At 39.1% G+C, this 72,089-nt stretch overlaps 2 protein-coding genes across 3 annotated transcripts; one reads left to right on the plus strand and one right to left on the minus strand.

Annotated features, from left to right (window-relative positions):
* The first annotated feature begins 19,711 nt into the window (after positions 1–19,711).
* TSPAN13 (tetraspanin 13) lies at positions 19,712–50,746 on the plus strand. Its single transcript, XM_050785386.1, has 6 exons — positions 19,712–20,222; positions 42,767–42,934; positions 43,601–43,681; positions 44,354–44,467; positions 45,582–45,695; positions 49,674–50,746. Exons 1-6 carry the CDS (start codon positions 20,160–20,162, stop codon positions 49,746–49,748), a joined length of 615 nt encoding a protein of 204 aa, XP_050641343.1. The 5' UTR covers positions 19,712–20,159; the 3' UTR covers positions 49,749–50,746.
* Positions 50,747–56,847: 6,101 nt separating this feature from the next.
* On the minus strand, positions 56,848–69,304 carry AGR2 (anterior gradient 2, protein disulphide isomerase family member). Of its 2 annotated transcripts, none has more exons than XM_050785390.1 (8): positions 69,130–69,304; positions 65,852–65,997; positions 65,514–65,577; positions 65,337–65,389; positions 63,931–64,004; positions 61,840–61,903; positions 59,139–59,222; positions 56,848–57,164 (listed from the first exon to the last, which is right to left on the minus strand). In XM_050785390.1, exons 2-8 carry the CDS (start codon positions 65,988–65,990, stop codon positions 57,115–57,117), a joined length of 528 nt encoding a protein of 175 aa, XP_050641347.1. In that variant the 5' UTR covers positions 65,991–65,997; positions 69,130–69,304; the 3' UTR covers positions 56,848–57,114. The 2 variants fall into 2 exon arrangements, with proteins under 2 accessions (XP_050641347.1, XP_050641348.1); XM_050785391.1 differs by having other exon boundaries at positions 69,148–69,292.
* Positions 69,305–72,089: the final 2,785 nt, after the last annotated feature.

The following is a 72,089-nucleotide window of genomic DNA, read 5'->3' on the forward strand; positions in this document are numbered from 1 at the left end:
CTGAAAGCTCTTCAGCAAGATTGTATCATACGTTTTGTGCTAAGAGAATAAGAGGGGAAGAAGAGAAGCTGGTCAGAGGCCATGCCAGGAACCCAGGTACAATATGAAGGGTGATTGGGCACCGTGAAGGCAGTGGAGATTTTGTGATACGTTTCTAGAAAGTAAAGCAACAGGACTTGATGACTAAATGTGAGCATGGAGTTAGGTACAGGGACACTCAGGAGGCTTCAGTGAGCTGAGATCGTGCCACTGCACTCTAGCCTGGGCAACAGAGCAAGACTCCGTCTCCGAAGAGAAAAAAAGCTAGAATTCTCCTACATGTGGCTAAGATATAGATCAAAAGGCTTATTCACTATAACAAAATCACTAACCAATTAATCTTAAGATAGACAATTTAGAGGACAATTCAAGGAAACACCAATACCTAAGCTCAATTAGTGACTCTTATCAGGAAATTTTAACTGCTTATTTCTGCTAAATCTAATTTGGGTTTCCTGTAAATTTGAGTAGAATTAACTTACCCTGAACCTTTATTATTTGAGATAAGTTGCAGTGAGCCAAGTTTGTGCCATTGCACTCCAGCCTGGGTGACAGTGCAAGACAAGACTATCTCAAAACAAAACAAAACAAAACAAAACAAAGAACAGCAGTACCCATTCCCTACTAGCTCCTTGTTCTCCAAATTATTCATAAAAACTCTGAACTCTAAACCTTTGGGCAGATTGATTTGAGTGATGACTCCAATTCTTCTGCATTGGCCGGCCTTGTGTCTAGTAAACTCTTTCTCTGCTGAAATGCCCCATTCTCAGTGAACTGATTTTGTCTGTGCAGTGAGCAGGAAGAACTCACCATGCAAATACAACCCCATCATATCATCTTTCCGTGTCAGTTCAACCAAAAGAATAATTTCGCTTTTGGTGAACTGCTGCAGCCAGGCCTTTCAGAAGCCACCTCTAAAAATTTAAGTATACATAATTTGAGGAAAGTCTGTAATCAGTGAGTTAGAATTTCAAGGATCAAAGATAATAGGTCTCTTGAAGTCCCTCTCATCTCTATAGAGCTGTCACCAGGCTAATAGCTCAGACACTCTTAGTCTCTCTCTTTCCTGTCTTTTTCATTCTCTCTGTTCGTAGCTTTGTGTTCTGTCTCTCTTTCTCTCTTTTCCCCCATCTCCAGTTTTAGGAATATGATATTTGTTTCTTTTCCTTTGGTGATTATCCTGTGATTGTCTGTTTCTATTTTCTGTGCCCATCCTGCTGTACTTCCTCCTGTCCCTCCCATTAAACAAATAAACAAATATTTATTGAGCTTCTACTTTGTATTAGGCTCTGTGCTAAATTCTGGATATTTAACTAAAAATAGATAAGAATTTTGCCCTCATTTGTAAACATGGTGCTTGCATTTCCCCTTTCCTTCAGTCTGTCTGCTTTCTCTTTCTCTTTTTCTTTTTACTCTTCCAACTTCATTAACTGGGTATAATGTGAAATTAAATTTTTGTATTTTATTTTATTTTATTATATTCTATTTTTGAGACAGAGTCTCACTCTGTCACCCAGTCTGGAGTACTGTGGCATGATCTCGGCTCACTGCAGACTCCACCTCCCAGGTTCAAGCAATTCTCCTGCCTCAGCCTCTGAGTAGCTGGGATTACAGGTGCCTGCCACCACACCCAGCTACTTTTTATATTTTTAATAGAGATGGGGTTTCATCATGTTTGCCAGGCTGGTCTCAAACTCCTGACCTCAGGTGTTCACCCTCCTTGGCCTCCCAAAGTGTTGGGATTACAGGCATAAGCCACTGTGCCTGGCCCCAAATTAAATTTTTTGAAATACCACTTATCTATATTGAATCTAATATTCTACCTCCCACTCCATGTTTTAATGCATTTTTCCTTCAAAAATCAAAGTAAAATGATAAATAAAGCTAATTAAGCAGGATTTGGGGTCTTGCCCAGGATTCAAGAACATTGATAATTCTTAGCAAAATGTATTAAGATTATTTACATCTGGCTGGGCACGGTGGCTCACACCTGTAATCCCGGCACTTTGGGAGGCCAAGGCGGGCGGATCACAAGATCAGGAGATTGAGACCATCCTGGCTAACATGGTGAAACTCCATCTCTACTAAAGATGGAAAAATTGGCTGGTGCCTGTAGTCCCAGCTACTTGGTCGGCTGAGGCAGGAGAATGGCGTGAACCCGGGAGGTGGAGCTTGCAGTGAGCCAAGATCATGCCACTGCACTCCAGCCTGGGCGACAGAGCCAGACTCTGTCTCAAAAAAAAAAAAAAAAAGATTATTTACATCAAGTGAACTAAATAAAGATTATACTTAATTTCATGTCATTTTAGGTCAAATTTTGCTACCAAAACAATCTCAACACTAGATATAAAAATTTGTATAATTTTCAGAGCTTTTTAGTTTAGAATAAGCATAAAGGATTTTTCATTTGCCAAGTGCATGGCTGGTACATAACATAAACTAAAAATAAAATTCTAAGGCTCCCAACTGTCTGAACAGACCATTTATTGGCCAAAAGGACCCAGAACTACCTTGAAAACTTGAGTTCTTGGCGATGATGGGACAGGGGTAAGACGTACATCTTATACCCCTTCCCTTGCAACCTATGATTAGATTTTCTTCCATAAGGGCTAAATAGAAACCACCCCTTTCAAAAGATTCCACCACAGATACCAACCAATCACCTGATACTGTCACTCATGTTTTGCCTGATAAGAGAGCACGAACAATCAAGTTGCTTTGGCCAGTCTATACAGAATACACAATAAGGATTTTCAGGTCCTCTGCTTTATCTTTTGATACTCGGATCATGCTAATGCCACCATTTTTTGTACATTGACCCAAGAAGGGGCATGAAGCTCAATTGCACAGGTTCATGTTTCTCCTTTCATAACTATTCATGATGCCTCTTATGGCTTATTGAATATGTATATCTGGGCAGCCTGCTCAACATAAATTCCTGTTCCCCTTGCCCCTCCCTCGAAATATCTGTTTTTGATTTCTGGTTGGAGGTTATGCTTCCCAGCTTGTCAGAATGGCCAACCTGCAGGCTGCAGCCCTTTATGAAAAATAAAGCTCTCCTTTCCAAATTTGTGTATGAACCTCATCATTCTTCAGTTGACAATAGTAAGGAATCTTAGAAATATATGTTCGATGAAATTTCACCTATTTAATTGTCTTGTATACCTAGAGTCAAAATATGTGCATAATGAAAGGACAAATACAAATGAAAAATAAGAGGCTTATTTCTCCCTATTGAAAAGGGAAGCATTTTTTTCTCTCCTCTTATTTTGAGCATTTGCTTTTAAAAAACTTGTAATTGTAGATATTCTCTTCTTCTTTTTAAATGTATATAAATCCTTTTGAAGACTAGATTGAGGTTTCCAGCTTTATGACCTAGGAATGCCTTTTTCAAGGAACTGGGGGCCATTACTTTGAAATGTAAACATCGAGGGAGATAGCACCCTACATACTGGTTTCAGTGGAGATTATTTAGGTGGGCACCTTGCTTCAAGTTGCACAACTGCCTCTTGTCATAAAGATAGGAGAAGTTTGTTTTTCCTCTGTGATTTTTTTTTTTTTTTTTTTTTTTTTTTTTTTTTTTGAGATAGAATCTCACTCTGATGCCCAGGCTGTGATCTAGGCTCAACGCAACCCCCACATCCCGGGTTCAAGTGATTCTTTTGCCTCAGTCTCTTGAGTAGGTGGGATTACAGGTATGTGCCACCACACCCAGCTAATTTTTGTACTTTTAGGAGAGGCAGGGTTTCACCATGTTGGCCAAGCTGGTCTCAAACTCCTGACCTCAAGTCATCTGCCTGCCTTGGCCTCCCAGGGCACTGGGATTACAGGCATGAGCCACCATGCTTGGCCTGCCCCTCTGTGATTTTTTTTTTTTTTTAAAGAGGGATTCAAACATCTTGCGATCTGAGACACCAAAACAGATTCCCCTTTATCAACTAAGAGGAACTCCACAGTTGAGGAAACAAAATCACCTTTAGGAGTTGAGGGTTCAGGGCTTAGCTGGCAAGGCAGATTTCTAAATCTTTATGGCTCTAAACTTCCTAACAATAGGAGCTACTGGACCTCTCATAACTGTGATTTATAAACCAAACCACTACATTCTGACTGGACAAAGGATAGACATCTTTTCTGATGAGCTATTGCAGACTTTAAGCCATTTTAGCCAGTTTATGGAGCCTGCACACACACAAACTATCTCTGTGTTCATCTTTTGAGATAAAGAGCCGAATTTCACTTCATTTTAATGGTAAAACTTCACCACAAGGTGAACATGGAATGTATATGACATATGTATTTACTCACTGTGCATGCACTCAGCTCCTCCCCTAAATGTGTGTGCTTTCTCCCCCAACCTGTTGAATATGTATGACTCTATTGTGTGATACAGGCCCTGTGAGGCATAAAATCCAACCTGTCCTTATCCTTTTCCAAGAGAGAACACCTTTGGCACATGCCAGAGAATGTCTCTTCCGAGTTTGCAAACCAATATTGCTCAAAAAGCTCTCCTTTCTGCCATTTAACCATCCTGGTAGTCTTTTGGATGACATTCTGGATAAAGTCAATTAACTAATATAGATAGTGTGATATGGTAAAATATATATTTGGTTTTCTTCCTTGTTTCCTGGCATACAACTCTTAAAATTCTTAGATACTCCGAAGTGATGTCTTTTTGTGTGCTAGTGAGTTGACTGATGGCCCCTAGGTAGCTTCAGGATGGGGGATGGTCACTGGAAATATTAAGGCAGAACTAGAGAACTGGGACTTCCAGCAACACCCCCGGCCTAAACTCTGGGGAGGAGAGAGGGGCTGAAGATTAAGTTGATCACCAATGGCCAATGGTTTAATCAATCATACCTATGTCATGAAGCTTCCACGAACACCCAAAAGGACAGGTTTTGGAAAGCTTCCTGCAGCTGAACAAGTGGAGGCTTACAAGAGGGTGAACAAGAACTCAAGCATGTGCAGGAAGATGCGGCACCCCAAGTCCACGCAGACAGAAGCTCCTGCACTCAGGACACTTCCAGACTTCACCCCATATGTCTCTTCATCTGGCTCTTCACTTATATCCTTTAAAATATCTTTTGTAATAAACTGGTAAATGCAAGTAAGTTTCCCTGAGTTCTGTGAGCCACTCTAGCAAATTAATTGAACCCAAAGAGGGGGTCATAAGAACCCCAACTTGAAGCTGGTCAATCAGAAGTTCTGGAAGCCTGGACTTGCAACTAGTGGGAAGGAGGGGATAATCTTGGGGACTGAGCCCTCAACCTATGGGATCTGAGGCTATCTCCAGGTAGATAGCATCAGAATTGAATTAGAGGACATAGGGGACACCCTGCTGGTGTCTGCTGCTTGGTGTAGTGGGGAATATTCTGCCCCATTTTTTCACAGATGTATTTTGTGTTGATTGTTGTATGAGACGGAGAAAAAACACAGATGGTCACCCCAATTGCTAGGTAAAGTAGGATAAACTATGGTGTGACAAATGGTGTTGGCAGTCCTCTTATTTGAAAACTACTTGGCCAGGCATGGTGGCTCATCACCATAATCCCAGCACTTTGGGAGGCCAAGGCTGGAGGGTCGCTTGACTGCAGGAGTTCGAGACCAGCCTGGGCAACATAGCGAGACCTCATCTCTACAAAAGCTAAACAAAATTAGCTGGACATAGTGGCACAGACCTATAGTCCCATATACTCTGGAGGCTGAGGTGGGAGGCTCTCTTGAGCCCTGGAGGTTGAGGTTGCTGTGAGCTGAGATCACGCCATGGCACTCAAGTCTGGATGACAGAGTGAGACCCTGTCTCAAAACAAAAGTAGTTATTGCTTATCTTGAAAGCATGTATGTAGTGGATGATATCTGGTTGACGATATAAGAGGGTGAGATTACTTTTTGTTTTTGCAATCTCTTAGAAGATTGCCTATGATGTACATCACATTCTGGTTTAATGTTTATTCAGTAATAAAAGTGTTTGCTTTCTTTCTTTATTATCATTGTGATTATTTCTGGTTTGGGAGAACATTTTTTTACTAAGTTGATTTTTCCCAGTAATTTACACCATGATATAGTAGCCATAGTTTAAAGATAATGTTCAGCTAATTTTAATTCCTTCCTAGTATAATTAGTGGTGCTCACCAATTATTCCATCCGTTTGATTCATTCTGGCCAAAGGACTGTGAGCCAAGTTGCATGAATCACTTTTGAGTGGAGGTTTTGACGAGCATGTGTGTGTGTTCTCCAGGCTCTCTCCCTCTGGTGTGATAAGACAGAAGCTGCTCAGATTGCTGGGTCACTGTACGAAGGAACGCTGCTCTGACTCAATTTTGCACGTGGGAGGAATAAACTTTCTATTACAGCGTAGTCTACTGTATCTGACTAATACAGAGCCTAACCCAGACCTAGGAGTTATAAAGGCCAAGAGTAAAAAGAATATCAGAGAATTAAAAATAGTTTAATGTGACTGGATCAAAGAGTGCTTGAAGGTCAGTAAGAAGAATTAGGTTGAAATATAGATAAGGTCCAGGTTTTGAAAAACTTTTTAAACTGTTAAGGAATCTTTAAAATGGCAAAGAGCCGTTGAGGATTTTAAGCTAGAGTGACAATCAGGTCAAATTTATTTTTTAGAATGATTTCTTTTGTTGAAGGGTAGAGAATAGATGGAAGCAACTAAAGTCTGAGATAAGAAGACGACTTATAGATGCTATAGTAGCATGTCAGAAGAAAGTGATCCTGAAATAGGCAGAAACTGAGGGTGTAGAACAGGAAGGAATTAAAAGATTATAAATAGGTCTCTTCCAAGGCCTTGGGAGGGATTCTGGGAACGTGTTCACACAGTCCTATGCTTTTGTAAAATTTGCAAACTTAAGATACTTAAATTTCAAACCGTTAAGGCTGTTGACTCTACTACAACTTCACCTCTGCCAGGTGGCTTTATAGAGGCCATCAACATATTGGGATTTAGTTAGGGGTAAGTTGAGTTAGGGATATATTTAGTTTGGACTTAGTACAATGTAGTTATACAGCCTGCAGTCACTTCCATATATAGTTAATTTGTTGTTGGTCCCAGGTATGAAGGTGCTTCCACTGTGTCAGTTCATGTGGTGAAACACAATGGTGCCATGCCAGAGATCATAAAGAAATTTGTTAGGGTGTAGTAACTAGTCTCAAAGATGGCCCCCAATGTTTCCTGGTATTCATGTTGTTGTGTAGTCTTCTGCTCTTGAATCTTGGCTGGCATATTACTTTATTTTGACCCAAAAACTGTGGTAGAAGGATTGAGTGACTTCTGAGACTAAATCCTAAAAAAAGTCTTGGAGCTTCTGCCTGGATCTCTTGAAACATGTAGGGGAAGCAAGACATCGTATAAGAAGTTCAACTACCCTGAGATTGTCACGCGATGAGGAAGGTTAAGCCAATTATGTAGAGAAGGCCAGTATACCCCAGCTATTTCAGCCATCCCAGCTGAGGCTCCAGAGAAGTGGTAAGAAGGCCATCTTCTATGTCCAGCCCATTAGAGCCTTCAGAGGACTCTAACCCCTGCTTCCAACTAACTGGAGCAGAATGAGGAACCTCAAGTGAGAAACACTGAACTGAGTCCAGGCAATCCACAAAATTGTGAAAGATGATAATAAATTGTAGTTTTAAGATCCTGTGTTTTGAGAGTAGTTTGCTAGGTAGCAGTAGATAACTACAACTGAATCACTGGCCACAAAATCTTTGCTACAACTCCTACCAAGAGGTTGAGTCTATTTCCTCTCTCCTTGGACCTGTGCTGGCCTGTGACTGCTTCGCCCAAAAGAGTACAGCAGAAGTGACCCAATGCCAGTGCTGAGGCCTGTCTTTAAGAGTACTGGCAGCTTCTACTTTGTCTCAGCACAGTGAGCCACTGTGTAAGAAGTCCAACAACCTTGCTGGAGAAACCACATGGAGAGGTCCTGAGGCTGTATGGAGAGGGAGAACATCCCAGCTGAACCCCAGCATGTGAGGCTGGACCCTCCAGACCAGCCTGAGTGTCACCTGAACACCACAGAGTGACCCTGTTGACACCATAGGGGCAGAATTGGCCCTCCAAGCCCTGCTCAAATTCCTTACCTACAAAATCCAGAGGTATAATAATATGGTTAGCATTTTAAGCTGCTAAATTTGGGGGTAATGTATTATATAGTTATAAATAATTGAGACAAAGAATTTCCGCAAAGTTATATAGTATGACTAATAATGAATTGTGACTATAAGTTGTAAAGAAGAAAACAGTTAACGTAAATTATTGATAATAAATAGCTTTAATTAACCATGCTAGAGGAAAGACTTAATTATTTTTCTATTCTCTCTGGAAAATATTACAAAACTATTGTCATACGAAGAAGATATGAAAAAGTAAGCAGCCAAAAAGGTATTAAATGCTGGGCGTGGTGGCTCATGCCTGTAATCCCAGCACTTTGGGAAGCTGAGGAAGGTGGATCGCTTAAGCCCAGGAGTTCGAGACCAACCTGGGCAATGTGGTGAGCAGCCTGGGCAAAATTTCTGAAAAAACATCAAAAAATTACCTGGCATCGTGGAACGTCCCTGTAGTTCCACTACTCAAGAGGCTGAGCTAGAAGGGTCACTTGAGTCCAGAAGGTTGAGGTTGCAGTGAGCCGTGACCATGATCTTGTCACGGCAGCCTGGGAGACAGAGTGAGACCCTGTCTTAGAAAGAAAAAAAAGAAAAAAAAAAGGTAGGAAAAAATGTATTATAGAGCGATTTGCATATTACAAGGCAGTTAATTAGTACAAACTATATAATATTTTTCAGGATTTTGTGAAGGAGGCTTGTGGTATATATAATTATATCATTTGTTTGGAATATTTATAATTTGCTGTTTTTAAATGTAAATATTCACATTTGTACCAAATTTTGTACTTTGTACTTTGTATTCTTTTTCTGAAAGAGCTTCAGCAAATTTTCAGAACACTGCAATCGAAGTCAAGATTCTACAAACTTCCAAAGGGAAGGAAAAAAATAATAATAATAAAACCAAACCCAAATCACCGCATACAAAGAATGGCGTTGGACCTTTCTACACCACTGGAAGATAAAATTTAACAGCCAAAAGCCCTCAAACTTCTAGCAGGAAATAATTTCCAACAGTGTAGAATTTAATACACTGTGAAACCCTTGATCAAAAGAGAGAGAATAAAAATATTTTCTGACTGGTGTATACGGCTTTAAACATTTCAACCATTCACCTTATTTCAGGAAAGTACTAAACAATGTGTTCCAGTGTAGTTGCACTTGTGTAAACAGGATATGACTTAACTCTGACACACTTTTATTTCCAAAACCTCTGTGTCTTTGCCATAGGTTGTATCTAGTAGACTTTGTCAGAAATATCATGAACACACAACTGGTACATTTTGACAGTAACAGCCAATATGCAAAGTCCTTTGAAGTGAAATGAGAAACGTCACCTCACCATCTGCATTCTTTAATAAACAGCTACTGTTCTAAAGAAAAATGTGTGTAAGAAATTAAGTTTGAAAAAGTACACAGATGGTTTTACTAATTTTTTCTATGATAACATTATATAATCTAAAACTCAGATTACTGGTACATTAGGCTATAAGTATTTATCTTACATTCTCTGCTCTCTTTTATAGCTTAATCATAAAGTAATCATCTGGGTACATTATCAACATGCAGGGATTCAGACCCTGTGGTCCTTTCCAATTACTATTTTCCCACCCCTGGACCCCTGAAATGCGTGACTCCCCTGACTTTTATGATTATCTGGCCCTCACTTTTATTTATAATGTCACTCTTTAACATTCATCCCTAAACACTGTAAGTTTATATGTTTTTGTTCTGTAAAGAGAATCATACAATATATATTTTTGTACTTCTGGTGTCTTTTACTCAACTCTGTCTTTGTAAGGCACATTCATATTGTTGCTGTAGCTGTATTTTGTTTGTTTGTTTGTTTGTTTCTAGTATTGGATAGGTTTCTGTTATGTGAATGTACCGTGATTTAGTTATCCATTTCTAGTATTAATGAAGATTTGAGTTGTTTCCATTTTGGAGGATTGCCAGTACACCAGGAGCTGCATTAGACTGATCAATCTCCCTTTTAGGGCTCAGAAATTCTTCATAGATAAGAGACAGAAAGATGTTTTTATAACATTTAAGAACATGTAATCACTCTTATAAACGCCAAGGTTACTTCCATTTTCTTAAACACAATGACAGCTTATTTAAATAAACTCAGCTGGCCACTTGAATTGCACTTTCCCCTGTTCGTTCTTACCTATTACTCTCTGATTTATGTGTATTAATTGAGGCAGTATTGATGCAGGATTTTTCTTGGCCACTTTGTCAACCAGGGACCTCCACAACTTTTGATGGCCCTCTCCCCTTTTTTTTTTTTTTTTTTTTTTGTGACAGAGACTTGCTCTGTCTCCCAGGCTGGAGTACAGTGGCGCTTTCTCGGCTCACTGCAACCTCCGCCTCTTGGGTTCACGCCGTTCTCCTGTCTCAGCCTCACGAGTAGCTGGGACTACAGGCACCTGCCACCACGCCTAGCTAATTTTTTGTATTTTTAGTAGGGACAGGGTTTCACCGTGTTAGCCAGGCTAGTCTCAATCTCCTGACCTTGTGATCCACCAACCTTGGCCTTCCAAAGTGCTGGGATTACAGGCATGAGCCACCGGGCCCAGCCCCGCCCCTCTCCCCTCACCTGGGCCTTGTTCAGGCCCAGGCCTGCCACTGGAGGCACCCCACCCACTTGGCCCACCTGTGCTATAGCTTGTACCCATGTTTGGTGGCTCCTGAGCATTTGTCACACGTCCAAGAAGAATGAGGATACACTGACAATTGAAGGGTGAAGATGGGCAGAAAATAATTTTATTGAGCAATGAAACAGCTCCCAGTGGAGAGGGGAAGTGAGGTGGTCCCACCCCCACAGTCGGGTGATTTCTCTCCCAATGTGGCTGAGGCCAGGACTTCTATGGCCTCAGAATAGGGGAGTGTGTACTGATTGGTTTGTGAGTATGTAGAGCAAGCCTAAAGCAAAGGCACTACTCAAAGGTGGGCACAGCAGGGGAGAAAACAAATTCAGAAAGGGTAGGCATATGTAAAATAGGTGAAGGGTGGAGATCAATCAGAGGAAAGCACGCCAAATAGGAAGACAGGTTCTCAATCTGGTCTGTGGATTTACTCCGGACTTTTAACTAGGCTTAAACTGTCTTTGGCTTGAAGGTTGGGTTTCACCGGGGACCCTCCCATATCTTCTTAGGCATTTGCCTGCCTCCTGTCACCATCAGCATTATTAGCTCTCAGAGACAAACAACGTGCATCTATTGAAGTGGCCCTTGGACACAACACATTGGCCCACAATATTCAAAATGGAAACAGATTCAAGCCTCAGAATCCAAAAGTGAGTAAAAGACCAGTGGAAAGGGAGGATGCAGAGAATAAAGAGGCAAAGAGTAGATGGATTATTCAGTCATTAAAGCTGATTGTCCCCCTCACTGAAGGCAGGTTGTCAGTGGCCAGGCTGGATTTGTCTGGTTTTCGAGCTGGATTTGCTCTTTAGGCTCTGGAATTATATGTAATACTGTAGTAGCTAAATATACCACTAAAAATACTCACTTCTAGAAATTTAGAATTGAGATGTTAGTGCTAATATAATCTAACCAGATGGTCAAATAGATATGTATGTTTTACTCTTGATCATATGAAGGAGAAAGAAAAAAAGAATTTACATTCAACATCTGGCTGGTAAAAGCCAGAAAAAACTTCACATTTAATTTGTGGTTGGAAGAAAAACATTTTCTGAAATTGAATTCTGGTTTGAAGTCCTCTGGTATGAACAGGGATACATCCTGCACAGCAAAAGGGAGACTTAATATTATTGTAGGAGCAATGAATGTGTTGCATTTAATTGCTAATGTTTGGCAATACATTAAAAAGAGTAGGATAACACAGAGAAAATATAGCAAGGGATAGACTTAGAAGGAGAGAGACTTCTGTTGTTGATCAGCTTCTTTGTCTCATTGTCAGCCAAGAAGCTCCCTGCCCATGCTTCGTTCAATCCGAAAGATTGCAAATCATTACAAGGGAACGTTTTCAGTTCTTTTCTTTGTTTGCTTAGGAAGCAGAAGAATCAGAGGAAAAATGGAAAAAAAAATGTAATAAAAAATCTATTTGTCATTAGAAATAAGTTAACTGAATCAATCCACTTAAAACCATTGACTGATGTTTTTTAAATTGTCACAATTTATTTAATAATAATATTTTATTGGCTAAGGAAATATTACACTGAAGTTTAGCAATAGCAATGTGGACTACAATTGAAGCAATTTAAATTAACTATACCACTGATATTTTATGTGACTATAACTTATCTATGATAAACAATTAGATAAGCAATTATAAATTTATCTAATTCATGTTTATATTTCAGAGAAGTCAGGAAAGTATTTTGGTAGGCTAGGTAACAGTGCTGTATAACAGTTTAGGAGTAATTTTGCTTAGGATTTATTGGGGACAATCAGATCCTAGTGTTCAATTATTATTATTATTTTTTCCTCCTATGGTCTTGTCTGAAAAGGATTGAATAATATTTGGGATTTTTTTTTGTTTGTGTTTGTTTTTTAGAGAAAGGGTCTCACTATGTTGCCCAGGCTGGGTTCAAACTTCTGGGCTCAAGTGATCCTCCCACCTCAGCCCTCTGATTAATCAGGACTACAGGCATGTGGCACTGCACCTGACTGTCATGTTGAATTCTTTAAAAATAAATGTTGACCTTATGTTCGAATAATAAGAATTTCACAAATTCGAGTTAATGTCAAGCTAAACCTTAACTGTGAAAAGAGTTTTACAATAAGAATTGTTAAAATCTGGCCAGGTGTGGTGGCTCATGCCTATAATCCCAGCACTTTGGGAGGCGGAGATGGGCCGATCAACTGAGATCAGGAGTTTGAGACCAGCCTGGCCAAAGTGGTGATACCTGTCTCTACTAAAAATACAAAAATTAGCTGGGCGTGGTGGCGTGTGCCTATAATCCCAACTAGGCAGGAGGATCGCTTAAACCTGGGAGGCAGAAGTTGCAGTGAGCCGAGATCACACCACTGCACTCCAGCCTGGGGGACAAGGCAAGACCCTGTTTCAAAAAAAAAAAGGAAGAATTGTTAAAATCTGAAATTGATTACCCAGTGAAGTGAGAGAATTTTCTTCCCCGATAAAATGATGAAGACTTCAAAACTGAAAGATGGCTTGAAATGTGACTAGAGAAATCTTTGTAGAATACAGGGAAAAAATGTAATCAGAATTATTTTTCAAGAAAATGTACTTCTAAGATCTATTATGAGGAGCATAAATGAAGCCAGTCCCATGTTATGCTCTGAAATCCATCACAGCATTTGTGCTGATATTTCCAGCCTGTGACAGTGTGGCAGGGACACTAAGACAGGGTCATTCCAGGAGAGCATGTGGGATTTCTCTGACATCTGGCTTGGACTCCCAGTTGGCCTTGCCAAATCTCCTTAAAACTGCACTGCAGTCATAGACCCTTTCTTCCTTCCTCTCTCTCCCCTTCCTTTCTTCTCTTCTCTTCTTCTCTCTCTCCTTCATAGAAGTCAAACCTGCATTGTGGTCTTTTAGCTCTCCCAGCCTCCAAGAGCTCCCTTCCTATTTCTCCTCATGGACATTTCTCCTAATTAATTGCTTGCACATCTAACCCAGTTTTGGCACCTACTTCTCAGAAGATCTGGACCAATGCACAAGAATTCTCTCATTGCCCTGACTCAAAAACCTGTATATATATGTATATATATTTTTAAAAATGTATATATATATGTATTTTATTATTTTTATATTATTTGTTACTTTTTTTTTTTGGAGAAGAGTTTTGCTCTTGTTACCCAGGCTGGAGCACAATGGCACTACCTTGGCTCACTGCAACCTCCACCTCCTGGGTTCAAGCGATTCTCCTGCCTCAGCCTCCTGAGTAGCTGGGATTACAGGTGCCCACCACCACACCCTGCTAATTTTTTGTATTCTTAGTAGAGACGGGTTTTCAGCATGTTGGCCAGGCTGGTCTGGAACTCCTGACCTCAGGCGATCCACCCACCTTGGATCCCTCCCAAAGCACTGGGATTAAAGGTGTGAATTACCATGCCCAACCTCAAAAACATATTAAATGAGCAGGAAGAAGAAGAAGGAAGAGGAAGAGAAGGAGGAGGGGAGGAAGGGGAGAAGAAGGAGGAAAGGAGGAAGAGGGGGAAAAGAGGAGGAAGAGGAGGAGGAAGGAGTGTACCGATCTCCTAAATTGTTAGAAGGTCATCTCATATTAAAGATTTATTCAGAGACTAAGAAAGTATATGTAAAATGGATGTTTGTCTTTGTTATTCCTAGTTGAAAATTGTTAAAAATAGTTTGCTTATGTAGTATACGTTAAAATTTTATGCTGCCACGGCCTGTATTTTGAAGTTGGACTCATATCAGAAGCAGAGCTCAGTTTCCAGTTCTACACATTCCCAGTTTCTCAATGTGGCCAATCCAGACATCTGCCTTATACAACTTCTTCCTGGTGACCACCTCCCAGTGGGACTGCTATTAATAGATGCAGCCTGCCTGACTGGCCCGCTGAGCCTCACACCCTGCATGGACTGTGCAGACATGCCACAGTGACCGCCTGTCAGTCACTGTGTGACCTCCTGGAAGTCGTGCCTGCTTGTTATGAACTCACTAATTAAAACTCCTCAAGGGAAACCGCCGGAACCAATAAGGGCATTTGCCCACAGGCCTCCATCTCTCTCCCTGCTCAGACTCCCGGATATCTGTGTGTGTGGCCTCCAGGCATGTCAGGTACCCAGTAAGTAATAAAATCTTTATTTCCATCTTGTATCTCTTCTAATCATTGCAGGGGTACTCTGCATCTTAAAGGTCTTAAATTAAAACAGTTTAGAAGACCCAGTTTTTAAGAAATAAATTTCAATTATCCATTCTATTGATTTTGTGGATAAAGACAACTTTATTGTATAAAAATAAAACCTTGGCCAGGCCCAGCATCTCACGCCTGTAATCCCAGCACTTTGGTAGGCCAAGGTGGGTGGATCATCTGGGGTCAGGAGTTCCAGACCAGCCTGGCCAACATGGTGAAACCGCATCTCTACTAAAAATACAAAAAATTAGCAGGGCTTGGTGGCACGCATCTGTACTCTCAGCTACTTGGGAGGCTGAGGCAGGAGAATTGCTTGAACCCGGGAGGTGGAGGTTGCAGCGAGCCAAGATAATGCCATTGCAATCCAACCTGGGCAACATGAGTGAAACTCCATCTCAAAATAAAATAAAATAAAAGCTCTCCTTCCACTCAGAAATATACATAATCTCATAGCTTAGTCTCCAGTATAACTCTAATATAACTGTAGTCCAGTGTCCCATTCTTTTTTTTCACTTAAAAAAAGCAGTTTTTCATCAAAGGAGCAACATGGAGGCATAATATGAAATAAGGACATTGCCTATGGCAGATTTTATTTTCTAAAGACACCACAGTATGTCTCATCACATACGCTCTTCCAAAATGTGGCCTTTTACCCTTGAAGGAAAATAGAGCCTGAAGTAAATAATATTTACCCCCAGAAGAAAATGGCACATCCCTTATTCTGTCAGGCTGCTGGTGTGGGTGCCTAAGTCCTTCTAAACTATAGTTAAGCTGGATTAGGGTTTGCTATAGGTTTAATAGATTCAGTTCATTATTGGCTTCAAATATTCTTGAAGGTGTGATCAAGACTTTCCTTTTACAGAAAGGAAGTCGGTATAGAGATTTCTTTGTGCTTTGCAGCCTAGCCACCAGCAATCTGAGCCTTGGGACATCTCTGTGTTTTACAACCTGTTACTTTTTTGTTTGCTGGGGAATAGTCTTTGCTCTCCACTCACATCCTTGGCTTTCTGTATCTTGTGAGATCTCTTGCTGTTCTGCGGTTCTGTTCCAGTCGTTGGAGGGCTCTTTCAGTGTATCATAGAGAGAATTTTCTTTTCTGCTGCTATGTTAGCCGTGGAGTTAAAGAACCAGATTGCTTTATTGGAATTTTTCTCATTTTTCCTCACTTAACCCCAGCTTTTAGCCACTATCTTGCGTTTGGGGAAGGCCTATGCACGTTGAAATAGCTGGAGATGAAGAATATCTATTAGCACTTGACATGGTTTGGCTATGTCCTCACCCAAATCTCAGCTTGAATTCTATCTTCCAGAATTGCCAGATGTTGTGGGAGGGACCCAGCGGAGGTAACTGAATCATGGGGGCTGGCCTTTCCCATGCTATTCTCGTGATAGTGAATAAGTCTCATGAGATCTGATGAGTTTATCAGGGATTTCTGCTTTTACTTCTTTCTCATTTTTCTCTTGCCACCACTATGTAAGAAGTGCCTTTCGCCTCCCGCCGTGATTCTGAGGCCTCCCCTGCCACATGGAACTATAAGTCCAATTGAACCTCTTTTTCTTCCCAGTTTCGGGTACATCTTTCTCAGCAGCATGAAAATGAACTAATGCAGCACTCTTGCCTGACCACAGCCTTTGTAGCTTATATTTCCGGTTTTAAAAGAAGGCCCATGGGTTACAGCTGGCAAGTAGTTGCAGAGTCATTCTGTAGCTGGGGCTCTGGATTATAAACTGTCACATAGTCCAGGCAGGGGCATTAGAAGATGGTTAAATAGTCATTTAGTTTCTCCTTATCCCCCTCAAAGGTAGTGTCTCCCTTCCATAGCCAGTCTATAAGAGATGAAAGTGACTATGGGTGTTTTTTCCTCCTCTAATAAAGTCTCATCACTTCTTGGATTTTAGTTCCTTTAGATGCCATTAGCCCCTCAGCTCTTTGATAGTTTTTTGTTGTAAGTATGATTTGGTAGCTTATCTAGCTCGTTCTTACTTACCTTGAGACGGGGTCTTGGTCTGCACCCCGGCTGGAGTACTGCGGCACCATCACAGCTCACTGCAGCCTTGATCTCCTGGGTTCAAGCAATCCTTCCCCCTCAGGCTCCTGAGTAGCTGGGATAGCTGGGACTACAGGTCTGCACTACCACACCCAGCTAATTTTTTCAATTTTTAGTAGAGATGGGGTCTCACTATATTGTCCAGGCTGCTTGTTCTTATTAGGGTGGGAGCAAATGGTCTTTTGAAAATTTCTATATCCAATCACGAGAAATCACAACATATCCATTTGTTTTCTTTTCCTACTTTCAGTAGTTGTTTTGTTTCCTCTATCAAAAGCCGTATCTCCTATCAGACAACTCTCCTACAATTATAGCTCTTGCCTGGCTTCTGTAACTGTTCCCTTAAATCACTTCCTTAGTCTTAGGGGTAATTGGAACTTCCTGCTCTTACTCTTACCATCTCTGAGCTGCCTCATCATCCTTTGTTGGTTTCCTTTTTTTTTTTTTTTTTTTTTTGAGACAGAATTCCACCCTGCTACCCAGGCTGGAGAGCAGTGGCACGATTTTGGCTCACTGCAACCTCCACCTCCTGGGTTCAAGTGATTCTCCTGCCTCAGCCTTCCAAGTAGCTGGGATTACAGGCACCCGCTACCATGCCCAGCTAATTTTTGTATTTTTAGTAGAGACGGGGTTTCACCATGTTGGTCCGTCTGGTCTCAAACTCCTGACCTCACGTGATTCACTACCCTCGGCCTCCCAAAGTGCTGGGATTACAGGTGTGAACCACTGCACCCGGCCGGTTTCCTTTAACTTCATCCACACTTTTGAAAATAGTCCCTTTATGAAATTCTTCTCAATTATGCTATTTGGATGAGTCATCTCCTTTTTGCTGGGACCCTGACTGATAGGTGGTACTTCTCTGGGAAAAGAAAGTGATTCAGCCTGTAGGGAGATAGTGGAGTATTATGCAGAAGGCAAAGACAGAGTTGCAATAGTTGGTTGAGTAATAGTTGAAGTGGTATTTATACTGGTGACACCCAGGAATAGGAAGAGAATGAACAGATCTCACTGCCAATGCCTCATCTTTCGTAAACCTCTGGCTATTAAAAAGGAAAGTTGAGCATCATCAAAGCATTGTTTGTGTTTGAGGATCATTTTCCAGGTTAGTTTTTGGAATATTTCTAGCTGTATATAAAAAGTTAATGTGGAATACAAAACCTAACAAATCAATGAGGTCTTGTTGGTATGGTGGGGTCAGGGGAGGGAAGGAGAGGCTGCAAGAGGGAGCAGAGAATTCTAAGAAGACAAATTATATTATTTTATTTTATTTTATTTTATTTTATTATTTTTTGAGACAGAGTCCCGCTGTGTCGCCCAGTCTGGAGTACAGTGGCGTAATTTCGGCTCACTGCAAGCTCCGGTTCCCGGGTTCACGCCATTCTCGTGCCTCAGCCGCCCCACTGGGACTACAGGCACCCACCACCACACCTGGCTAATTTTTTGTATTTTTAGTAGAGATGGGGTTTCACCGTGTTAGCCAGGATGGTGTCGATCTCCTGGCCTCGTGATGCGCCCGCCTCGGCCTCCCAAAGTGCTAGGATTACAGGTGTGAGCCACAGCGCCCGGCCGACAAATTATTTTAATCAGCTGCAATGTTTAATACAAATTTAGCATTTACAATTACATAATTTACTCCATATAAACCTTTAGGTTAGATACAGTATTGTAAACTTGCAAATCTCTTTATAAAACCTTTTTCTTTGGTAGAAGCTACTATAAAATAACTAAACCTTTATTGCCTTAGCTTGGTGCCTGGAACACAGTAGGCCTTTACAAAATGTTAGATCTACGAATACCAGCTGACATTTATTAAAAAGTGCTTGACATACTTTTAAAATCCCAATTTATAGGTGAAGAATTAAGGATACAAGATGCATTTCTATAGTAGAGAAGCAGTAAACTGATAATGAATTAATTGAGGTGAAGTCTGAGTTATTTGAAGATTTTCACAGTTATTTTTGTGAAAAAGTAAGTTTACCGAAATTCACGACCAGAACACAAAATAATCTCTCTTGATTTTCTTTTTTAATTTTTTTTAAAAAAACTTTTGTTGACACATAGTAGGTGTATATATTTACGGGGTACATGAGATGTTTTGACACAGGCGTGCAATGTGAAATAAGCACATCACGGAGAACGGGGTATCCATCCTCTCAAACATTTATCCTTTGAGTTACAAACAATCCAGTTACATTCTTTAAGTTATTTAAAAATACACAATTAAGTTCTTATTAATGATTGTCTCCTTATTGTGCTGTCAAATAGTGGGTCTTATTCATTGTTTCTATTTTTTTGTACCCATTAACCATCCCCACCTTCTCCCTCTCTTGATTTTCCTTTGCATGCATGTATTCATAAAGTTTATTAGTATTCTGCAAATCTTTATAGGATACGTCTGACCTGTCACAGGTCACAATTATAGGGCACATATCTTATTTTCTGAGAGAAGCAGGGATTTTATTCTTTTTTTAAAAAAATTGTTTCACTTATTTTCTCCCTTTCATGTCTCTCCACTTCGTTCTCTTTTAAATCTTTCACATGTTTTCATTCATTACTTGCTTCCTGCCTTCCTTCCTTGAGTAAGACCAGGTGCTTAGTTTTGAAATCTCATTCAAAATGGTGCCACGTCATCTGCCAGGACCAAGAATCCAGAGGTGCTGTCATATTTCTCCTTGCCAGCGTGGATCTCCTCCGAGCCCCGCCCTCCCTCCTCACCTGCTCCTGGGGAAACCACACCGATGTCGCCAACACCAGTTCTGGCCTGGGGCTCCCTCCTACACTGCCTTGGCCCCTTCCCCCTCTCCCGGGGACCGCTCCGCCCCTCCCGGATCCCGGCCGGCGGAGCGCATTTATTTGCATATTTCTACCTTTGTTCCCTGCCAGCGGCCAATCAGCGCGCTGGGCGAGACGAAGGGGCTGGGCGGGGCTAGGGCTCCGGCTCCGACTCAGCTGCGGCGGCCGCAGGTTCCAGAGCTGGTCCGAACCGCCGCGTGCGCTCCGCGTATTGCAGCCCCAGGCCCCGGCCCCGGTCCCCCACCCACGTCCGCGCTGCTGCCCCTCCTGGGCCAGGCCCCAAAGGCAAGGACAAAGCGGCTGTCCGGGAACCTCCGCCGGAGTCGAATTTACGTGCAGCTGCCGGCAACCACAGGTTCCAAGATGGTTTGCGGGGGCTTCGCGTGTTCCAAGAACTGCCTGTGCGCCCTCAACCTGCTTTACACCGTGAGTATCCCCAGTCCGTTCCTGCCCGCTTGGGGGTTTTGCACCTGCTTGGGCGCTCTTTGGCTTCCCTGTCTGACCAGCGACTCACTGGTTGCATCCCGCTCCCCCTTCCCGGCTTCCCACGCTCTGCGCGCCCCCGGCCTCACCATCCGTTCCTGCCGGGGACCGGGCGCCGGCTCTTGTCGCAGTCTCTTCCTTTCGTTCATTGTGAAGCCGCCGTCTTTCAGGCTCGCTGGCCGCGTCTCTGCCACATTGCTCCACCCCGCCCCCTCACCCACCGCCTTGTTTTTCAAACATTTAACCGGACCTCCCCGCTTTCCCACCCCGAACCCTTCTGCCGCTCGCTTCTGGCATCCAAACGCATCTGGGCCAGGCGTGGAGGCGCGAGAGCGGTCCGGGCTTGCGGACAATTTTGCAGAATGGCGTGACCTGAAACTGACGAGGCGGCATATGGCTGGTGTGCCCCTGGGTTAGCTCTACGTGCCCTCCGGATTTTAATTGAGGCCACTGAGTAGGTTCACAGGATGTCCGCTGCTTCCGAAGTTTGTTTCGTGCTCGCAGTAAAGGGATGTCTTTTTGTTGTTGTCAGTTTTGCTCGTACATGGTGCTTTTTCGGCGTGTCTTGTCCATGATCAATATCCTAACTCCATTTTAAACCAAGTCCTCCAGGAAATAAGCGAGCCCCCACCCAAGTCGTTTCTTTCCCTGCCAGCCAGCTTGGGCCTCTTAGTTTTAACGCTGCAGGCTATCTTTGTGATTTTTTGAGGCGCAATTCTGGGTGAACAGAAGGATGGGCAGGACAGATCGACGTTTATTGAATGCCTATCACGTCCCAGGTTTTACGTACACAATGTTCGTTCATCATGCTGCCAACCTTCAGAGGGAATGGGGCATTGTCTACATTTTATACATAAGGTAAACGACCAAAAAGGTTTTAATAAGTTTACGTAACTGGTAGTTGACGAGTCAGGAGTGGAACCTAGGCTGTGGAATCCAGATCTTTCCACAGGCTGCCTCTACCAGGCGGAAGAAACTTCCTCTTCTGTCATCATCCCTCCATTGTAGTCTTGCTCCTTTCTATAAATATACCTGGCGCTTTGCAGCACCCACCCTGAAAACGAACCCAGCACCCCTGCATTAGCAGAGAGCTAGGCCATCTGTACAAGCTTAGATTACATCCTTGGAATAGAGAGGCTGCCTTGTGGTCACCAACAGGAGAAGGAGGTTGGGTCTTTTTTACCATTACTCGTCCTTTGTATATGAACATGATTGCAAGCTTTGAAGGCAAGACAGAAACAGGCATTGAGTATGCTTTTATGGCTAGTTAGTAAAGAATATAGTCAGCATGGCCATTAATAGTAGACTTGGGGGAAAAAAATTTTAGAACACCTGGTGATACAGTTAGTTCCCTGGAGACACATGTCAAGTTTCAGATCAAAATTCATCTGTATCAACCTGAGGCATGCTTATCACCGTGGCTGTTTATTAAGTAAATGCTGACCAGTTCTCTAGTTTTTTTGTTTTTTTTTTTTAAATCAATGTGAATGGCCTGCTTAGAACTTTAAATTCCTTATTTTGTGCCCTGAGTTTTTTTTTTTTTTTTTTTTTCTGCCAATGATTTAGTCATCTGTTTGCCAGACACTTAATCTTGCAGTGTCTGCTTACACAGAGTGGAATGTCTACTTTGCATATTTACTTGACTGAGGGGTCTATATAAATTAATGTATAATATTTTTTAGAAAGGCAAGTTATTTAAAAATGAAGTTCCACTGCTTTCTAGACTTACCATTTTTAGTTGTATTTAGAGTATATCAGGAAAGTGAGGCAAAAGAAAGGTGATTCTAAAGGGACATATTAAGACTATTTAATATCTATTCTAAATCATTGACCTTCAAAGTGTGTATTCTATTGGTTTTAATAGCTGAGCAGTAAAACTTAATGAATTGGAAATTCACGGGACAATAAAAATGGCTAGCTCTTTTAAATCATAGACTTTTTAGACAAAGGGACATTTCTTAAAATGAATTAGTGACTACTTGTTTCTTTTACATTTTAAATAGGCTTAAATAAATGTAGCAATTTAAAGGGGAGGCAAGTGACAGGTAAGGTGGATCAAGTCTTAGATAGATACTGAAAATGTGCTATGGCCGTTATTTAGCTTCTATTTCTCCCCTGATCTCTTTCTCAACATTTTAAGATGAAAAAAGTGTGAGGCAGTTGGGGATGGTTTGAGCATGAAGATTTGGGAGATATTTCTTTATAAGTCATGAATAGAAACACTCTTTGTAGGTTCTAATCCCACCCTGGTCACTGTCTCTAAAATGTGCTCCACACTACAGGATTACATTTGAGGTCATTTCTAAAAGTGTTGGTTAAACACTTTTAGGATTGCATGTGGAAACAGCAGGTGCAAAAACCATGGCTGCCTGAAGCATCATCACTGCTGTGTTGAAGCATTTTCTCGAGGAAGCATTTTCTCGAGGAACTTAGGACTGTATCAGCTGAACTGTCCGCATGCTCTGGTAGCTTGCTAATGAGCCTGAGATTCGTGCCACGTTCATGGTCAGCTCAGAAAGCATGTCACTAAAAACAAGTTGCAAGCCCCAAACAAGGAAATTTGATCATTAGGCAGAATTTTTTTTTTTTTTAAAGATGGGGTCTGTTCTGTTGCCCAGGTTGGAGTGCAATGGCATGATCTTGGCTCACTGCAACCTCTGCCTTCTGGGTTCAAGCGATTCTCCTGCCTCAGCCTCCTGAGTAACTGGGATCATAGGTGCACACCACCATGCCTAGCTAATTTTTTGATTATTAGTAGAGACAGGCTTTCACAATGTTGACCAGACTGGTGTTGAACTCCTGACCTCAGGTGATCCACCTGCCTTGGCCCCCCAAAGTGCTGGGATTACAGGCATGAGCCACAGCGCCCGGCTGGCAGAATGTTAGCAGTTGGTTTTTGTTGTTGTTTATGGCTTGATTATTTTAGTTAATAGGATCGCCAGTACTGGGCAAGCTTAAATTAGTGTAGTATGTGTTAACAATTTGTAAATATAGAAGAAAAGGGGGAAGCTACATTCCCGAATTCACCTTCACGGTATTCTAAGAGAGTGACTGGCCTCAGAACTTCCTGCATTTAAAGAAACTTTCAGTTTCTTCATTCAACAAATACTTGAGTGCCTACTGTGTGCCAGGCTCTATTCTCAGTTTGGAAATACAGCAGCAAACCAAACAGGGCTTAAAAATCAATATGCTTTTATGAAGCCTCGTTTTTATTTACTCCCTTTTCTACACATGTTTTCAGGAGTTGTATTCAGTCAATAAATATTTGCCTACTGTGTGCACTCTTTTGAGAACTGTGGGAAATAAATACCTACAAAGGCAAATGCACTCTGAAGACAGGATCTAGATGAGAGATATGGAGTGGGAAAATTAAATGGCGTATAAGGAATATACTGACTTTAGGCACCATAAAATTTAGGAATGTGGGAGATATTTGTGGGTTAGAGAAGTAGGGGGAATAAAGGAGGTGTGATTGAATCAAGGAAATGTAGAAATAGTGTGTGGGTCTTTTTGATACCATTTAGGATATACATAAAAATGAAAATGATTTGGGAAAATGACTTATTTTTAATAGTTTATAGGAATATTTTAGGCTGAAAAGAGTTTGACAAATAGTGAAAAAACTTTTGAAAATTATGCTTAGCGATATGTGGGAAATTTTAGAAAATATGAAATAAATTTTGTATGAAAATATGTAATATTTTGGAGCTTTATAATATGTCTCCTTGTGCTTCTTAACCAGAGAAGAAAGCTCTATTGAAAACACCCAACCAGAAAAAAGGTAGCTGACTTAGTTAAATAGAACCAAACTGAAAAATATGACCAAGCGTCTATTTACTGGGACTTTTTAAGAGTCGCCCTGCCGGTTTTAAAATCAGGAGGGAAATTTCAGAAGTTACCGTTTTGTTTCTCCTGTGTGTGTTCATTCTTCTAACATCTGTCCATGTTTGTTTCTTTCTCTTTGTCATAATGCTTTTTCCTTATACTTTTGGTGGTTTTGAGAAAAATTCTCATGCAGCATAAAAATTATACCGAATTACATTATTTTGAAAACACATTAATTTATATTTTTATCATCTCTGAAATTGGGATGCATTTTATTGTTTTTATTTTTATTTTTGAGATGGAGTTTCACTCTTGTTGCCTAGGCTAGAGTGCAGTGGTACGATCTTGGCTCACTGCATCCTCCGCCTCCTGGGTTCCAGCGATTCTCCTGCCTCAGCCTCCCGAGTAGCTGGAATTACAGGTGCCTGCCACCATGTCCAGCTTATTTTTTCTATTTTTAGGGGAGACAGAGTTTCGCCATGTTGGCCAGGCTGGTCTCGAACTCCTGACCTCAGGTGATCCACCCGCCTCGGCCTCCCAAAGTGCTGGGATTACAGGCATGAGTCACTGCTCCCAGCCTGGGATGCATTTTATAGTAGATAAAGTGTGCCATATCTATTAGATAAAAAAAATATGACCATACAATTTATGGGAAGAAAATTCTGTTTTTTTATCTGTTAGATAAAAAATATGTCCATACAAATTATGGGAAGAAAGATCACTGGATTTATGAAGAAAACTGAAACTTTTCTAACTCTATTACTAGATAGACAGCTTACTTTGAGTTTCAGTTTCTTCATGTGTAAATTGGTAATGATATTTTTCAGTCTTCCTTCATGAAGCTGTGTACGGATAAAATCAGATAGTGTATAAATGCTTTGGATGTATAATAGAAATAAGTTGTTACAGCTTCAGGTGGAAAAAGTTGAATTTTGCTGAATTTATAGACTTGGCTGCTTCTTTGCAGCTATTCTTCACAGGTAAAACTTGCGTAAAGAAAATGCATATAAAACAATATTTTGTTTCTTTTAGCTTGTAGTGATCAAGATTAAATGCAGAAGCACAGCTAAATATTTTAAAGCATGAAAGTTAGCATTAGGTTAAAAAGTAGTAATATTAAGTAGGAATTACTTTTATTTATCCACTGTAGAATTGGGTATTTCTTGTAATATCCTTTTTTTTCCCCCATTATTGGCCAACCTTTCTAACATGTCTGTGGATTTCCTCTACCCTTTCTCTTGAACAAATATACTTCCTGTAAAATTGTATTACAATTGTAACTGGTTGGGGTTATTTGTGAGTCTAATGTAAGTATAAGATGTGCCCAAGTTATTTTCTTTCTGTTCTTTATTGTAATCATGAATATTAATTGAACATCAATAGCAGTGAACGAAACCCCAATGGCGTGCCTTCATGGACTTTACGTTTATGGGGGCAGACAGATGTTAAGTAAATTATATATCATATTAGAAGGTAAATAAGTGCTATGGAGAAAAACAAAGCAGAGTAAAAGGAACGATGGGTGGGGCAGTGGAGTGGATGTGGGAGGATGGGTACACAGCTTCACATGTGGTGGTCACGCTTGGCCTGCATAGAAAGAAAACAGTGTAAGAAAGGTGTTAAACTGTTCTTGCATTGCTATAAAGAAATACCTGAGACTGGATAAAGAAAAGAACTTTAATTGCCTCATGGTTCTGCAGGAAACATAGTGCTGGCATCTACTTCTGGTGAGGGCCCCAGGAAGCTTACAATCATGGCGGAAGGGGAATGGAAGCCTCTGTGTCACATGGGGAGAGTGAGGCAGAGGTGCCAAACACTTTTCAAACACTTTAAACAACCAGATCTCATGTGAACTCAGAGGGAGGGTTCACTTATCACTGAGGGGATGGTGCCAAACCATTCATGGCAGATCCACCCCTACGAATCACCTCCCACCAGGCCCTACCTCTAACATTGGGGATTACATTTCGACATGAGATTTAGAGGAGACAAATATCCAAACTATATCAAAAGGCTTAAAGGAGATGAAGAACAGTTATCTGAGAAAAGTGTTTCAGGTAGAGGAAATGGTCTTTGAAAAGATCGTGATGGAAGAATATTTCTGCTTTTTTTTTTCTTTTCTTTTCTTTCTTTCTTTCTTTTTTTTTTTGAGATAGGGTATTGCTCTGTCACACAGTGGCATGATCTCAGCTCACTGCCGGAGAGCTGTCTCCTGGGCTCAAGTGATCCTCCCACATCAGCCTACCAAGTATCTGGGACTACAGGCATGTGCCACCATGCCTGGCGAATTTTAAAAACTATTTTGTAGAGACAGGGTCTGTGTTGTCCGGGCTAGCACTGAACACCTGGCCTCAAGCAATCCTCCCACCTTGACCTCCCAAAGTGCTTGGATTACGGGTGTGAGCAACTGTGCCTGGCCAGGAGGAGTATTGCTGGTTTATGCAAGGGACAGATGAGTCAAATATGAGTGTGACAGAGCAAGCAGGCAGTGCAGTGTAGGAAATGAGGTCAGAGAAGTAATGGGTGGACCCAGGAGAGCACCATAGGGACATGAGCTTTTATACCAAGTGAAATAGGGAGTCAATGGTGTGTTTAGGTTTGAGGGCTGATATAGTCTGATTTTTATATAAAAGGCTATATGACTCTTGAGTTAAGAATAGATTAGAGATGGCACAGGTGGGAGCGTTGAGACTAGTTACAAGGCTATTGCTACAATTTGCTCATGAGATGATGGAGGCTTGGATTAGTATGGTGGCAACAAAATTAAAAGAAATAGATTCTGAGACTGTTTTGGAGGTAGGGCGACCTGATTTACTGAAAGAGACAAGTCACAGATTACTTATGATTTGTGGCTCAAGGAACTGGCAGGATAGATTTGCCATTAACTAGGATGGGGAAAATGGTAGGTGGAGGAGGCTTTGGGATGAATTAGAGGATTCAGTATTAGATGCGATGCCAAAGAAACCCAAGTGGAAATGTCAGGTAGCACTTATAGTAACCACACTGTCACTCAGGGGAGAGGACTTTCTGGAGATTTAAGTTCAGGGAGCCATTTAAAGAGTTGGGATTGGATGAAATCAACAAGTTAGTGAGAGTAGATAGAGAAGGGCAGTGGTCCATGGATTGAAGCAGTGCCATTCATACATCAAGAGATGCAGGAGATGAGGAACATTCAGCAAGGGAGCCTGAAAAGGACTGGCCAGTCAGGTAGGAGGAAAATTGCAGAGAGGTTGGTGTCTCAGAAGTCAAGTGCAAACCCTTTCAAGGAGATGGGGGCCAAGAGTTGGTTCCTGAATTTGTCAGTGAAGAAGGCATTGAAAAGAGCAATTACCGTTTTATTTTTCTTATAATCCTCTGAACAATAAAGGCCATGTCCCAGTCATTCTGGCTTTCCTGCCTGCCCGCCACAGCCCTGGCATGTGGTTGGCATTTAGTCAATTGAATGCAGGAATCAGTACAGGGTTCTTCTACCCATACTTCATTTCTTGACTTCCAGAAATGCTCCAAAGAAGGAAGTGGTAGGGTGGGGTTGGAACTTTGTTGGCAGCTGTGGAAGTCACCTCAATTAGTTGGAAAGTGACAAGTGGAGGTCCCTTACTTTCAGTCACCTTTATATAATTTCCATATACTTTGTATTTTTTGTTTAGTAAGTATAAAAGTAATGGCATCATAGAGAACCATAATGAAGAAAAATATTTGCAAGAGCACTTCAGGCTTTCTGTGTCATTTGAAGAATGATCCTAAAGCAATCAAAGAACTGAGGTTTTGGCTTCAACACTCAATGTCTGGCTATTTAGCAAAATCTAGATTATTTATAAAGTTTTCACATTTCCATCCAGACGTTTGGCATCGTAGAAACACATGCTTGATCTTTTCAGAATTGCTCTTTAGTTTTCCACATTAAGCAGAAGTTCAGAAGAGAGTTCAGTATTCACACATAATTCCTCATTGTGAGTGTTGAGGCATATTGAGGAAGATAGTCTGGGGCTTTGTTTTCTTTTTTTAGGGGCAGGGTCTCACTCTGTCACCAAGGCTGGAGTGCAGTGTGTGATGATAGCTTACTGCAGCCTTGAACCCCTGGCTCAAGCAATTCTCTCACCTTCTCTCCTTCTGAGTAGCTAGAACTACAGGCATACTCTATCCTACCCAGCTAATTTAAAAAATTGTTTTTGTAGAGACAGGTCTTGCTATGTTGCCCAGGCTGGTCTTGAACTCCTGACCTCAAGCAATCCTCTTGCATTGGCTTCCCAAAGTACTGAGATTACAGATGTGAGCCATTGAACCTGGCTACCTTTGTTTTCTTTACATGTCTGTGGATGCCATATTACGTTTTGTTGGTAGAGTCCTTCTGTATCTTACTGCTGTTTTAAATTTGCTTGCCTTCCACTACCGTCATAACTTCTCTCTTGCTTTAGTGCTAACAAAACATTTTTGAATAATTTAGAACATCTAATCTGGCTTTTTCAAATGTTTTAAATTCTTTCATCCTCAAAGCAATTCACTTACCTTGGAAGAATTTTGATACTCAAAAAAAAAGGTAGTTGTTTTCACAATATTAAAATCTGCCTTTTCATCTTGTTTTTGAAATGTGGTGGATATTTGATGAAAGATTGAAGGTTACATAGACAGAGAATAATATGGAACATCATTAGGCTGACTTTCTTCCCCTCCAAATATTTTATAGATTGGAGAATTAGCATTTCCTTGTCCGGAAAGGGTAATGAGCAATATCATATGCTCTTTCATTCAACAGTATGTTTTGAGCACCTCTTCTGCTTCACAGTCTTGGCCAGGTGCTAGGAATATAAGATAACTTGGGCCTTGATTGTCTGGCGCTTAAAGTGTAGAAGGCCCATCAGAAGAATTCCAAGGATGGCTGGGAGGAGGAATGGTGGCTAATGAATAACCTCGGGTGATAATCCAGGCCCTTCACATCTTGGGATTTGTCAGCCTTGGAGTATGGACTTTATCTCGAGATCAGAAACAAAGGACAGCCAGCGTAGAAGTGACCTGATCTGACTGGCTTTAAAACAAAGACCACAATGTTAGGAATAGAGTTTAGCCCAAAGTAATAGAAACCCAGCTATCACTGCTTAAAATGGTAAGGTTTATTATTTTCATGGAAAAAGAAGTCAAGACCCAGGTAACCCAGGGCATGTGCACAATTCAAGCATATTGTCATGGGCCCAGTCTCCGTCAACTTTCCTGCCCAACTGTCCTTGGCATGCCGCCAAATTACATACAAAACTCTAGGTACCATGAATTGTTCCATGCCAGGCAGAAGATGGTCTAAAATGTCTTTCCTTGTAAAGCTTTGTCTTTTGGGGGAAACAGATCTATTGAAATATTATTGACACAGTAAGGCGAATATACTTGAAGTGTAGCATTTGATAAGTTTTGGCATATGTATACACCTGTGAACCCATGATCACATTCAAGACCTCTGAAAATCTCCTCATCTTTCTTTGAAATCCCTTTTTCCCACCCCTAAACCCCCCTCCTAGTCTGCAGGCAATCATGGACCTGCTCAGTGGTAAAACTTACATTGGTGTTACATTTAGTAACGCCAAGGAGGGTGTTTGTAGAAAAAAGATGGGACATTCCTCTGGCTCATTGATTCCATTCTTCTTTTGATGGCAGAGTAAGCAGCTTTAGGGATGTCTTTTCAGCTAAAAGGGAGTGCTCATGGTTTTAAAAACTTATTGACAAGGTGAGAATTTAGATTTGGGGTTGGTAAGGAAGGTGGTCTCAATGGTGAAGGTAAATAGGGTCAGTGCAAATTTGCAGGTATTAAAAAATTGTGATAAACACAAGGTGAAGCTTATATTAATCAGGTTACTTCATGGGTTATCGATGTTCTTGAAACAATCATATTGGCTCATATAACTGGGACATCCAATAGTTGAGTCATAAGGTTTTGTGGGATCAAGGGACTCAGCAGTCGCTTGCCCCTTTCATCTGCTTTTCAGCTTAGCTTGCCTCTGCTTGGTTTCTTTTGGGGGCTAGATCTTTCCCTGTACATGATGGCCACTGGCAGAATCAATGTCGTCCTTATAGCTTGCTAGGTCAGATGAACCTATTGTTTTTTTCCTTTCAGTATTCCTTTACCGATCTTACAGGACACACTTATTGACCCTGTTGGCTTATGGACCCATCCCTTGGATCAATCACTGTCGATAGAAGGATGGGCAACCATGGTTGGTAGGCCAGAATTTTGTGTGTCTGCTGCTGATGATGGTCAGAGGGGCCAGTCATTAATGGTTGTACTGGAAATATATGTGTTAGGTTGCAAAAACAACACATGTCTAGGACAGAGGTCATTCTTATTCTGGGCAGCAACTTTCCCAGTTCTTCTATTCTTAATTCTAGCATATCCTAGCAATTTCTTCATCATCTGCAAGGCTTAGTATAGTGGTTTAATATTTCAACACCTGCATATACTGGATTATAAAGAACATTATGCATATATCTTTCTTTGTTCTTTATTTTTATTTATTTATTTTTTGAGGCAGAGTCTCATTCTGTTGCCAGGCTGGAATATAGTGGCGTGATCTCAGCTCACTGCAATCTCTGCCTACCAGGTTCAAGCGATTTTCCTGTCTCAGCCTCCTGAGTAGCTGGGATTACAGGCACGCGCCACCATGCCCGGCTAATTTTTTTTTTTCTTTTTGTATTTTTAGTAGAGACAGAGTTTCACCATGCTGGCCAGGCTAGTTTTGAACTACTGACCTCGTGATCTGCCTGCCTCGGCCTCCCAAAGTGCTGGGATTAAAGGTGTGAGTCACCGCTACTGGTTCTCTTTGTTCTTTAATACCATTATTGTATATATCAATCCGAAAGATACATAAACACTTGTTGCTTTATGTTAAAACAATGCTGTTTGCTAGAGTGATCTCAAATATATTGTTTCTTAATTCCAAGTAGAATTTCTTGTTCTTCTATTCTAGACAACACACAGTGTGCTCTTCTGCTTGTATGTGAATGTACGTGTATGTGACAAAATTTCTGAATCAGATAAAAGTAAAAAAGCACAAAATGAATAAGCTTAACATTTTGTAGTTAACTAATGGAAAGGTCAAATGAGTAGAGGGCATTACTGATCCTTAACACATCACTGTGTGACCAAATGTCATAGGAAGTAAATTAAAGAAATGCTATTCAAATACCTGTTGATATGCCTATAAAGCAGGAACTACAATTTCTTATGCATTATAATAGTGTCTTTAATATTACATCTCAGTGTAAAAAATTTCTTAAATATATTCCTAGGCACTATGATGCAGTTCTATAGGGAGAAAAAAAGTCACATTACTCCTCACCTATAAAATGAAAGGAACAGATTAGAATCTCTAGCCAGGTACTTCAGTGCCATGGTGACCTCTCTCTCTCTCTTTTTTGTTTTCGTTTTGAGACAAGGTCTTGCTGTGTTGCTTAGGCTGGTCTCCAAACTCCTGAGCTCAAGTGATCCTGCCTCAGCCTCCCAAAGTGCTAGGATTATAGATGTGAACCACTACGCCCCACCTGTGCTGTGGTGTTCTGTGTTTGTGCTGTGAGCCCTGGCTAAAAATTTCTTTCTTTTTGAGACAGGGTCTTGCTCTGTTGCCCAGGCTGGAGTGCAGTGGCATGAGCACAGCTCCCTGCAACCTTGACCTCCTGGGCTGAAGCTATCCTGAGTCAGTCTCCCAAGTAGCTGGGGCCACAGTTGGTTGCCACGGCACCTGGCTAATTTTTTTATTCTTTTGGTAGAGACAATGTCTCGCCATGTTTCCTAGGTTAGTTTCAAACTACCTGGGTTCAAGCAGTCCTCCTTCCCCGGCATCCCAAAGTGCTAGGGTTACAGGCATGAGCCACTGCGCCTGGCCTGGCTGAGAATTTCTATGTTCCTTGCTGTAGCACCTTCCTGTTTATTCACCTTCATTAGACTCTATTCACATGTACACTTGCAGTTTTGCCATTGTCACTTTCTCTTGGGGTTTACTTGAGGAAGAAATGCTAGTTTTAGACACTTTTTATGACCAGTTTTATGATCTTGCTTTGGTGTACCTTTTCCATTACAGCTCCTTTAGTTCTCTTTTTAAAACTCTTTTAATATGATTCGTCTTTCTTTGTCTTAAAGAGAAAATGGGAAAGGTTGGTGCTTCCTTGCTTATAAAAACATTACTAGCAATGAATTAACAGATGCTGCATAATTCCTTTTTTAGCAGCATTCTGTCTCCCAAAGGGAAGGAAACTGTTTGTCATAGGTGTACATTTACTTTCTATTACAGTTGATTTCATAAGAAAACTGTTATTATAATAGAACGAAAGATTCTTTGGAGTCCCTTTGTCTAGCAAGTTCTAGTGACAAACCTAGGCTTTTTAATTATGCAATTAGAGTTAACTGTTTGAATCAACAATTTTTAGATCACTGGTTTGGAAGACCTCATATAGTCTTATTCTCTTCACAGTTACAAACCAACCATAACAAATTATTATCACTACCGAGAAATAAATTGTTTTATTATTATCTTTAAAAGTCTCCTTTTTAGTAAAGTTAAAGATACGCTGATAATCAGATCTTATTAGAGGCATATTATAAATCAGGTGTTATAATTTTAAAAGTTAACTTGGGTATTTGGGGGATTTTTAAAATAATGTGTTAGAAACACTAGTCATACACAGGAAAACACATTGTTTTTGACTTTTTAAATGAACAAATCCAACATACTTTTGGTTGTTTATTAGAAAATTGGTTAGCACAAACAAGTTTATGATGTACAGTTTCACTGTTGCTGTAATAAGTGCAAAATTTGCTTTGGATTGGACAGTTGAGTCTATGTTTTCTTTCACCTTTGGGAATGGTCCTTACAAATGAGAATGTGTATTTGCATGTGCATGTGTGTGCGTATGTGCACCTAGGAGTTGGGCATGAAAATGGGGCAGGGCAGTGTCTTGGTTCACATTTGAGACCATCTGACTGTGATGAACCCAGAGCATTGCCTTCTGTTATAAACATGTGGAGAATCAGCAACTTACTGCCTGTTGCCTTCAGTTGTATACCACCTTCATTCCCAAGCCTCCTCTTTCCTAAATAGGAACAAATTATAGGAGGGAATGTGGACTGCACTTGAATATACATAGATGGGAATCGATGTGAAATATTTGAGAGACAAGTGAGACTGTCTAGATTTAAGTAGCTGGGTTTGGGAGATCGTGGGAGCTAAGGCTGGTTGAGGAAAAGTTGAACTAATTTACAGAGGAAAGCCAAGCAGAAGAATTTAGAATTGGTGACTTAGTAAGAAGGGGGTTGTTACATTTTTCAAGGCTAGTTTTAATTAGGAAATTTCATATGTGCAGGAAATAATGCAGTAGACCCCTCTGAACTCACTGGCTTTATAAATTTCACATATGCCAGTGTTTTTTTTTTTCTCTCTCTTTTGAGATGAGGGTTCTCTGTGTTGCCCAGGCTGGAGTGCAGTGGCTATTCCCAGGTGCAGTCACAACGTTCTACAGCTCAGGACTCCTGGGCTCAAGCAATCTGCCTCAGCCTCCCGAGTCCTAGCTACTGTTGAGACTATAGGCACACCACTGAACCCAGCTAATCTGTCTTTTAAGAAGATAAATGTTGCTCTATAACTAAAGGCCCACTCTCCAGTCCCTTTCCCATTTTCCTCTCTCAAAGGTAGTCACTGTCCTGAAATCAAGATCTGTCATTTGCATGAATATGCATGACAGTGTCATATGTTACATACATTAATCATGTACAAATAACATATATAGTATTGTTTTTTGTGTTTGAAAATTTATATAAATGATATGTTTTATCTGTATTTATGCAACTTGTTGGATTTTCTTTACATTTTTGAAATTTGTCAATTTAATAGAAATAGATAAAAATCATTTGTATTCTAATGTGTGATCACACTAGAGTCTGTGAATTCCCTAGTCATGATGTTTGCAAATGTTTTTAATTTTTTACTGTAACAAACAAGGCTGTGGCAGAATCCTGGTATATGTCTAGTTGGGGACATAGGTGTTCTCTTGGGGATTAACCTAGAAACAGAATTGCTGGGGTAGTAAAGGATACATATCTTTAATTTTCCTAGGTGTTGTTAATTTGTTACATAAAGTGGCTACCACAATTTGTATTTCTACTTATACAGGAGTTCTAGGTTCTTTACATTCTTGGTGTCATCAGGCTTAATTTTTGCCAGTCTAGTGCATATGAGATGGTATTTCCTTGTTTTAATTTTTGTTTCCCTGATTTTTGATGCGATTTAACATTTTTCATGTGTTGGTTGACCTTTCAATTTCTTTTTCAGTGAATTGCCTCTTACTGCCTTTGACCACTTTTCAGTTTGCTTTTTGTCTTAAGTTCATTTGTAGGCATTTTAATTTTAATTTTATTTTTATTTTTGAGATGGAGTTTCGCTCTTATTGCCCAAGCTGGAGTGCAGTGGTGCCATCTTGGCCCACTGCAACTTCCTCCTCCCGGGTTCAAGCGATTCTCCTGCCTCAGCCTCCCAAGTACTTAGGATTACAGGTGGGTGCCACCACACCTAGCTAATTTTTTGTATTTTTAGTAGAAACAGGGTTTCACCATGTTAGCCAGGCTGGTCTTGAACTCCTGACCTCAGGTGTTCTACCTGCCTTGGCCTTCCAAAGTGCTGGAATTACAGGCGTGAGCCACCGTGCCTGGCCTTGTAGGCATTTTTAAATATTCATATGTGCTGGAAATATATTCTCCTAGTCCTAGGCTTCTCCCACATTTGTCTTGTATTTTTCACTGTACAGTACAGAAGTTTAAATTTGTAACAGGTAGGATGGTATGGTAGGCAAAAACACAGATCTACAGCCAGGTAGCCTGGGTTCATATCCCAGCTCTATCCCTTCCTTGCTGTCTAACCATGAGCAAGTTACTTAAGATCTCACTCTGTGCCCAGCTTTTCCCATCTGGAAAATGGAAGCAGTAGTACCTACCTCTTAGGAATTTTGTGAAGATTAAATTAGTTAATAAATGTAAAATCCTTATAATATTTTCTTAAACAGAGTAAATGCCATGTCAGTGTTATATGTGCGTTTTTTGAAACTTGTTTCAAAGACATTTTTCCTTACCTACAAAGTCATTAAAATTTTTTCTGTACTTTTAAGTTGTGCTTTTAAGCCCAGAGTTTATGGTTTGAGGTAGGGATAAATAATAACAGTTTTCAAAATGAGAAGGTGATTGTCACAAGGCTACTTATTAAAGCCTACTCTTTCTCTACTGACTTAGAATTTTACCCGTCTCAAAGACTACGCTGCTGGCTTATTTAGATCTGTATCAGTTACCTGCTTTAATGACTGAACCATTAAAATGAGGTATTTGTCATATCTCTTATTTTATTTTTTTTTAGACAGAGTCTTGCTCTGTCACCCAGGGTGGAGTGCAGTGGCACGAGTGCAAACTCTGCCCCCCAGGTTCAAGCTATCTCTGGCTAATTTTTGTATTTTTAGTAGAGACGGGGTTTCACTATGTTGGCCAGGCTGGTCTCGAACTCCTGACCTCAAGTGATCTGCCCGCTTTGGCCTCCCAAAGTGCTAGGATTACAAGCATGAGCCACCATGCCCGGTCATTATAATAAGTTCTGATATTTTTAGATGGTTTTTAACTTAGTTTTTAAATTTTATGTATTTAATTTTACTTAAAAAAAAAAAAGGAAATACATCCAAAATTTGTAGAGTCAGGCTCAAGTTTTACAGACATGGGTGAAAACAACAAGGGTGGCATTCAGGACAGTTAGATTGAATCACTGACAGGACTGATTTGCTACCCAGGAGCATTTCTTCTTCATGGTTCTGGTGACAGTGCAGCTGGGCTGAGAAAACGTGCAGCAGATACAAGCTTTTGTCCTTAATCTTTATCTCTGTTTATTTTACGTCTTTTTTCATGTGCTTCAAATACATTTCACAATTTTCTTCATGAAGATCTTGGACTACTTTTGTTGGATTTCTTCATATATACCTTATATTTTGGGGGCATATTACAAATTATAGACTAAAAAGTACATGAAAAAAATTTTTTTGGTGCATCGGCATGTTGTTGATTTTTGTATATTGATTCTGTTTCTAGCAACTTTGCTGGTTCTTACCAATTTTAATTTTTTTTTATTTTTTGGATTTTCTTTGTAGATACACCTAATAATTTGTGAATAATGAAAGCTGTGTTTCTCTCCTCCCATTGTTCTTCTATATTTACACTTAGTTGTCTAAAACCCCACTATAGTGCTGAATAGATGTGGTGAAAGCCCACACCCTGTCTTATTCCTGAATTTTGGAGAAAATGTTTATGATTTATTTTTATCTTTCCATTGGCTAGAGTAATCTTTCCTGTCTTTTGTCACTGAGTTTGATTTTTGCTTTGGGTTTTGATAGGTATTTATCAGTTAAAAAATTTGGAAGGATTTATTATTAATCTTTCTCTTAAATAATTTTGCCAAGGGCTGTTACTTTTTTCTCCTTTAATGAAGCTTTATGTATTCTTTCTATTGTAAGTTTCTCTTCCTTCTCCTACCATTGGGTTTGTTTTATGTGGCTCTTTTTTAAGTTTGCATTTGTAAAAATATCTTTTTTTAATAGTTTTTATTCCCCCTTTAACTTTTTATTTTATTTTTTCTTTTTAATATTTTTAAATTTTTATTATTATTATTATTTTTGAAACGGCGTCTCACTCTGTCACCCAGGCTGGAGTGCAGTGGCACGATCTCTGCTTACTGCAACCTCTGCCTCTCGGGTTCAAGCGATTCTCCTGCTTCAGCCTCCCAAGTAGCTGGGATTACAGGCGCCCACCATCACACCCGGCTGTTTTTTAAAAATGTTTTGGTACAGACAGAGTTTCACCATGTTGACCAGACTGGTCTTGAACAACTGACCTCAAGTGATCTGCCTGCTTTGGCCTCCCAAAGTATTGGGATTACAGGCGTGAGCCACCAGACCCAGTACCCTTTGATCTTTTTAGTCAGTTTAAAATGTTTTGTTTTAGTCTCCTTCAGTTAGTTCTGTCATCTCAAGTTCTTGGGAGCTTTTATCCTTCTTTTGTTATATTTGTCATGTCTCTCTCATGGTAAATTTTTTTCTTAGTCATTTTGTGATTTATTGATTGGCACAATGTTTTTATTTTTTTCTTTGGAAATCCTGTATGGGCTGGGATTTGGAAGGGTCCATCCTGAGCAAATTTTGGATATGCTTTTATGAGCTTTTCTCCACCAAGTGCCATCAGCTTTTATTTGAAATGTTTGTCTTGAGGATTCCTGCATGCCTGAGGCAATGCACTCTTAGACGGCAAGCATGGGCATGGTAGGCTCTTGTTTGATAGGCTCGTGTTTCTCTTTCTTGCAGACTTTTTGAAGAGACTGACAAGTCTTTACTGTCTTTCTGGATAGATTGTTGTGGTTTTTCTCTAACCCCTGACACTAAAAAAACAGCTTTCTGGACATCCCAGTTATGCAGGAGTCTCAGTTACACTTCCTAGCTCTGCTACGAAACCTAAATCCATTCCCGTTAGGGACTGTTCTGACGCAGGAACTCCTTGCCCACCTGCTCATGGGACCCCAGAGCATCAGCTGTATGCTTGCAGTTCTAGCTTTCAGTTCTCCTTTCATTTCTGACCTGTAGGAATTTCTCATAGTTTCTCTGTGCTCAGTTACATATTTAAATAAAATGTTACAATCTTTTCAGTGTTTTAAAATATTTGTAGCTGAAAGGATTCTATGGTAGCTCAGTTGCCCATGTTCCAATAACCCTCTGTGGTGGGCTAACACACTCCAAAAAGTCGTTCATATCCTAATCCTTGAAACCTACAAACACGTTACTTTATGTAACTAAAAGGGCTTTGCAGATGTGATTAAATGAAGAATCTTGAGATGGGGAGATTATTCTGGATTATCTGGGTGAGCTTTATGGAATCACACAGGTCCTTAGAAGAGGGAGGAAGGAGGATCAGAGTCAAAAAAGGATGTGCATATTTGAGGGATTTGAACATGGTATGCTGCTGGCTTTGAAGACAGAGGAAGGGGTTATATGCCAAGGAATGCAGTAAACCCCCCAAAACCAGACGAAGCAAGGAAACAGATTCTCCCTCTGCAGTTTTCAGGAGTACAACCTGACCAACACGGCCTCCAGAACTGTAAGGCACTACATTTGTGTTGTTTTAAGCCACTACACTTGTGTTAATTTGGAAAAGCGGCAATAGGAAACCCTCTTTGATGGTTTTAGAGGACTGCCTGGTAGTGGTAATTAGGGTAGATGGAAAATTATATTGAAGACACAGCAGAATCAGCTTGGTGAGGAATGCCCTTGACAGAGGGTTATATAGAAGGAAGCAGCCTCTTTTTTTCCCCTATCTGCAGGAAAAGAAAAAAACAGAACAGAGGTACTTGTGAATATTCTAGATAACATTCTCAATAATAGCATAATGCCTAATCTGAGAATTAAACTAGTGCTCTTTTTCCTCTTTTTGGTTGTAGAGATCTTTTTTTTTTTTTTTACATTTACATTAATAGATTCTCATTATTAATGAGCCTATTAGTTGGCAACTGAGTGAGCATTGAAGAGTTTCCTCATTTTGCCAAAACGATGAGGCAAATAGTGTATTTGCTTTGCTGGGAGGATGCTGATGAGGGCACCAGAACACTTTACCCCAGCTACATGGTAAGGGTTCCACTGATGGTAAGATTCCAGGCAGGTTCTATAAGAGTGAGAGGTTCCTGATTTGTCAAACTCCAAATAGATGAATTGTTCTGTATTTCTTTTCTAGGACTGCTGTAGCAAATTACCACAAACATGGTGACTCAAAACAACAGAAATTTATCCCCTGTGGACCTGGAGATCAGGAGTCCAAAATCAAGGTGTCCACAGAGTCAGGCTCTCTCAGGGACCTCAAGGAGAATCTGTTCTTGCGTCGTTCATTTTCTGGTGGCTGCTGGCATTCCTTGTGGCTGCATTAGTCTCTGCCTCTTTTTTTAATGTAACTTTCTACATTGTGTGTGTCTCTCTCTAATTTCCCTGTGCCTCTTTCTTAAGGATACCTATTATGACATTTAGGGCCCACCTCATAAAAGGATACAACATTTAGGACCCATCTCATAATCTAGGATAAGCACCTCCTTTAAAGATCCTTAATTTAGTTCCATCTTTTACCATATATGATAATATTTATTCTTGGCCAGGCATGGTGGCTCATGCCTATAATCCCAGCACTTTGGGAGGCCGAGGCAGGTGGATCACCTGAGGTCAGGAGTTCGAGACCAGCCTGGCCAACATGGTAAAACCCCGTCTCTACTAAAAATGCAAAAATTAGCTGGGCATGGTGGCATATGCCTGTAATCTCAGCTACTGGAGAGGCTGAGGTGGGAGAATCACTTGAATCCGGGAGGCGGAGGTGGCACTGAGCCAAAATTGCACCATTGCACTCCAGCCTGGGTGAAAGAGCAAAACTCTGTCTCCAAAAAATAAAATAAAATAAAATAAAATAAAAATTATTCTTTTGCTACTTAAGGTTATATTCACAGAGGGGTCAGCTGGCCTATTCTATTTTTCTGGATTTTTTTTTTTTGTGTGTGTGGGAGATTATTGTTCTGTACTCTGACTCACCTTATAAAAAATCTCTGGTGTAGCAATTATTTGTCCTATTGTAATTTTTCATTTTCTTCTGTACTGACTTCTAGAGCAAGGGTCCAAAGACTATATAGGTCACAGCCAGATCCATCTCATTGAAACTGTTTTTATACAGCCTGCTAGCTTAGAATGGTTTCACATTTTTGAATGTTAAAAAAAAAAGGAGGAATGATATTTTGTGATACACTACAATTATATGAATTCAAATTTTGCTATGTATAAATAAAGTGTTATTGGAACACAGCCCTGCCTGCTCATTTGTTCACGTATTGTCTGTCACTGCTTTTGTGTACAGTGGCAGAGTTGAATAGTTGTGGCAGAGACCATGTCATCTACAAAGCCTGATAATAAATAACTGGCCCTTTGCAGAGAAAGTTTGCCAAGCCCTGTTCTAATAGGGATGTCTTGTCTCTGGCGTTTAACACACAGTCAGCATCAAGTACTTGTTGATGAATAATTAACTTTTAATTTAACATTTAAGCATGTGTAACTTTTAATAATCTCATATTTAAGAATTTCAGTAATATGGTAAGGTTGTAGTATAATTCCCAAAAGGATTTAAAGAATCTTTTAAAGATCTTAAAGAACTATGGGGTTAGAAGAATTTTATTAATAATACCAGGTTGTTCATGCTTCTTATCTTTTTGGCTCTAAGACTTAAAGGATACAATGTAGTTTTCCCTGTGAATTTAACTGAATTAGGATATGCATCACACCCAGGACTTGGATGTTGGCAAATGTGATGGTTAATTTTATATGTGAACTTGGCTAGGCTATGGTGTCCAGTTGTTTGGTGAAGCACTAGACTGGATGTTAGTATTTTGTAGATGTGACTAACATTTACAATCAGTTGACTTTAAATCATATTACCTTCCGTCATGTGGGTGGGCCTTATCCCATCAGTTGAAGAGCTTAAGAATAGAGATTAAGATTTTCTGAGGAAGAAGGAATTCTGCTTGAGTTTCCAGCCTGCTGGCCAGCCCTACAAATTTCTGACTTGCCAGTCACGACAATCATGTGAGCCAGTTCTTTAAAATCTCTCTGTCTCTGTCTGTTTCACTGTTGGTTTTTCACTTGGTAGATAGATAGATATAGATATATTTCCTACTGGTTCTGTTTCTCTGGAAACAAATACAGCAGGCTGCTCTGATGTCTTGCACATGTGGACCGTCTTCAGTGTTTGGTACCATGATGCAGCAAGGATGCTAAGCATAGCCCTCCTGCCGCGCATCATCCAGTTCTCCTTCTTCCTTCGCACCTCCTTCAGGCTTCTGTCTTGTACAGCTCCCGAAAGGAAATGTGTTAAATTTGAATACCACAGAGTCAGAAATAAGCTCACTTGTGAAGGGGCAGAGGACTTTTTCTCAGTCCAAGACTGTTTGAAGTTGTGAGAAGACTGTCAGTGTGTATGATAAAATGAAACAGAGGCAAATGGGCCTGCTGATGAGGAGCAGTTGGGAAAATGAGAAGGACTAGGTGAATTTCTGAGTGGCAAAATTTGTGAAAATTTTTGCCTCTGCTAGTCCCTCTGAAAAGAAAAGCTTGCTGGGTGTACCGACTGCAGTGGAGCCCACCAAGTCCATATAACTCTCTAATTTGATTCTATTATGCTGTAGATGGTTCCTTTTATTTTCAAGTTTTGTCTCTTTGGCAAAAAAAATACAAAAAAAATTTTCTGTAAGAGTACAAATAGACACTCATGTAGCAGTTTTGCTTGTATCTCTACATATGTAAGAAGGTTTACTATACCAGTAGATGTTAAATTTGCCTGATAAACTATTATAGTACATATGAAAATTTATACATTTGAGCAGAAAACGATCCATTTGAGTAAGTGGTAATTTATGTTTATATTTCTAAGCAAAGTTTATCAGGCTTTTAAATGGTACTAGAAAATAGATATTTTGTGTTTTGATTCTTCCTAATTGGGTATTATGCTGTCAGATTGCTCCAGAAAATGGTTGATCCACGATTGAAGTGAAGATACTGTTTCCTTCCTGTTCAACAACCTGTCCCCCATTCCTCCCCTAATATCTATGGACACTTCATCTTCTATAAATGAATCATCATCTTTATGTGGCATACTATTCTTAAGTGGGATTTTAAAGAAGTGATGTCATTTTGAGTTTTACAGGTCATAACCACTAGGCATGTGCTCTTCAGCCAGTGTTGTTTTATAAATAATATGGATAAAACAATTGGAATATCAAATAATTTCTTTTTGCTCAGAATACTGGTTCCCTTTAAATAGCTAAAGTCTCTTACATTCTTTTTATTCTGCTAAGAGTTTTAATGATCTGTCTATATATGATTTTTAATAAAATAGATGATGACATTTAAAGCAATTAATTTCAGCAGCAATTCTATGAGCAGTTTTTGAGTATTCCCCAGGGACCTGGTCTTGTGCTAGATTCTGGGGCTATATAGCGAGGTGAAAAGATGTGGGTCCTTGCTCTCAAGTTGCTGTCAGTCTTCTGGAGAGTCAGGCTTGGAAACACAATGTGTGATGAAGGGAACGAGAGAACCATGTTCCAGGAACAGAGATAGACCAGACAATGGAGGGATTTATTTAGTCTGTTGGGGACTAGGGGGGCTTCCCAGAGAAAATTACAGTGCATTTGGGCTTTGAAGGAAAGATAGGTGATGTCCATTTGAAGAGATCAATATGTTGGACTGAGATTGGCATCTAGAAGTTTTTGCGTGTATGATTTCTTCAAAATCTTAAGTAGCATGCGTTTAGGCTCTACAAACAGATGACTTCTGAGGCTTTGTGAGAATTTTGGGTATTAGCATATTAGTCTTTTTTTTTTTTCTTTTGCAAGAATAAAGCACGACTGGGGATTAATGTAAGTTGTTAAGAAAATACTACCTACTGAGATCTTCTGTGTGTTCTTGTATTGAGTTTTAGGTGCTTATTTGTAAGAGACTAAGTAGGCGCCTGAAGGATGTTATTGATATTTAATTAACTGGTGTTTTCCCCATTCTCTCTCTTCTCCTTCGTCCTGTACCCCTGTCCCCGGGTGTTTTTGCAGTTGGTTAGTCTGCTGCTAATTGGAATTGCTGCGTGGGGCATTGGCTTTGGGCTGATTTCCAGTCTCCGAGTGGTCGGCGTGGTCATTGCAGTGGGCATCTTCTTGTTCCTGATTGCTTTAGTGGGACTGATTGGAGCTGTAAAACATCATCAGGTGTTGCTATTTTTTGTATCCTTTTTAAAAATCAAGATTTTACCCTTGATGACTATTTTAATGGTTACAACTAATTGAATATTATCACTAGGAAGTTTATTGCCAGAAAGCAACTCTAAGCAAGCCTTATGCATATTTGTTCAAGAACTATTTGAAACATTTCTTGGGGTAATGTTATTGTATGTTTTCATATTCTCACCCTGCCCTTGTGACATCCTGAAGAATATATTCTGCAAGTTCAGTGTAGTCCTATTTATCATGTATTGTAAATTCAGAGTTAAATTGAATTGATTTGGTGACTTCTAGGCCCTTTTTTACACATTCATGTTTGGTTGAGAATTTCAGTGTTTTTTAGACTTAATATTAAAAAGCTTACATGTATTTATCTATACTTATTTCTGTTTTGTATATGTAAGAATTTTTATTTTATTCTGAATGAAATTCTAATCTATTTTTAGTTATGTAATTATCATGACTAGTATTTTTCTATATAAATTTGATACAACTGTGTATTACCAAAATAATAATATGTGTATCCTTTTTGAACTTCCTCTAAGTGCCATCTGTTCTGTATTCTGGGTTAATTGCTTCTCGTGCAATCTAAAGTTGTCGGTACCTCTGTACCTCTGTTTTATGCCATTTTAAGAATATTTAGAAGTATCCTTAACTTCTAACTCTCAGTATATGATTATTCTCTTAGTTGTATTTATTGTTCAGTTTTCTGTATCTTGTGCTTGTTTAGCCCTGAACCAGGAGCAACAGGTAAGCTAAGACTTTTTTCTTCTACTTTATTATACCACGTAGCATGAGTATGAAAAAAAGGAGAGAAATGATTAGAATATAAAATAATTTCATCTTGCGCAGAATGCCACCTTCACTCTGGATAGCAAAACTCTGTTGTTCCCTTTGCATTCGTGCAGCAGGTTGGAGCCGGACACCATCAGGTGTTGCTATTTTCTGTATCTTTTAAATCGGATTTTGCTCTCACTGGGTAAAAAGTGCTATGGCTATAAGATGTTCCCCCAATCTTTTCCCACCATTATGCAATGAAATATTTGCTCCAGAATGTTTGCGGCTCCGTTCTAGCAATGACTGTTTTCAAACTCTAATTTGTAGACAAATTCAGGTTTCTGTCATGGAGCAACAGAACTTTTGCCTTGTTAACACCCTGAGAATTATGCCTTTGAACCAAGTGCTTCTTTTAAATTGCATGTAAATTCTTTTAAATGCATGTAAAAAATTAGGAGTTTTTCATCCTTGGGATAGAAATAGTGCCTTAATTTTTGCTGCAAACTGAGGAATAAGCCTTTGAAGAGTTTTACTGATTTTTAAAATAAAAATTATTTTAGGTACACAGTACTAAAAGTTACAGGCTCCAGCTTTATACATTTTCTGCAGGGATGACACATTTTACATATTAAATACATTTGCTAGGGTCAGCTTCTGGAGGTTGGTTGGAACAGTACGGCAAGCGCTCGAAATGACATCCAGAGAAATCTAAACTGCTGTGGGTTCCGAAATTTTAACCCAAATGACACCTGTCTGGCTGTAAGTACATTGTATATTATATGTTTTTGGAAATGTATTACATACAGATAAATAATGATTAACATGGAAGAAATGGACTTTCTGATGCTGAGTTGTATTTCAGAATTATTTTATATATATATTTACATTATATTTCCATGTCCTCTGTTATATCATTTGCCTGTTCTCAAATACCCACTCCAGAGAGTGCTGAGAATTTCAAGGCCCTGTTGGACACAGATGCTAATGGTTTATTGTCCCTAATTTCTTCCCATCCTTCTCTTCCTAGAACAAGTTATTAAAGAAATAACATTAGGTCAGTTCATGTGTTCGTATTTTGGGGAAACTCCTGTTATCACCTCCCTGAGCCCTAAGCTGAATATTTCCTCAATGAGGCTTCTTTTGTGAGATTATCTCCTTGTATGGGGTCTGTGTTATGTTTCTGTTGCTGCATAACACATTATTACACAGCAATAGAAACACATGGCTTTACAGTTTAGTGGCTTTAATATCAATTTAGTGGCTTTAAATACCCATTTATTATCTCACAGTTTCCCTGGGTCAGGCTTGGCTGGGTCCTCTGCTCACCTGGCTGAAATCAAGGTGTCCCATCTGAGGCTGCAGCCTCATGTGAAGCTTGAGGTCCTCTCCCCACGCTCAGTGGTTGTTGGAAGAATTCAGTCCTTGTGGCTGTGGGACCACCCCTGTTTATTTTGCTGCCTGTTGGCTGGAGGTCTCTCTCTGCAACTAGAAGCTGCTGTCAGGGACTATGTTACTCTTTCACAATGTGGCAGCATCAAAGTCACCATGAGAATCTCTCCATTCTGTTAAGATGGAGTCTTATGTAATGCATAATGGAGTCTTATCTAATGTAACGTAACACGGAAGTGACTGTCCTATCATATTCACAAGTTCCATCCATACTCAACAGCAGTGATTGTACAGGGTGTGTACACCGTTGGGGTGGGAGTGCAGGAGTCTTGGGGGCCATCTTAGAGATTTGCACACTAAAAAACCAAGGCCTCAAATTGGATGTAATACTCTTAGACACTAATTTTGTGTGTATGCAGTTTTTATGTGCTTTTTATGAATGTATTTTGAAGTAAAAGTTTTTTTTTTACTTTAATTGGTGCAGAGCTGTTTTAAAAGTGGCCACCCGTGCTCGCCATGTGCTCCGATCATAGGAGAATATGCTGGAGAGGTTTTGAGATTTGTTGGTGGCATTGGCCTGTTTTTCAGTTTTACAGAGGTATGTGCAAATAACAATATTTTTCCTCCTTTGTCACAGAGGTTTCTGTTTTGTATGGCAAAGGGCCTTGATTCTTGTAACGTTATCAGTGAGCATTTTCATTGAGAACTAGCACTGTAAAAAGAGGAATCTTGGTTCAGAATTAAAAGATCTTACAAGTCTATCAATAGCACCAACTTTAGGACCGGGTGAAATGCTTGATCCGTCTCCTCTTATGTAAAATTTAATGAACTAATGAGTGAGGTTAGACTGAATTATGTCTAGGATCTCTTCTATTTCTAGAGTTGTATGATGAATTATAATTTTAAGTTTAATTTGGAAAAGGTAGGAGATTCACATTCTTTAATGATTCACATTCTTTAATATGTATGTTAATATCTATAATACACAGACATACTTACATAAAAAGATATGCTTTGAAAAATTACCTTCCTACACCATTTTTCGTGCCCCTGTTCCTAGCCTTCTAAAACCTATGCATAATGTCTATATGTGTATAATGTACTGTGTATAATATGCAATATATAGTACATTATATAGATGTGTATTTATCATATATTTTATTCAAGTTTAGTTTCTTTTTTTCCTCATCAAGAATGAAATATGCACATTTGGCTGTCATTAACAGCATAGGAAAAATGAAGACCAAGATTAGTATTCATTTTTGATTTTTATTTATTTATTTTATTTATTTGTTTTGAGACAGAGTCTTGCTCTGTCGCTTAGGCTGGAGGGTAGTGGTACGATCTCGGCTTACTGGAAGCTCCACCTCTTGGGTTCAAGTGATTCTCCCACCTCAGCCTCCCACGTAGCTGGGGTTACAGGCATGCACCACTACACCCAGCTAATTTTTGTATTTTTAGTAGAGACAGGGTTTTACCATGTTGGCCAGGCTGGGCTGGAACCCCTGGCCTCAAGTGATCTGCCGACCTCAACCTCGCGCCCGGCCCAGTATTCATTTTTTTAAAATTCCCTCTGACTTCCCTTTTTAGTTTGACCATTTTTTCATTTCACTTTTTCTCAGAAAAGAGCTATCTGACTTATGAGTTGGTTGTGACATTAATTCTAGAAAAATGATATACAACTTGAAAAGAATTCTGTGATTTCCCTTTTTTTGTTTAAAAACCATAGATTTTTGTTATGAAAACTAAAAAACACAGAGAAAAACTGGAGTGAGTAATGCCTCTCCACACACCAGCTAGAGTCAGCAGTTATCAGAATTTTGCCACGTGGCTTCTTTTTTATATCTGGAATTTATTTTGAGAATTTAGTTCTTTTGAGCAGCCCAGTTTTCTTGTCATCAGATCACACTGCCTTCAGTTATGCTATTTTTTAAAATAGAAGTTCTTTAAAAATAGAACTCATGAGTCTTAGATTTCTAAAGTGTTCTTTCATGGAATCCTGCTTTATGTCTTACATACTATCTCCTTTGGAAACCTGGCTAGAGATTTTTATAACTTCTGCAACCTGATATTTTTTGGTTAGTGATAGTGGTAGGCTCTCTCACTTTTTAAGTTTATATTTTGCTTAATATTTCACAGAATCACAGATTCTCAGAATTTGAAGGGATGCAGTTACTTAGCTGATGACTTCTCGTAGGTGAAATAGAAAGATTTGATTTGAACTATTTATTATACCCTTAAGCAAACCTAAACCATGAGAGAAACATTGATTTAGAATCTGAAAAAATGGTACGATGATTAATATATGTTCTTTGTAGTAACTTGAGAAAATACAAAAAATTATGAAGATGAAAAATTAGATGTAGCTACTAAAATTACCTACTCAGAAATAATCATTTATATTTTGGCATATTTCCTTCTGCCTGTTCTATATTTAATAAAATGAGTACCAACTTATTGCCTGTTCTACATATAATTTATTTTTCTACATATACGTTTTCATGTTATGAGCAATATATTTTGGTGACCTACTGCACACTGGGTGTAGGTTCTAGAGACCGCATAGTTGATGATGATGTTTAATCAAAGTTACCTTTGAAACGTGCTCCCTTAATTATGAGCACTTTTGTAAGCTTGAAGTTCAATAATTATCCAGTTTTGATCTTTTTGCATTTTGGATGTGGCCTCCCCTTCCATCCCTCTCTGAACAATGGGGCAAGGAAGGAGAGAGATTTTCCTCTTTTGTCACTTATAGCCGAGTTGGACGAATACATTTCTGGTAAAATGTGGCTCTAGATTATGAGTATTTAGTATGTTTGATTGCTTTGCTTCCCCTAAGGACTGTGATTTACACTCTCAGCGTATATCCAGGGGTGATAGTCAAAATATTAACATCCTCAAAAATTCTGACCAGAAGCTCCCTGTGCCAAAAACTTCCAAGGTGGGGAGCTTTGGCAAATGATGGTTGGGCAGGTTGACATGGGGGCGGGGGGTGTCAAAGAAGTAGTTGTTTAACAACAGATATGTAAGTATTTCCGTGTTGTAAAAGCTGGTGTGGTTGAGAACAGCCAGTGACATGTCAGATTGCTGAATAAAACCACAAAAGTGGGGTAGTTTATGGGCTCCAGGTTTGAACATGGGCTCTACCACTGAGGACCTGTGTGATGATTCTGTTTAACCTCTTGTTGCCTCAGTTTCCTCACTGGTAAAATGACAATATTGTATCTATTTTATGAAAGCTGTTGGGGGGATTATATGAATTTGTAGTTTGTAGAATGGTACCTTTCATAAAGAACTCTTTATTATGTTTGTTAAATCAATTTCTTTTCCCCCGTTAGATGGATTCCAAAAGAGATGACTTTCCACGTCTTCAAATCAGGCTTACCTTTCCTTGATTCAACCTGCAGACCTCAGTCCACCAGCCCATACATGTTGTAGCTATAAACACTGCCAGTTGTGAACCTTACAGTAATTTGTGGATTCTTATTGTGGTCAATGGAGAGAATCTGGGACTTAGCTAATTCTCTAGAAGTAGTTTAAAAGGGCTAATGGTGGCTACAAAGTCACATAAACAAAATTTAGGTTAAAAGTTGGCACACGTGTAAAGTGGAAGATACAGTTTAAAATTCATTTTATTCTATTAAAATTTTGTATCTTTTTTAGTCTAAAAAGTTAGAATTTTCATTTATTTAAAATAAACCAACTTTGAAATAGAAACAGAGCACATGTTTCTTAATTTAAAAAACTGTACTGGCTAACAATTTAGTGAACTTGGTGTGGGAAATGGCACGGTAACAGCTTAATCGCTTCCTACCAAGAGAGGTAGGAATTATAACATTTTAAATTTCTGTGTTGGAAAATTTGTTCATTTTAAGATTTTTGCTGTTGCTTACATTTTACTGAATCTAGTTTATTCCTGAATTATCCAAATATATGCTATTTTAGCTATTTAGACTACTGAGACTGTAGTTTTCCATATTTCTGCTGTAAGAAGTTACCTTGCACTTAGTTGCCTAAAACAACACAAATGTATTGTCTTACAGTTCTGGAGATCAAAAGTTTAAAATAAAGGCACCTTCTGGAGGCCCGGATCACCAGCCCCCCGTTTACATCTTCAAAGCCAGCAGAATTGCAGCTTCTCTATTTCCCTTTACTTCTGCTATCACGGTGCCTTCTCTCCATGTTTCTGACTCTGTCCTTCCTGCCTCCCTCATATAAGGTCCTCTGTGATTATGTCATTGAGCCCACCTGGGTAATAATCTCTTTATCTCGAGCCGCTTAACCACACCCACGAAGTCCCTGTTAATCTGTAAGGTACCATATTTGCAGGTTATAGGAGCTAGGACATGGACATCCTTCGGGGCCAGTCATTCAGTTTACCACAGTGTTCGTTTTAATTTTTTCTTAGAGTGCCTTGTGTGGTTTACTTCATTTCAAAAAGAAAAACAATCCCTCCCTGTTGAACAAAAAGATGCAAAGCAATTCACATGTTCCAGAGTTATTTTATGGATAAACTGAAAAAACATAGAGAAATGTTACTTTCTTTTTCTTCTTTTTTTTTTTCCCCCCATTCCAGATCCTGGGTGTTTGGCTGACCTACAGATACAGGAACCAGAAAGATCCCCGTGCGAATCCCAGTGCATTCCTTTGATGAGAAAACAAGGAAGATTTTCTTTCGTATTATGATCTTGTTCACTTTCTGTAATTTTCTGTTAAGCTTGATTTGCCAGTTTAAGGAAGGAAACACCATCTGGAAAATTACATTATTGATAGTGGAATTATATATTTTTACTCTATGTTTCTCTAAATGTTGTTTTCTTTTTCCATTGCTGAAAAATATTTGAAACTTGTGGTCTCTGAAGCTCAGTGGCACCTGGAATTTACTGTATTCAGTGTCGGGCGCTGTCCACTGTGGCCTTTCTTAGCATTTTTACCTGCAGAAAAACTTTGTATGGCACCACTGTGTTGGTCATATGGTAAATCTAAATGTACATCTCACTGGTATAATTATATGTAGCACTGTGCTGTGTAGATAGTTCCTGCTGGAAAAAGAGTTGAAGTTTATTAAAATCAGAAAGTATGAGATTCTATTATGTTAAGGGAAATCCAAATTCCCATTTTTTTTTTTTTTTGTCTTTTTGGGAAAGATGTGTGGTGGTAAAATGTGTTAGTATAAAAATGATAATTTACTTGTAGTAGTCTTTTATGATTACACCAATGTATTCTAGAAATAGTTATGTCTTAGGAAATTGTGGTTTAGTTTTTGACTTTTATAGGTAAGTGCAAAGGAGAAGTAGTTTCATGAAATGTTCTAATGTATAACATTTACCTTCAGCCTCTGTCAGAATGGAACGAGTTTTGAATAATCAGGAAGTATATCTATATAATCTTGATATTGTTTTATAATAATTTGAAGTCTAAAAGACTGCATTTTTAAACAAGATACTATTAATGCGTTGGCCCACGTAGCAAAAAGATATTTGATTATCTTAAAAATTGTTAAATACCTTTTTCATGAAATTTCTCAGTATTGTAACAGCAACTCGTCAAACCTAAGCATATTTGAATGTGATCTCCCATAATTTGAAATTGAAATCGTATTGTGTGGCTCTGTATATTCTGTTAAAAAATTAAAGGACAGAAACCTTTCTTTGTGTATGCATGTTTAAATTAAAAGAAAGTAATGGAAGGATTGATCAATGAACTAAGTGAGGTGGAATTCTTTTCCTTCTCCTTTAGGTTCTCTCTGTTGGACTTAGAGCTGGGTACTGCTATTTTAGTGTATAATCAAGCTGTGGAAATACATTTCCAGCATTAATGTCTATTGGTAGTCATCCTCAAATCCTTTCTGGAAATGTTTCAGTGGCTAATGTTATCTCCATAGTGATGAAGAGTTTTTCTAAAAAGAGAAACCATTAATATTCATTTGGGAAAAATATGTAAGTTCTTTCCCATTACTAAAAATTACTAATTTCTTGTTTTACATTCTAGGTAGCATGTGGTATTTTATTGTCTTACTGGGTTTTTAGACCGAGAGAGGGTAAATGGTTGATCTATAGAATTTTAGAGCATTTTGTAGGTTTGTCACTTCTATGACTTTGCAACACTAGCTAGTCTTCCAAGGAAACAGAATTGTGCCATTTTCATAATGTCATATGAGCTCAGGGGTAGCCCTGACAGTGTCCCCACTTATACCATAAGATGAGATTATAAGTGACACATGAAGGGAGATTTTATTATTATTTTGTGTTATTATACTATACTTTAAGTTCTGGGATACATATGCAGAATGTACAGATTTGTTACACAGCTATACATGTGCCATGGGGGTTTGCTGCACCTATCAACCTGCCATCTAGGTGGGAGATTTTAAAATTCTATCTTCCTTTGAGGCATTTGGCATTTTCCATGTTTGTTTTGTTACATTTTGAAATTCTTATAAGGCTCTAGAATCTCCTAATATGATACTTTTCTTGGTACAAATGATTATATGTGGAAAGCGCTATTCCATAGAGAATCAGCCCTTACCTTGGTTTGTGCTCTAATTGCAGTGCCCTTATTTGGGTCAACCCAGTATGCTTTATGGATCATCTGAAGTTAAATGATGCATCCTGGAAATTCTAACAAAGGAAGATCTCTCTTCTGTTCAAATATAGATTGACTGATGTCAACCCGCCTCAAGTGTGTTACTTAAAAAGCAAGGTGCAAAGAGAACAGCTGTCAGGGTGAGAAGTCTAAACACATTTTTGAAAGTAGCGTGGTGCTGACAAAATGCATTTAATCATGCTCAAGACTTCATGAAATTGAGTTCATTAAATTGGATTTTAAATCATTAAGGCTAAGCAAAACATGTGTATCTAAATATTAAATAAAACAAAATGTAAAGATATCTAAGATGTTAAGATTTTAGTAAAATAAGTTAATGAAAAAGAAAGTCAGGGTCTGGGAAGTATGAATATTTAGGACTACTAAACTGTAGGATTATAAGAGTGGGTATTGACAGCCACTCAAGAAATACACATTTTCAAGCACCAAGGTTGTCTCTATCAAATGAGTCTGGGCTTTCTGTTTTCTCAGGCACATCTGAAGGTGATAGATTACCTAACACCTGCTGTGATACTTCCTGTGATCTTTGTGTCTGGGTGCATATTTAGTGGAAAAAACCTCTGAATAAGTCCGTCCTGAATTCCAGATGGCCCTGCTATGATCCTGCAAAGGTCATCCTGATCCCAGGATTAGAGAGGGCCACTGCCCACGTGCACAGAAATGCTGCCACAAACACGTAGTGTCAGAGGAGGATGAGTTTCAGATCAGGGTCTGTCCTTGAATTACAACAAAGAGCTGTAAGGCAAACCAAGACCCTAGATGTCCTTTCTTCCCAAGCCTAGCATTTCTTTAAAAAGGAACTGTACTACTTTAAAAAAAAAAAATCTCTTATTCTCTATTTGCACATTCCATTTAGAGGAATATTTTTTGGAACATTTGCCGAGTCAGCCTTGATGTTAAGGGTTAAATTTTATATAGAGAATATAATACTGATGCAAAGGAAAAAAGTTCAGCTATAATTTCTAAAATCTGAGCTCATTGTAGCTTAAATTCATCTCAGATACTCTGTTATCTAAGCAACAATGTGTTTGGTATGAAAACCAGTTTTGCATGTTCAGCCTAAGTTACATGCTGCTGAATGGAACCTTTCAGAGAAGGAAAGGAAACCAGAAGTGTGGCTTTTAGTTCTTAGTTTCCTTGAGCCAAAACCTCCTCCTACAGTTTTTCTAAATATTTGTTTAACTCTGTTAAAGTTTATTCATTATTTTGCAAATACACTAAATACGTGAAGCTGTTTCAATTTTTAGCTGGTACTAAAAAAGTTAGAACCAAATTTTTCCATAGTATTTCATAGGAGAAAAACACTTTCAGTCATTGTGATTGTACAGACATGATCATTCACATGTGAATTGTTTTTTATTAGAGATGACAATAAAGTTAAAACCCAGTTTTTCCGGGGACCTGGATAAGTGGGGGGATTGGTATAAAGTTTTGCTCTATATTTGGTACATTTGGGGCTAACAGATAATTTTTAGACCAGGCTTTCTATGCCAAATGAAATTATAATATGTGTTAGTGAATGTGTTTTAAATAAGTTTAAGGGAGCAACCCACCCTTTCCCCAATACCTCCACTCCACAAGAAGAGGAGAGGGAGAGAAGGGAACGGGGCTCGTCACATTGATATTTTTCTTAAAAATGTCATAACTGAGCAATTGTAGTCATTGGAATACCTCTTGAAAATATGAGAAAGGGGAAAATCAAACTCCTCTGCCATGTGCCAGGCCACTTCTCATCCCTCTCCTTAGGAAAACCAGCTTTTGGAATTCATTTTCAAATGAGGATTTGAGGCCTGTGAGTTAAAATATATGTCAAAGAATGGACTTCGACATCCCTTGGAGGGTGAAACCACTTTGCCTACTTTTAGGATCTTGCTTTTCATAGGTCATGGAGTCCTAACTTGACAAGTAGCCTTTTAATAGGTTAAGCTGACTTGAATTGGACTTTGAAGTCAAGGTCCTTGAACTGAAGGAAGTTCCATTCTTGCCTTAGAGCTTTTAATGATTTTCTCCTGACTCGTATTCTTATCAGTGATTGCTAGAGGGTTCTCAGTAGACTACTTAGAATTACTGAATTAAAGAAAGGAAGAAAACAGAGTTAGACAGTCACAGAAGATCATTTGAAGAAGATCGTTGCTCTGAAATCAGCAAAAATGGTTTAATTAGGCATGTTGACTGTCTGTGTAAATGACTTTTACAGATGATTTATGTTAGCTACATTTTTTTTAACATTTAATTCCTGTTTTTTTCTCCCTAAGCTGTTGGATCTCAGATAAAACTGAAATTTTTGTTATTGTGGTAAATACATATAGCATAAAAGCTATCATTTTAACCATTCATAAGCTTGTAGTTCAGTGGCAGTAAGTACGTTCATATTGTTATGCAACCATTGCCACCATGCATTTCCATAACTTTTTATCTTCTGTAACCATTAAGCAATAACTCTTCATTCCCCTCTTCCCCTGGTGACCTCTACTCCACTTTCTATATGAAAACTATTCTGAGTACCCCATATAGGTGAAATTGTATAGTAGCTGTCCTTTTGTAACTGGCTTATTTACTGAGCATAATGTCTTCAAGGTTCATACACGTTGTTACAGGCTGGTCTTGAACTCCCGGGCTCAATCAGTTCTCCCACCTCCGCCTCCCAAAATGCTGGGATTACAGGCATGAACCACCGCGCCCAGCCATGAATTTTCTTCTTTAAGATTGGATAATATTTCATTGTATGTATATGTCACATTTTGTTTATCCATTCATCCATTGGTGGACACTTGAGTTGCTTCCACTTTTTAGCTATTGTGAATAATGCTATGAGCGTGGGTGTATAAATATCTGTTCCCTGCCTTTAGTTCATAAGCATATACCCAAGAGTGGAATTACTGGGTTGGATGGTAGTTCTATGTTTAATTTTTTGAGGGACCACCATATTGTTTTCCACAAAACAAAAATGGCTGCACCATTTTATATTCCCACTATGTTATTAACATTTTTATTTGGCTGTTTGAAGTAGCACTCTTCAGTCTTCTAGTACTCTTCTACTTCTCTGTAGTCAGAGAAATAGTCAAGATATACTTTCACTTGAAATTTATTTAAATGCAAATGAAACATTGTGAGATGACAGAAGAGGGATTTGGTAGAAAGAACAGGCATTGCTAATATTTCAGTGAGTTTAGAACAACCATTTCCATGTTCGTATCTTCTATTTTTTTCATTTTTTTTTTTTTTTTTTTTTTTTTTTTGAGACAGAGTCTCTCTTTGTCACCCAGGGTGGACTGCAGTGGTATAATCTCAGCTCACTGCAACTTCCGCTTCTCTTGGTTTCTCATGCCTCAGCCTCCCAAGTAGCTGGGATTACAGGCATTGGCCACTGTGCTCGGCTAATTCTTTTGTATTTCAAGTAGAGTCAGGGTTTCTCCATGTTGGCCAGGCTGGTTTCACACTTCTGGGCTCAAGTGATACGCCTGCCTCAGCCTCCCAAAGTGCTGGGATTACAGGCGTGAGCCACCACGACTGACCTCAATTCTGTTTTTAACTCTGTATGTACACATTTCTTGTAGTTGCAATTATAGCATAGAAGGTCTTAAATTCTTTTTTACTTAGGCCTTTTCTGTTTCACCGTTATGTTTATTATTTTTTTAGATGACAACATAATACATTTTGTCTTAATATACCATGTAGCCATTATGTTTTCCGGAGGTTGCTTTTCTTTGGTGTATTTAAATAATGTTACCATTGGCCTCGTGACAGAACTGTTTCTGTTGGATGATTTCCTTAGGATAAAATCTCGGTAGTAGAGGAGACTGATGGGACAAAGTCAATTAATGACTCATGCTTTGTGTTTCTCCAATGCTTTTAAAAGGGGGACTTATTTTCCTTACAGCTGTAACATTTGATTTCCTAAATATTTATTTATATTTAAAAAGTATTTGTATGTGTTAAGATGTTTTGCCATTCAATACATTTTAAGAAGTTAATCTTACTTCACGTCAGCCCAATGAAAAAAATATTTTGCTATACTATAGGAGAAACTTGAATCACTTAGAAGTTGTCGTTTAAAATATTTGTTTATGGAAGGGAAACCTCTTTTTCCTCTTGTTATCCCTCAGAGAGCTTTTTAAATGGAATGTGTTACCTTTTTCAGCATGTGTAAGTTATCTACTTGTGAGAAGGGAGCTGATTAACCTGTGATATTTTTGCTGAAGATTTGTATGTCATTAAATCAGCAGTATATGCTCAGCACCTACTAATCATAGTAGTCACTATGAGAGATAGAAAAGATTGAAAATATATCCCTGGAAAAATTAATAATGCCAAAAGATCTATTCAAAAAAGGATCTATCCAAAAAAGTTAATAAAGACAAGCAACAGATACTGCAAAGCGTTATATAGAGCACCATAGTCCAGGGGCCAAAGAAATCAGTAGGGGCTGGGCAGTAGAGGAATTCCATATATTAATGAATGTGAGATTAAGTATATAGTGAAGAAATTAACACACAATTTTAATTTCTGTTAGGCAGAATGCTCCTTTACCCCGATGCCACCGCCTTTCACGTTTCCTAAACCCTAGTGACCTCTGATCTCCATCTGCCTCATCAACACGTCACCACCCTTTGCTCTTCGTCCAGTTAGTCACATGTTGGCTGAATTTATTTCACTTCAGTACTTTAGGACCTTGACAGACAAACGATTACAAGGCCAATTCCCAGCATTTCTTTAGGGTGTGTTCAGGGGTGCAGATGTTCTTTGGATGACCTTTCTACTAAATTAGACTTCTGAAGGAGAAAGCTACCCTGAGAGAGGCTTTCCCTGAGAGCATTAAGTGGGGCAAAATCTGACTAAAATTTAATTACTAAATGAAAATGTGTACATTAGAGTTCCTGGCCAGAGTTGACTCTAGGTAGTGACATGATTTTCTTGGGATGTTTTTCTAAATATTCTTTTATGCTAAAGCACATGGCTTGATACTCCTGTTGATTAAGCTCAGGTCTACTTATAGTCATCTACTGAGAACCTGTGGAGTGGTGAGATAACTTGGTCTTTGGTCTTCATCATTTGAAGTAGTTTTGGTTTTGTCTTGTCCCTTCCTTGAGCATTTTGTGTGTGTTTAATCCTATGTGGTAAACGAACCACTGTGAAAGACCAAGTTGGAAAAAACAGAACACCCCCAAAAGGATTTATTTTTTTAAGAAAATCATGGCTCACTATGGTAGTATACAATATTGTTTTCACACATGTACACTTGAAACCAGATTTCTAAAACTTGTTTTTCTTAAAAAACAGTTGTCGTAACATTAAACCATAACCTAATCAGTGTGCTCACTATGCTTCCACACTTGCCAGTCTTCTCATACTTCTTCTGGTTTCAAGTCTCAAGGCCTGACATAGACAGAAGGGCTTGCAGATTTTTTTCTTTACAATTCGGTCTTCAGCAACTTGAGAGCTTTCTTCATGTTGTCAAGCACTAATGGGGGATAAAAGCAGGAGAGTCAAGACACCGTCATACATTATATCGATATAATAAACCCCAAACTTGGATGCTTAATTCATTATTTAATGGGGTGCTTTTTTTGTGAGACAAGGTCTCGCTCCTGCTCAGGCTGGCGTGCAGTGGCGCAATCTCTGCTCAGTGCAACCTCTGCCTTCTAGGTTCAAGTGATTCTTTAGCCTTAGCCTCCTGAGTAGCTGGGATTAGAGGTGTGCTCCACCATGCCCAGCTAATTTTTGTATTTTTCGGAGAGACAGGGTTTTGATATGTTGGCCAGGCTAGTCTCGAACTCCTGAGCTCAAGTGATCCACACACCTTGACCTCCCAAAGTGCTGGGATTACAGGCGTGAGCCACTGTGCCCAGCCTGATAGGATGCTTTTTAATCATGAGGTGAATAATTGGTAATCTTATTGTAATTTAAAAACATTATATGAAATGGCTTTTGTGACAATCTAGTTTTCTACTGTATTCATTCCTTCCCAGATCCTTCATCTCCAATCCTCACTTCCAAAATATTCCTTTTATAAGCTCTATCAGCAGAAAATAATTTTGGCTCATTTAGAAGTAAATTTAAATCACGTTTAAAAGAAATGTCTATTAGTAGGTGTGTGCACCTACTGTAAGTTGTTTTAGAAGTAGGGTAAATATAAATAATAGCAAATCAAGTGCTTTATGCACATGAATTATTTAATCCTCATACAAACATGATTAGAACTTTACGTATACATAATGAAACAGGCAGAGAGAGGCTGAGTAGCTTGCTCAAGGTCACACAGCTAACAAATAATGGAGCTACTGTTCCAGAGCCCAAACTCTGGGTCACTGTTTCTTCAACAGCAATTCATCAAAATGAGATGTGTGATCTACTAAAAATAAGATGTCCATGCGACAGACACTGAACAGCTGCTTATTCACTCCTCCTACAAATATTTATTAAGTCCCTGTTCTACAAGGCATTGTGATATTACCTATGTAGGACATCTGCCTTTAAAGAGCTTAGTCTTATTAAAATGTATGGTATTGTCTCAAGAATGGCTGACACTACTTGGAATGTGCTTCCCCTGGTCCAGCACACACTGGAAACGTTGCTAATGCACCACGATGATCTCTCCTGCTTCCTAGACATGGCCTCATTTCTCTTCACAAAATGACGTTCTAAGTCACCACTGGCTAATAGAAATTTCTGTGATGATGGAAATGTTCAGTGTCTGGGCATTGAGCACTTGGAATGTGGCTAGTGTGGAGAAATGAATTTCTAACTTTAACTTAAATAGCAACATGTGGTGAATGGTTAACATATTGGACAGTGCAGTTCTAGGCAGCCACTACTAATTGATCAGAGTTGGTTCCTAGGATAAAACCCACTTTTCTTCCCAGAGGACTAATCAGATGTCACAGCTAGCTATAGCCTTGCATTGAGGTACCTCATCTGCCTTAAGTCAGTCTCTCTCTCTCTCTCTTCCATTCATGGCAACCACAGGGAAGGTGATTTTCTTGGCAATCATATGGATCATCTTTCCTACTGATCTTTACATTGAACCTGAATTTAATTTTAAGCTGGACCGCACATTCTTTCACTTTTGTTATTTAAAAAATTAAGACATGCAGATTATTACAATTATTACACACAGTTCTGTGATAGAAGGAGTGTGTGCTAGTGTACCTAACAGAAAACCTGAAAATCAGGTAATGTGGTCATAGAATCCTCCTAGAGAAAAAGATACCTAATCTAAATAATTCATCTTCAATTGAGATTAAAAACAAACAAACCTGAGATGGAAAGAGAGTGTGATTTGCCTGAGGATGCAAGGCTAGTTAGGGTCAAACTGAGTCTGAGGCGTCCCTAAGCCTAGCTCTCTCTCACCTCACCATGCAGCCTCTAGTCCCATCACTACAGCAATAGAAGTGTTCAACTCTTGGGCAACATCCAAATTGAAGGTAACACTTACACAGAGCTGTATCTGCAGGTTCGTAAGCATAGAGACGATTTGAATATCTTCCAGTGATATCGGCTCTAACTGTCAGAGATGGGTCTGCAAAGATAAACGAAGCAAAAGGGAATGGAATGGTTTGTTTTCAAAAAACCTCTATTTAACGCCATGGGGAGCTGCAGTGCACATATTCATGTCCTGTGAAGGAATGAAGTGCGTCTGCACTCACAGGAGCTCTGATCCATCCACTCTACTACCCAGCCCCTGGCAGTTAGTAGCAAATGCAGGGCTGGAAACATCAACAGCTGTGCAGTGCTATTTGTGGAAAATGTTATGAACCCTTCTGTTCTATCTATGGCAACCTGAAAACAGAATAATACATATTTAGGGGTGACATGGTGTTTAGTTTTTTGGTGAAAACATTAACATTTTGTACTGCAAAATTATTTTAAATTCTTGAAATGATTATGTTGTAGTTTACATGTTTCTAGATCATTGGAAACCCACATCCAATGCTAGTTTTTAAAAGTTTTTTTTTAATTAATAGAGGAATACAAGTCCTTAACAGCAAAGTTCAAATAAACATATAGTACCTTCACTATATTTTACTTTATTGTTAATTAACTGCATTTTTAAAAGTAGAGATTGGTCTTCTCTTATGTGTACATATATCCCTCTAAATTTAAATCCATCTTGCCATGTTTTATATTTCACTTGAAGTGATCTAATTAATGAGCAAAAGGGGCATTTTAAAATTAAGGTGCATCCGAAAGGGAAGCGTGAGGATACCGAGAGGTCTGGAAACCTTGCCTTGAGAGACGTAATCGAAAGAACCTAGGACACGTGCCCTGAAAACGAGACAAGGAGGACATGTAAAACCATCTGCATGTTTGCAGAGTCTGTCGCTGGTACTGGAGTGGGCAATCTGTCATTTCAGAATGTTGGACTAAGGCCAGACACATAAATTACAAGAAACAGATGTACATTTATTCACCAGATTTGAGACCGACTATACTTCTGTTTGGTGCAGAGGATACAAAGACACGGTCTCATCTTTGTAAGAAATTAACCTAAGAAGGGCCTTTTAAATACCCAACTAGCAGCTCACAACCCTGGCTGCACATTGGAATCATCTGGAGAACTGTAAACACTACGATGCCTGCGTCCCACCCCTAGAGATTCTGACTTAATTGGTTTGAGGTGTGGCCTGGTCAACTTGATCTTTAAAATCCTCCAGGTGATTCAAACATGTAGTCAGGGTGGCTGCTGCGGAGCTAGAAGAGCAAGCTGCGTTGGAGCTGGTTCTTAGGACTGAAGGAATTGAATGTGGGTTAAAATGCCCTTCCACAGGGATGCCGTAAAAAGAATTCTTGTACAAGGTATGACCGGACAATCTATAAATTCCTTTTCACTGTTAGGATGCCAAATGTTCTAAATTCTAACAAAACTAAACCTATAAAATTAGTGCTTTAGTTCAGCCTTCCTTTTTTCTGTCTCTCGTTTTTCTTTGCCCTGCTTTATACATTCAGTGTAAACTTTAATGAATTACACAGGTGAATCATATGATTAGCATGAATTCTTGTAAGTGATAGATTTCATTATGGATTGTCCTTAAATCAGTATGACTTTGAACAAAGCCAAACTCAGTACAATCATCGAATAATTCAACACATATTGATGGAGAGCCTACTGCAGGGTCATGTTGGGAATAGCATGGTGAGCAGAAATAGGTACAGTCCCTGCCATAGGGGCTTATAGTCCATGGTGGGATTTATTACATAACCACCCCCAAAATGCAAAATTATACCTGAGGAAAGTATGACTAAAAAGAGAGACATGGTGCCACAAGAGCATGTAGTAGGGATTTGACCGGGTCGATGAATGATGATGATTGGGGAGTTAATGATGTGAAATTGGGGGACAGAGAAGGAAGTGGGAAAACCACATGAAAAAAGTACCAGTGGCAGGAAGGAGCATGTGGCTCCTTTCATTTCTTTTTCCCACTTCATATTCCTTTTTTTTTTTTTTTTTTTTTTTGAGACGGAGTCTCGCTCTGTCGCGCAGGCTGGATTGCAGTGGTGTTATCTCGGCTCACTGCAACCTCCACCTCCCGGGTTCAAGCAATTCTTGTGCCTCAGCCTCCCAGGTAGCTGGAATTACAGGCTCCTGCAACCATGGCTGGCTAATTTTTTTGTATCTTTAGTAGAGATGGGGTTTCACCATGTTGGCCAGGTGGTTTCAAACTCCTGACCTCAAGTGATGTGCCGGCCTCAGCCTCCCAAAGTGCTAGGATTACAGGCGTGAGCCACCCAGCCTTATTCCTAACTTTCTTAAAAATAATAAAAAATGTCAGATAGAAAAATCTAATACACAAAGTGAAAGTTTGCTGGGTTAAAAAATAAATATTTGCAGGCCTCTTGTATTCAGGAAATGTATCAATATGTTTAAATAGCGAATAGGGTGCTTTGTTATCAGATGTATTATAGCAGAAGATGAAAAGTTACAATTAGCACGTGAGAAAAGAAAGTGTTGTGTGGAAATAGGTAAAAGCTCACATTTTCTAAAGAAAATATGTTGTGGAACTTAAAGGAATGTCATACTCCTTACTAGAGCTTAGTGATGACATGGGCCATGGCAAAGTGGCAAGGGACAGTGGGGAGGAGAGAAGATGGCAGCACTAGTATGAGCTTCCGAGTTATCTCATTGTACTTCCACTTACCAACAAACAGAATCCTGGGGACATACTGGCCATCAGGAGAAAGGTGTTTGTCAGTTGTTTCATACTAAGGTAAAAAGAAAAACGTCTTTTAGTTTACTTTTACTTTTCAGTCATTTTCAAACTTGTTAATACAAGAATCCGTCCATTTCTGGCCAGGCATCTTACGATATCATAAGGCACCTCTCTTCCACAAAGAGTTTATTGTATAGATGAGGAGACAAACTGCAAGCACGAAATAATAAATAAGATAAGAGAAGAACATGAGATAAAGTGCTGAATGGATGTGATACAGAGCAAAAAAATTAAGGGAGAATTTGGAAGGAGTTGTTGTGTTTGGGGAAGACATCTTGGATGAAATAAGAGGCTATTAAGGAAAAAAGCAGATGTAATTTCTAGAGAAATTACAGAGACAAATACAGGATTTTCTTGAGTATTCATTTATCCATTTACCAATTTTTATTTAGAACTGTATTTAGCAAGGCACAGTGCTAATCTTTAATGAATGCACACTCTATTGAGAGATACAGGTAAGAAAATGAGTATTGAGGACTCAGTGGGTGAAATGTTATGGTGTAGGATATGCAGGTTTGGTGGTTGCCTTGAGGAAGACATTTAGCCCAGAATGCAGATTCCACCCCGACTAGGACTTTCTGAAGTGGATAAGGAGGAATCTTTAAAAATGAAGAGGAGTCAGTTATGTGGAAAAGAAAGACACTTCATGTAGGAGGAAGAGTATGGAGAGGACAGGTGGAGCATTTTCTCCTATGGCCAAGTGCTGGGGAAGGACTGAGTTAGGGGGATGCATGAGGGCAGCGGTGAGAAAAGGTGCTAGAGCTGCTTCAGGGGCCAGCTTAGGAATGACTTTGCACACCTGCCATGGTGTTTTCCTTTGTTCAGAAATAGTTAAGAACCACTGGAGGGATGTTACAAGAGACAATGTGACCCCAGTTTGGTCTGTAAAGCAACTACTCTGACAGCCATGTGGGATTAGACAGGGTTTATCTTGTAGACTGGGAGCCATTTAGCAGTATTACAGTAAGCTAGGGAAAGTGAAAGAGGCTTACTAAAATAGTGGTCCTGAGTTTATGGAGAAGTGACTAATAGCAGGAATACTTGGAATTTAGAAGCACAGGGCTTACTGAATGCTGTAGGTGAGTAGGAGAGTCCAATCTAGCACAGTACCACTTTCAATAAAATAGGGAATAGAGAAAGAAGAGCTATTGGAAAAGTGCAAACCAAGATGATTAATGTGCAGTGAGGAACATTCTGAGTTTAAGGTGATTATAAGATATCTGGAATATGGTTGGATAGACAAGTTGGAAATTGTTTCATGTTTGGGTAAGATGTAGGAATTATTAATGTGTCAGAATTGATTAAAGGCAGTTGTAGATGAAGTTGTTCACTGAATACAAAATATGGAAAGAGAAAAGGGTCAAGTGGAGATTCATCATGTCACTCACATTAAGGAGTAGGAAGAGGAACCCATGGAAGAGAGGCAAGGAAGAACTACTGGTGTGAAGTGCTCTTTCAGGAAGCCAACCTGTGAAGAGGAAGGGCAGCGGGGCTCAAAAGGACATATGACTAGGTAGAGTCATTTTTTATTGGCTTTCTTTTAGAGGGAACATGAAATGTTTGTATACAGTAAAAAGAACTTGCCAAGACAGAAAGCTTGAGCACCATGAGAGGTGGTGATGGTGAAGTAAGGTGGGAATGCATAAAGCTAAAGCACAAGAGGCATGATTAGAGTTGGAAAGCCAGAATGCTGTCTCTTCCTGAGAGGTGACCAGGATCAAGAATGGGTGTAGAGAAGCCAGGACTATAGAGGGATGGGCTCAGCAAGTAACAAAAACTTTCTAGCAACAGAAAAATTCTGACTACAGGACAGAATTTTTCAGACAAACTAAAAACAGACATGCCAAATGGATTATTAACAAAATGAAATATCTTTTTTTTCTCTCTAATCTATGAGATGGGATATTTGGAAGCAATCCCAGTTAATGCGGTATGACTAAGATGTATAGGAAAAATGAATCATCTATTTCAAGTAATGAGCCATAGAGAAATGTTAGTAATGATGAAAAGGAAACTTACAACCAGATTGAGGAGGACAAACTGCTCTGCCAATTTCTGGATTTCTTTATTTTCAGCAAACACTTTCTTTAAAGCTATAATATAAAGAAAAATCATTAAGCATCCATCTTAGCATTGGTTAAAAGCTTTGTTCTATTTTAAGTTAAATTGCATTTTATTTATTTATTGAATTGCATTTTAAATACAATATTCTACTTTGGCCTTTTAGCAAATGATTAGTGAAGTAATATCTATGGCATTGACTACCTTTGCTTTTTATTCACTCATTCATCCATTCATTCATCCATTTATGTTTTCTCCAGCTCATATTTATTGAATGGCTGCCATGTGTTAAGCACTGTGTTATACACTAGGGATAGTACAGTGGGAAAAAAAAAAAAAAGCATGTGCGTTTTTCATAGAGCTCAAATACTTGTGTGGGAGACAAACCATAAACAAAGAAATAAGTAGATGATAATTTCAGGTAGAGATATGTACTTTGAAGAAAATTAAAGCAAAGGGTTTAAAAACTGTGAGCGGTCCAGGCAGATCTTCCTGAGGGGCTAACACTGAAGTGAGGGAGTGATCCATTCTGGGCTAGGCCACTGGGCAGCGGAACTGCAAAGCAATAGCTGTGAGGTGGGAATGAGCTCAGATGTGGGAGGAGCAGCATGAAGGCCAGGCTGGAGAGGGTGAAGAAAGCAAGAGGAGAGTGGTAGGAAGGGAGAGATAGCCAGTGGCCTGATCCTGTCAGCCTCATAGCTTGTGTTCAGGAATCTGGATTTAATTCTGTGATAAGAAGCCACTTGAGCACGTGAGTGATAGGATCTGATTTATGTCTACCAGCCTCACTCTGGCTTCTGTGTGGACTTGGCTGTAGGGTGGCCAGTTAGGTGACTGTTATAGTAGTCTAGACAAGATCTGATCTTGGCTTGGACCAGGGCAGTAGCATGGAGGCAATAGGAAGTGGTTGGATTTGGGCTCAGTGCAAAATGAAAGTGTAGAGCCCCTTGTTGAAGAATTACTAAGACTTTTAAGACAATGACAGCAGAGTTTAAACCAAGTGTGGGAACCTTCTAAGCTCGGGGCCCTGTGAGATGGCACAGGCTTCATGCCTGTGGATCTGGGGCTGGTTTAAGGATATATTTTGAAGATAAAGCCAGTATTTGCTGGTGTATTGAATGTGGACTGTAAGAGAAATCAAGAAGTTGAAGATGAATCCTAAAGCTAGTTTTTCAAAATATGTACCAACGGTTATCACAAAACGTGGAGATATTTGAAGTCACTTTTAAATATGTTTTTACTATAGGAAATATTCATTTTTCTAAATGCAACTGTAGTTCTAAAGATACAAACATGAGTGATCTGAACCCTGGCCCTAAGGCTAAAAGCCTATAAAGGAAATCATATTTAGAAGAATAAATTACCTTGACTGTGTGGGCATTCATCCAAGTGATGGATAATCATCAAGGGTTTGTTGCTTTAAAAGACAAAGAGAGATGAGACAAATTTTATTGAGTAAGATTTCACATATATCTAGATGTCAGTAGGTGGTGCTCTTGAGAGCTTTGAGGGAGGGACCTCTGAGTAACCCTGATCTTTACCTTGTCTTGGATTTGTATAAAGCTTCTTCATATGTCTGAGTCCAGATGAGTTGGTCACCCCAACCTAGAATGAAATGAATCAGTATATTTGAAGCTTTTCTAAATTCACACCCAAAGCTGTTGTAAAGCAGTGGTAAAGACTTGGATAATAGAACTGATACTAAAGAAGAAGAAAACCCCCTAGAGAAAGTAGAAATAATTATAAACAATGATAAATCTAGAAGGAACACAACCCAAAATGACCTGGCACCAGGTTAGCACCAGGTTTAAGCACCAAGAGAGAGGAAATCTTTTCCAATTAAGTAGCAGTTGGAAGCCAACAAGAAGCTGACTCCTACCTCTGGAGAGGGTCTGGGGCAGTTTGGGTCGAGAGTCCTTTGTGTCCTTTTTAGCTCCAGGTTTGACTGTGGTATCTCTGGCCAGAGTGTAGGAGAGGGCCACAAGGAGCAAGAATGCTGACACTGAAATTTTCTCCATGGCAACTCTAGTATGGAAAACCAACCAAAATCAGTAAACAAAAATGAACTAGCAGTCTTCAGGGTCTGCAGGTTGCCCCACAATGGTGGAATATACCAGAAACTGAGGCTCTGCTGAGACTGGACATATGAGATTGGAGTAAACAGCTCTGTTCTGTGGGATTTTCCTAAGAATACAGGTGGTCTTTGACTTACAATCGAGTAATGTTCCAATAAACCCACTGTAAGCTGAAAATATTGTAAGTCAAAATACATTCAGAGTAGTCTCTCCTTTCCCAGGGTTTTACTTTCTGAGGTTTCAGCTATCCACGGTCAACTGCATCCAAAATAGGTGAGCACAGTGCAATATTTTGAGAGAGAGATCAAATTCACCTAACTTTTGTTATAAGATACTGTTGTAATTGTTCTGTTTTATTATTAGCTCTTGTTAATCTCTTATTGTGCTTAATTTATAATTTCGACTTTATCATAGATATATATGTACAGGAAAAAACATAGCATATGTAGTGTTTGGTACTCATCTGTGGTTTCAGGCATCCACTGAGGGTCATGGACCATAACCCCCACAGATAATGGGGGAACTACTGTAATACACCTAACCTAATGATCACCACAGCTGAACCTACCTTAAATGTGCTCAGAACACTCACATTAGCTTACGGTTGGGAAAAGACATCCAACACAAAGCCCATTTTATAGTAAACTGTTGACTATCTCAAGTAATTTTTATGAATACTGTATTGGAAGTAAAAACCAGAATGGCTATATGGATACTTGAAATACAGTTTCTACTGAATGTGTATTCCTTTTGCACCATCATAAAGTCAAAAAATTAAGTCAAACTACTGTAAGTTGGGACTGTCTGTATATAGTATAGATAGCTGTCTATTGATCCACATAGATACAGACAAAAATATAAAGATCTCTATAGATATAGAGTTATCTATATAGATATACATCTATATAGAAATAATATAGTTATATTTTAAGAAAATAGATGTATATACTCTAGTAGCTAAGGAAATTTACATTTACGTTTTTTGGAGACAAGGTCTCACTCTGTTGCCCAGGCTGGAGTGCAGTGGTACAATCTTGGCTCACTGCAACCTCCACCTTCTGGGTTCAAGTGATCCTCCCTCCTCAGCCTCCTAAGGAGCTAGGACTACAGGCACGTGCCACCATACTTGGCTATGTTTTTGTATTTTTTAGTAGAGATAGACTTTTGTCATGTTGCCCAGGCTGGTCTCAAATTCCTGACCTCAAGTGATCCTCCTGCCTTGGCCTCCCAAAGTGCTGGGATTACAGGAGTGAGCCACCACACCTAGCCGATATCTTAGTTAAATTACTTTTTCTTTCTGGTATTCCACAGTTGATTCCCAGGAAAAGCTAGAGCCTATGAACAGGAAAATAAATGACAAGATAAGTTTAGTGAGTGAGGAGGTGGGGAGGGAGCAAAGTGAGTTGCTCTAGCAAGTCACTAAGGTTGTCCACGGGGCTGTAACATGGAAGGCTGGAGACTTGGGATTCTGATAAAACCAAACACTGAAAGTGCTAAAAAGGAAATATGAAACCACAGCACCTAACTCTAGTATTGGTGAATGGTTTTGAATGAAGTCAAATAAACTCTGCAAGGAATCACTATTGTTAAGCGGGAAGTTTTTCATAATCTAGTATCTTGAGTGGAAACCTTTGCTAAGCATTAGCTGATTTGTTTTTAAAGGTGTTGCTAAGTTACCAGGTCGAAATGACATTTTGTATTTAACTGACCAATTATTAACTAATTCATAGTACATAAGCACAAAATGTCTTACTCAGAAAAGATGTAAGCAAAAATCAGGGATATACTTTGTTCATTTTCTATACCCATAAAGATGTGGAAATGCCAATAACTTTTGTCTTCTAGAGTTTTGCAAAAACAACCTACGTGTACACTGTAAGTCAACAATTCTCAGCCTTCTTTGTATAAAGACTTCTTTTTAATGTTAAAAAAATCAAGAACTTTTACATGAGAATAATTATACTTTTAGAATACTGGTTGGTTCAGAAACAGATGGCAAATAACTTCTTTGAATCTATCAACAAACATTGGATTTTGTCCTTTATTTATAACGGCATCTATGTATATTCTAAAAAATAGTAAATTGATGGTAAAGCATTTTTATTTACTTAGCCCATTTACAGTTCTTGTTTTACAAGTAGCTATTAGGACCTTGCAATATCTCCAAAGGTTACAGGTTGGAACTATTGATATATTGCTTGTGTTTTACGGCAGGATGACTCAAGGAAGGCTAATATAACTCCTGCTGTACAAACATCCTGCTCCGGGGTGACTTTCTGAGATTCACTCCACTGAGTTTTTGTAATATGAATAGATTCTGCTGTGCAAATTTCCTGCATAAACCACCTCAAAGCACAATTCCAACCATGGAAAATACTGATAATTTGGAGACACACAGACACGCACACATAGGGACACACACACACACACACACACACACACACACACACTATGTGAAGCCAGCACTTTTTACTCGTCACCATATCCCTGTCTTCTCATCTTTAGCAAAGAATGAACTTGCAAGACATTTTAGTGTCCGTGTTTGTAAATGTTTCAGAAAAGCAACCAGCCCTCTCCTTTAACAGCCTATCCCATGAATTTAAAGATTGCAGAGGCAACAAGAATGTCTTTGCACCAAAAAGAGAAAGAAAACTGTTTTCTGATTTGCAATAATATATTCCAAGCGGACAATCCGGGCTGAGGTGTCATAGTGGAGATGCGTACGGGGCTTTTCTTTAGCCTGTGGGAAAGAAAGCTTTAGATGGTGACAGACGAAAATCCCTGGACCCTGTTCCAGGCTTGAAAAATCCTAGGATTCACCTACTCTTGGAAATTTTGTTTCCCAAAGGAGAAAGCCTTTCTCTGAACTAACTCAGGAACATCACACTGTGCCAGCTCTAGCCAAAGAAAGGCCCCAGTAAGCCTTTGGTGGAAATTCCATATTTCCCTTCCAAATTCTACTTCATTGCCCTTGGAAACTTGCAGTTCTCTGTTGCTTGATTGCCTACAACTTTATATAGCAATCAGAGGCCAAAATTCACTCCAGCAAGTGCCCATCTAAAGCTGCTGTCAGGAGCCTTACCTGGATTTCCTCACCCACCTGCCTTGTGTGAGCCGGCGGCTAGGATGCGGTCCAAGCTTCTGAGTGTGCCAGCACAGCTGAGTCTCTATTTATGCACCAGGGCACACCTCAATCCCACCCACTAGTGCTGCATTTACTTGTTGCTAACTCAGAAACGAACCTTCTTTTTTCCAAGTGATTATCTTCCTTGGGTTAAAGAGTTCCTTGTTTTTAAAAATAACATTGCAAAAGTAGGCTTTTCAGTATACATGTTTTTAACTATTTGTGAAGTGTATTGTTAAGAGGTTTTGAAACGATGGGCAGAGTGCCAAATCCAGGTAGACTTTGAATGAAGACATTTGATTTGCCTGAAGGCTGATTTGTCTTTATGTGATTGGACGGAGTTTGGAGTTTGTAGATTTTTTTTTTCTGCCCCGTGGGCAGATTGCCTTTATTTACTTGAAAACACACAAGAGATGATTCACAATTCTGATCCTCACAGTCACATAACCTGCCATACTCCATTATGATAAAAAATTATTTTCTACAATACGTCCCCACTCCTGTCAAAAAAATGCACCCTAACTTCTGCAGGTATGAAAAAAATACAAATCAAGTAACCCATATAATATTTCAAAACTGAGGAAGTATTGGAAAAAAAACAGCCTAATACTGGGAGCTTGTAATAATTACCTTGCCATTGAATGTGTGCAGCAACTTCCCTCCACAGAGTTCAAAGGTATTTTACAGATAATTTCTTACTTAAAGGCAAACTTTCCTGCTACGCAAGCAGGAAGCCATTTACTCCATTTTTTCAGACCTAAAAACTAAGATCTGCAACTAATTTTTTTTTCCACTCAAGATTATTTAATTACTCCCTGAAGATTTTTAAACTGGAGTTTAAATTTTCTGTCAGAAAATGTTAATCCTGTATTTTGTTCATGAAGTTGCGTGCAGTCTTTAAAATCTCAGAATGGAGAAAATTTTAACAACAGAAAGTTAACGAATGGGATGCAAGCCCTATATAAATGACTTTTTAAAATGAGTTAAGGTCATAATATTTCAAAAACATTTGCAAGTATGTATATTTTTCCAATAAATCCTTGAATTATGTGGGCAAAATTGTGATTCTCCAAATACTGAATTTCCTTTCAATTCTAAATGAATTTACAGAAATAATTTCTTCAGGAGTTTGAAAACGATGATTTGAGCAAAATTCTTAAAACTAGCAGGCCCTTATATAGACCCTTGGAATGTTCAATTCCATTCCCTCATTTTACAGATGAATAAATGAATAGCAAAAAATTCATAACTTTTTGAAGGTCTCACAACTAGTTTAGGGCAGAGTTGGGACCAAAGTCTATCAGTCCCTTATTCCCTGAAAGTAACAAGTAGATGGGATTTGGAGTCACGAGATTCCCATCTGAGTCCTGCATCCTGGTGCGTGCTCATAGGAGGATCTGAGATCTCATTTAACATCCCCCAAACTTCAGCTTCTCCATCTATAATATGGGGATAATATTAACGTATGAGACCGTTTTGAATATTAAATGACTTAAGGAATATTAAATGTTTTGAATATTAAATGACTTAAGGAATATTAAATGTTTTGAATATTAGATGACTTAAGGAATATTAAATGTTTTGAATATTAAATGACTTAAGGAATATTAAATGTTTTGAATATTAAATGACTTAGGGAATATGAAATGTTTTGAATATTAAATGACTTAGGGAATATGAAATATTTTGAATATTAAATGACTTCAGGAATATTAGATGTTTTGAATGTTAAATGACTTCAGGAATATTAAATGTTTTGAATATTAAATGACCAGGAATATTAAATGTTTTGAATATTAAATGACTTCAGGAATATTAAATGACTTCAGGAATATTAAATGTTTTGAATATTAAATGACTTTTCCCTGTGTTGCCACATGGTTTTTCCCTCTGTACCTGTCTGTGTCATTTTTTTCCTTTTCTTATAAGGACACCAGTCATATTGTATTTGGGTCCAGCTAATGACCTACTTTGACTTAATTACCTCCTGAAAGACCCTATTCTGAAGTTTTGGGGATTAAGACTTCGACATATGAGTTTTTGGGGGAACACAATCCAGCCCATAACATTTGATAAAAATAGCTAATGCATGCTGGCTTAATACCTAGGTGTTGGGTTGATCTGTGCAGCAAACCACAATGGCACATGTTTACTGATGTAACAAACCTACACATCCTACACATGTACTCTGGAACTTAAAAACAAGTCTCTGATTTGTTATAATTAATTATAGTGATATAATTATTCTATACTCCTGTGCCTAATCTCATGTTAGGAAAAACCCAGAGTTTGTCATAGTGGCTGAGGGATGGCAAGGAGGAGGTAATTATTAGAACATATCCTACACATGCTATTGTGGCCATGGAATCTTTGGCATATCTGTCTTGGTGTGAGGTAACTAGGGTTCTGTAGATGGTACATATAGTATGCTTTGAGACAAGCAAAGGAGGTGTTTTTCTTTTATGCTATTAAACTTCATCACTTTTAACAGTGATGCCATGTGATCAGTCCTTCACGTTTGCCTGATATTGTAAAAATATGTTGCTATCAGGTAGATATTTTGGATAATACCTGAGTAGGACTTCTTGAAGTAGGATTTGATAATTTGATATACAGGTCTAATGTTTAGTAAGTAAAACTAAGCTTGGTATCAGGGACCCTGACAATGGTTGTAATTACGTGGATATTATACCTTTGTGTTTTAAACATTTATGTCATTATAAGTTTAGAGGCATTTATTCAAGCATATTTTATTTTACTTTTTAATTCAACTTTAATTTAGGGGGTATATGTGCAGGTTTGTTACATGGGTATATTGCGTGATGCTAAGGTTTGGGGTATGTGATCCTGTCACCCAGGTAGTAAGCATAGCACCCAATAGGTGGTTTTTCAACCCTTTCTTCCTTCTTTCCCTCTAC

The sequence above is a fragment of the Macaca thibetana genome, chromosome 3 (assembly GCF_024542745.1).
Source record: "Macaca thibetana thibetana isolate TM-01 chromosome 3, ASM2454274v1, whole genome shotgun sequence".
Classification (NCBI taxonomy): domain Eukaryota; kingdom Metazoa; phylum Chordata; class Mammalia; order Primates; family Cercopithecidae; genus Macaca; species Macaca thibetana.

What these genes read in the sequence shown, in the direction of transcription:
- TSPAN13 (XM_050785386.1), top strand. Translation starts at nt 20,160, where the DNA reads ATGGTTTGCGGGGGCTTCGCGTGTTCCAAGAACTGCCTGTGCGCCCTC. An exon ending in CCCTCAACCTGCTTTACACC is followed by an intron (nt 20,223 to 42,766) that starts GTGAGTATCCCC and finishes GTGTTTTTGCAG; the next exon opens with TTGGTTAGTCTGCTGCTAAT. An exon ending in ATCAGGTGTTGCTATTTTTT is followed by an intron (nt 42,935 to 43,600) that starts GTATCCTTTTTA and finishes TCTAACTCTCAG; the next exon opens with TATATGATTATTCTCTTAGT.
- AGR2 (XM_050785390.1), bottom strand. Translation starts at nt 65,990, where the DNA reads ATGGAGAAAATTTCAGTGTCAGCATTCTTGCTCCTTGTGGCCCTCTCC. An exon ending in TTGTCCTCCTCAATCTGGTT is followed by an intron (nt 61,904 to 63,930) that starts GTAAGTTTCCTT and finishes TTTTTACCTTAG; the next exon opens with TATGAAACAACTGACAAACA. An exon ending in CCCCAGGATTCTGTTTGTTG is followed by an intron (nt 59,223 to 61,839) that starts GTAAGTGGAAGT and finishes TTATCTTTGCAG; the next exon opens with ACCCATCTCTGACAGTTAGA.